We start from the raw sequence: 72,089 nt of genomic DNA, 5'->3' as shown, positions 1-72,089 counted from the left end.
CTAATCAAAGAAATTACTTAAATCTGCTGGAAATGTAGTTTTAGATTTTCCCCAGCTTTTTTTTTTAAAGTGAAAAAATTATTAATTGGAAGCCTTTTATTTAAAAAAACAATGTAAGCAGATATATTTTGGAAACATTTTATTTTCTACAGATAAAATAATTTTCAAAGCTGGATATATAGGTAAACCAGTAAAAGGCTTGAATTCCCTTTTGATAAAATTTCAAATGCTAGAAGTTTTTCTGTCATGCTTCAAATTTGAGCAAGTTTGATTATTTCTAAGCATTTGAAGGACTGTTTGTAAATCTTTTCTAGGTTTTAGAAACAAGAGTGTCACAGAAGTAGACTATAGCTGTTAAGCATTTTGAAGTTACAAATTAATTTTTTCCTGTTGAAACATTAAGTCATCTCAAATAGTTTTTTAATTCTGTAGGTGTGTTTGATACAGTGCTGGTGGTACATAAGGTTATAGGACACCTGTTAGTTTTGGTATGAGTAAAAAATTAAAGCAAAGAAGTAAGAAATCAGGGAAGAGATGACTGTAATCTAAATAAAATCTGAGTCCTGTGCAGGTTACCACTGGAAACTTTGGCTGTAAAAGTTTGGCTATAAAAGCGTGAGTGCTTTTGAAAAGGGTATCTGACAGCCAGATATCCAAGTTGTCGGATGAAACTCTGCTAAGGGAACAATTGCTATATGAAATGCAGAAGGGGGGATTAAGGCCATTTAAGTACTGTACTTAGGTTGTTAAAGATTACATTTTTCTAATTTAAGATACAGTATATGTTTCATTCTGAGTCACAGAAGAAGAAAAGTAGGGATATCTAGTTAATGCAAATTGCTAGGAATAAAAATTGGGGGGAAAAAAATCCCCACTGCCTTTATCCTAATTTGCATCTGTACTTAAGAAGAAAAAGAGTGAATATAATTGCTTTAGAGGGGTGCAAGTGAAAGACGCTAAATTAATACTAGCTATGAAGCAAGATTAAAGAAGTTCAGCTTTTTTTCTCATTTAAGAAGAGAAGACTTCACAGTGACATAGCTGAAGTTTCTAAAATTATGAAGAGTGGAGATTAGCAGAAGCAAAGAACAAAACATTAAGGGAAAAATGAACTTACAAAACTGGCAAAAGAAAGAGAATATATACAGAACTATTTCAGATAAATAGTGCTGTTCCTACAGAATCTTTTACCAGAAGAGAAGCAGACATGCAAACCTAGGAAAAGAGACAGTCTTCTAAGCAAAAAGTTGGTGCCATTTAATATAAGGAAAACCAGAAACTGAAATTTAGGTTTGGGAAATGAGTCTGGACAAACTGATAACCAAGAGATGCTTTCAGCTAAAACTCAAACTAAGTTTTCCAAAGTCTGAAAAAAAAGAGGGTTTTTTTCTCTCCTTACTCATTTTTCCCCAGACATACATGGCCTTGCTTGTGTTTAATATTATTAAACACAATATTCCCAAAGAAGGTTTGCTGCAGTCAGACCTGAGCACGAATGTCAAAAGGATCCATTGGTATCTACAGTAGTATAGAGATAATAGGTGGAAGCATATGCTCACTATTTCTGGAAGGATGGGAACATAATGGGGAGTAGTAGGAGAGAAAATCAATTCTTCATAATAGCTTTTTGTGTGATTTGAATTAGGAAGTGTTGTTACCTCATAAAATAGAGTCAGTTTTTGCATTCTGACAGCTTTTGTGCACGTAGATGGGCAACTGGATATTGCAGGTCTAAATACTGTAAATTGTGATTTATTCTTTTACTTTAACAGTTACTGCATAGCCAAGAGCTACTCATGTGTTCCTGCACAACCTTTCTACACTGACACAGAGCAGTTTCCTAGTAGAAGTCTGCCGCTAATTTAAAGAGAACGTGTAATGCTGTGGTGATCCCACATCTCAGGAATACCTGTGATTCTCACATCTCAAAAAATGAGATAGTAGATCGACAAAGATAAAGTGAAAGTTGAAGAGGATGACCAAAGATAGAAAATCTCATATTTTTAGAGCAGGGAATATTAAAATCAGTCTGGAAAGTCTCAGTCTCAGTCTGGGAAGAGGTGACTAGAAATATGAGATGACTAGAGGAAAGAAATTAGGGGCATGAGGAGTCTATTTAGGAAATTATATAGTCACTGTTTTCCCCACAGAGATCAAGGGGATGGAGATGAATTGTATAAAACTGTCAGGTAGCTGTTAAAAGGAACGTTGTTTTTCTTTCAGCGTCACTCAATTACACCGTGGAACATTTTGTCACAGTATATTCTTGATACCATAGGTTAGATAGTTTCAAAAAGTAATTATGCAAATTCTTGAAAGTAAAATCCATGAAAGTCTTGTAAACAGAAATGTTCGGAATTCTTTCAGGCAGAAATTTGCTGAAGACAAGGGAAGCATGCTGGAAGGAAAGCATTGCTCTGTATTTCCCTGTGTTTTGTATGCTAATCCCAAGTATCCGCTCCTAGCCATCATAAAATGCAAGATACTGGGCTAGGTGGACCCTTGCTTGATACAGGACAACTGTTCCTCAGCACAGTTACAAGGTACAAATATATCCATGTAGCACTATGTAAGACAAATATTTACCTTTTAGCTGAATAGAGGAAAAAAATCACATACAGAAATAGCAAGGCTAATAGCTGTTTGTACATGCTGACATTTTAATAAATAGTGTTTTCAATTATATTCCAAAACAAATGACATTTTGGATTTCCATTCATTAGTTTGATATATCAAAGCTATTTTGAAAATGTGATTCATTTGAAATACTGTCTGACATGGCGTAAAAACGAAGTATACTGACGCTATTTGCATGGCAATTTACACCACAAATCCTTTGGAGACTCATTTGAGTATCTCTTTTCATACTATTTTTATGGGGTTTTTGGGTCTTCATTATTTTTCACTTCTGTAGTGACTGTTTTATATTTTGCTGAAGTTACTTTTCCTGATAGCTTCCTTTGATCACTTTTGCTACCAGAGCTAAGAACCATGCTACTACCTGCACATTTCGTATTACAGATAATCCTGCCACAAATCTTCTCTTGATCCTTGCAGTTATCTGCTACTAGCTCTGTGGAAGCAATTTTCATTTCCAGAATTTCAAGGATATATACATCAATGCAGCAGGTAAGACAGGCGTGTTACCATCTCTGCTTGAACAATCCCACAGTATTCTCAGTTGCCAGGTTGATATAATTGAATCTATCTGTTGTTTTATTAATTACATTCAGTTGTTTTAGCAGAAGATCGAGAAGTCAATTACTTATCCTGTATTCACAGAATCAAATAAAGGTAACCCACAGAAAACATTGCCATAGCCTTTTTTTTTTTTTTTCCCCCACACAAGGAAGATCATCAAAACATACCCTGACAGATGTTTGTCTTACTAAAACTTTTCTGTAATATAGATTCTGGGCCCTGCCAAGATCCTGTCTGTGGTGTTGAATGGTTCTGATTGCTAGATGTTTTTCTTCATAATTTCCAATGTAGATCTTCCTTGCTGTGATTTAAAATCCTTACCTCTTAGTTTTGTCTAAAAAGTACAAAGATAAATCTTCATTCCCCTTTTCCCTCCATGGATTTTTTCACGCTTCTGAAAACTTGTCATATTTCTCCTGTGTGTCCTGTTCTCAAATAAAACAAACCTAATTCTTACTATCTTTTGGAAAAGTTAATGTTTTCTAGACCTCTGATCATTGGTTTTGGTCTCTTATGGACTGTCTTCTATTAGTTTTCACCATTTTTGAAAAGGGGACCCTAAAGAAGTTTTGATACAGAATACCTGAGAGAAGTTCCTGTGTTCCAGTTAGACTGAGACTCCACTTGAATTGAGGCTTCTGCCTCAGCATTGTCCTAGAATACTGTGGTGGCATAAGCAGGAAAAAGGAGAAGAAACGCTTCAAGATGATGCTAACATATTTCAAAGATATTGCTTTAAAATGCGTTATTTTAAAGTTTTAGGCACTATAAAGCTGCATGTGTCACCTAGTTGAAGACTTCATGTAGATTTTTCCCTCTTTTTCCTCCCTTACAGAAAAGCATATTTATATAAGAATGTTTAAATGTACAATAGAAATAATATAAATAATAGTGAAGTATGTTAAAACACTTGTGTGATTGAGATGTAATTTTATTAAAAACAATGGGAATTCACCTGTGATTTAAAGAAAAGGCTGTATTGTCATTTTTTATTTCTTCCTAGCTTTTATCCATCTCCACCTTAAGGTAAAAAAGACCAACCAAACAACCCCAAGAACTGGATAATACCCGAACGATACTTGTTTACAGATGTTATTATTCCATGTGATTATCCCATTTTACTCTAGGGTAAAATCCACTGTTTCAACTATGGTCGTACAGTCACTTTGTAGCTTGCTGAAATAGCAAGTTAAAGATTACATCTGTGTAAAGTATAAACTACAAGAAAAACTGGAAAGAATATGTTTGTATGTATAACTACTGAGCAGTTGTTTATAAGTGATTTGAGATATTATCAAAAAGGAAACAAATAACTATTAATGCTGGAAAGATTTAGAAATATGATTTTTAAAATAGGTTGCCGTATGTCAGCATCAAAAATAAGGTGCATGGAATAAGCATGTATAATGTATGAGGCACTGTGAAGGAGAAAGAAGTGCTGAAATCAAGGAAATATCATACAGTGAAAGTGAACAAGTGAAGTGCAGGGACTTTGATTGGGAGATACAATTGATGAGGCAGAGCAAGAGGGATTCATCAATAGAGCAGAGCACAGAACAAGGAAGTTAAAAGAAAATCTTTGATACTGTCAAGAAGTATCCTAAATCACTCAGCCTTCATTGCAAAGTCATCAAGGCAGCAGATGGCAGGGACCTAATGAGGCTGGAAAACATCAATAACTGCTTTGAAAGACTTCTGAAATTGTATGAAACAGTATGGGAGATTCCAGGCTTGAGTAGGAGTGAAATACCCTCTGTATAGAACAATATCCATACCTACCTACAGTCAAACCAGCCATTAAACTGGAGTAAACCAGTTGTAAATTGTATATATAATAGTATTTCACATAATCTAATTATACAAACCCAATCTCTACTTGAATTATCAGGATAGCATGGTTCAGGCTTCTTGGAGTAGGCACCCGTAAGTTTTCCTGTCCATAATGCACAGTGAATTTATATGGGACTGTCTAAACAATTAAATCGCCGATTAAAAGGATATGGAGATTTAAACAGAGTTGATTTGCTTCAGGATACATGTCTTCAGGATGCATATGTTGCATAGTCAAGAGTATAAGTAATTTAGGGACAGGTTTTTACAGGCATTCAGACTTTTACTAAAACTCACCTCATGATCATAGCCCTAGTCCCTTAAATTCTCTTTTTTCCCCCATGTCACTTGTCTCCTTTCCCTTTAAAGGGATACGTTTCCCTGTGTTGGGAAAACACATCTCCACTATTTCACTTGCTGTGAGTTTTCTTTTTCCAGCTTTCCTCATCAAGTCAAAGTCATTTCAAAATTACAATGACAAGAGGCAGAGTACAAAGAAGTGGCATTAGCAGCAACTTGATTTCAAGATTATTGTAAGATTATTTTAAGATTACCTTCCCCCTCCTCCCTTTTCCTTTGCTTTTTTCCATTCCCTTTCCCTTTCCCACAGTGTCCATCATCAGTGTACCCCTCTGCCTTTCCTGCCTTTTGATTTTGCAGTTTTTAAACCACTGAAGCTAGTACAAATAAGAGGATTGGTCCCTATATTCTGTCATCCTGTTATAATTATATGCTATTTTTTTCACATATGATGTCTTAGATGTTTTATTTCTACTCATTTCTTACCTTTGATAATATGGGAGAAACAATCTTTTTTCCTTGATGATTGTATAATAAAGGGATCTCAAAAAATACACGTAGTTTTCATGAAGAAATATGCAGAAGTTGCAGAAGCTCCCTAAAGGAGAAAGAAGGAGACTGTGGACAGTGGTGCAAATACCTCATACCCTTCTAACAGAAAAGGAAGAGCTAAATGAGTGTGAAACTGCACAATAATCAACCTCCTGTGGGAATAAGATTCTACTGCATTTCATTAGAGATCATTTCAAGGGCAAGATGGAAAAGACAAGACTCAGCAACTGTACACAAGTCAAGAGTACACACTGACTAAACTGCATGTTTTGCAAAGGGCATAATCCTCCCTGCAGTACCTTGCATTCTTATTCATCTACCCAACAACAAATGCAAAAAAAAGAAAAATCAACATCCACTACATGGAGTTAGAAACAGCATGACAGACATGTGAAATTTGAAATTGCAGTACAAGACTCTACTCAACTCTTGCTCTGGGACAGCCATGCTACTACAGTGCAGTGACACATAGGAAAAGTAAAACTAAAGGCTGAGGGGTGACCTCATCACATCTACAGGTTCCTCAAGAGGGGCAGCGGAGGGGGAGGTGCTGATCTCCTCTCTCTGGTCACCAGTGATTGGACACATGGAAATGGAATGAAACTGTGTCAGGGGAAGTTCAGATTGGACATTAGGAAAAGGTTCTTCACTGGTAGGGTAGTCAGTCACTGGAACAGGCTCCCCAAGGAAGTGGTCACAGCACCAAGCCTGTCAGAGTTCAAGGAGCATCTGGATGACACTCTTAGTCACATGGTTTAGTTTCAGGTAGACCTGTGATGAACAGGGAGTTGGACTCAATGATCGTTATGGGTCCCTTCCAACTTGAGATATTCTGATTCTATGATTCTAAAGAGTTGTCCACAACTCCAATCTGTTTAACAAAAAGCACTTCCATACTGCTGCAAGAAATCCCCGTTGCTCTTCATTTATTATCTTGAGCTTCTTAAATAATTTGGGATAGTCTACGTTTGAAATGTTCAGCAACCCCAAAATGTAATTGTGTTGGCTAGAAACACAGCAAAGGTGGATTTTAGACTCAGCCACCTTCATAGTGTGCTGGAGAACTGCTTAGGTTGGACAAGAAACAGCTGAGACCCCTGTCCAAATGCAAAACTCTTTCAGCTCCTGCAAGGTATGTTCTAATGAAAATATTTTTAGCCTTTCCAAAATGTGACTTGTGGACTTGGAATGAGCAATTAGGTTGATTTGATTTGTGGTTTAATTAAACACTGTGCCCCTAAACCAGATTAAGCCATGTAAAAGCAAGATCTGCCATCAGACTGACCTTGGTTCACATGTTCCATGTTCAAAATTTCTGCTCTCTTGGGTTTTCACTTGGTTGTTGTTTCCCCTTGCCCCTTGAGCATCTGACTGTCAAATAAACATTCACACAGTCTTTTCAGGGGACCATGCCTGTTTCTCATGCTTGAGTATATCTTCATTAGAAACAGAGCCATCTCCTGAAACAGTGAGAATACAGCTTCAAATCAGTGAAGAACAAGTATGGCCTAAGAAATTACCGAGTATCTTGGATTGGTGGAGGGATGACTCAGGGAAGTGCCCCTGGCAAAAAAACCCACAAAAAACCAACCAACCAAACAAAAAACACCCAAACCCCAAAAAAAACCCCAAACAAACACAGGCAAACATTGAGGCATGATTGTAGGAAAAGGCGAGATTAATTTCCACGATAAGAGATATGGGAATACTTTTGTCATCTCTGTATGTTAGGGCAGGTGGGTTCAGAGCATCTCCAAGTGCAACCTGGTGCGCTCAGAGGGCTGGTATCAGGGTATACAATCATAAAATCATTTAGGTTGGAAAAGACCCTTAAGATCATTGAGTCCAACCGTAAACTAACACTAAGTCAACCACTAAACTATGTCCCTAAGTGCCACATGTACACGTCTTTTAAATACTTCCAGGGATGGAGACTGAACCACTTGGGCACTGGTAGGGGGAGCAGAGCCTCCAGGCTCTGTGCACCCCAGCAACCCCTGCACCCATAACCCTTAACCAGAGTCAATTCTTTTACATTTGTAACCACAAGAATGATGTATGGGAAATAGACTTTAAGACCTGGTAAGTCAGCTAGCCTTAAAATGCCACTGCAAGAACAAAGATAGGGTTTTTAAACTGCAGTAATAGCATGTAGGTAGCTACTGATGATTGCAGTGCCTGTGCTGCGTACCAGGGCTTGTGTTTGTCATGCAGATGGAGTTCCCCTGGCCAGGTGGTTTCTATTTCAGGTCGGTTACCTTCTGAAGAATTCTATGCGGCACATTAGAAGCCCTTTCCTCCCTTTTTTGATAGTTATCCGTATTTATATAACTGAAATATATATGTGTATATATGTATTTAGGATTTTATGATTTTTTTCACTCTAATAAAATATAAAAATCTATAAACAGAGCTAAAAATCCTGGATTGCCTTAGAATAGAAATGGTTCCTGAGTATTTAGATGATGAAATAAAAAAATGAAATTTCCTCCCCAAATTTATGCCAGTATTTCTTTTCTTTTTTTTTCATTTTCTTTTATTTCCTTTTTTTTTTTTTTTTCCTTTTTCCTGACAGCCATGCCCTCCTTCAGGAGTGAAGATAATTCTCTTAACTCAGTTTCTGTAAAGATCAGTAGTGAGCTGATAAGGCAGACATCTGAAAGACACGCAGAATAATTATGTGCACTGGCATATCATGCTTCAGACTTTAATTACCTGTTAGAAATAGCCTAGATCAGTTAACAATAATAGCAATAATAATAATAAATCCTATTGGATAAAGTATTTCTGTCTTGGCTTTACCTATCATGCCCAGAATTTGCTTTTTTAAAATTTTGGATGCTTAGCAGATTAATAGGTTCTGTTGGTTTCAGCTTATAAGACAACTTGAGACGAAGACACCAGAAAGTGTGATTGAGTTGTTTTTGGAAAACGTTTCTTACAACTTTTACTATTGAGTAAAAATAGGAATTCAATTCTGGTTATCTGTATCAGTTTTAAGCAGCCCACTGCCTGCTGCTAGAACAACTAATCAAATTAGGAAGATAATGTAACCAGCCCAATCCATATTGTTTTTTCAAATCAAAATCAGTAATCATTACCAGCATGATTGTTTTTCTGCAAATGCTAGAAATGTAAATGAAGAAGATGGAGGAATTTGAATATTGTCCTTGTTTCAGCTGGGACAGAGTTAATTTTCTTCCTAGTAGCAGGCATAGTGCTGTGTTTTGGATTTAGTAGGAGAAGAATGTTGATAACACACTGATGTTTTTAGTTGTTGCTGAGTACTGCTTATGCTAGTCAAGGACTTTTCAGCTTCCCATGCTCTGCCAGGTACACAAAAACTGGGAGGGGGCACAGCCAAAATAGTTGATCCAAACTGCCCAAAGGGCTATTCCATACCATATGACGTCATGCTCAGTATATAAACTGGGGGGGGTTGGCTGGGGAGCAGCGATCGCTGCTCGGGAACTGTCTGGGTATCGGTCAGCGGGTGGTGAGCAATTGCATTGTGCATCACTTGCTTCGTGTATCATTATTATTATTATCATTATTATAATGTTATTACTACTACTGTACTATTATTAATATATTGTTATTATTACTACTACTACATTTTACTTTATTTCAATTGTTAAACTGTTCTTCTCTCAACCCAGGAGTGTTTCTCACTCTTACTCCTCCGATTCTCTCCCCCATCCCACCGGGGCAGGGGGAGTGAGCGAGTGGCTGCGTGGTGCTTAGTTGCTGGCTGGGGCTAAACCACGACAAATATCTAGCCTTAAATGAAGATGTCCATGTACTGGACCCATCAGAAAGCTGTGTGAAGAAAGACAACAAGCAGAACACTGTAATATCATGATACAAAATATACAGGAAAGACAGGTAATTTTGCTGTCAGCAGAATTTTATTATGTGTTAAAAGACCTTAAAATCAAAGTAAAGGAAAGTGCCTCAGTAAGTAGCACAGAATCTTTATGAATTGAAATCTCAAGCCCCAAAAGGGCAAATGTAGCATTGGGTCTGTATTACCAATTGCCTGACCAAGATGGGGTCATTGACTGTGATATGCTGAGAGAAATCAGAGATACCAAGGGCAGAAAATGCAACCGTATCGGGTGGCTGCAATTAACCTCATGGAGACTGGTCAAATGTCACACTGGAATGTAAATCAGAGATTAAATTTTTAGGTGTTATCACGGAGTGGCCAGATAGCAGGCCCAGAAGAAAATTGCAGCCGTGGACTTGATTCAGAGGGATGTGCAGGACTTGGCTCAAAGCCTCATGGACAAAGGACCACCCCAGAGCAACCACCACAAATGGCTCATGTTAAAGATCCCTAGAGAAGCAAAAGACATAACCTCAAGTTAGTTAAACTTCACTAAGAAGAATAATGCAAAAATGCAGAAGATTAAAAGGTAGTTAAGATAATTAAATCCCTACATTTAGTTTTAATGTTACTGAAGGATGCCACAGTGGGAGCACAGTGGCAGTACAAAACAACTACTGGGAAAGACTTGAGAAAGAGTAGAAGGAAGCCAGCATAACTAAACAGCAAAGTGAAGCATAGTATTAGAATCGGGAAGATGTCATTCAAAAAGGTGAAGTTGCATCTAAATGAGGAAAATAGATAGTAATGATCAAATAGAGTATATGATCCAAATGATCACAAACTGGAAATTCGCATGCAGAAATATAATATAAGGTAATAATATAATCAGGTGGGCCAAAAAAGGCTTTGTGAAGCTACTAGCTAATGATATCAAAACCAGTACTTCATCCTTTTTGCTTCATTAGTAGTGAAGAACCTGCCCTGGGAGCCATTTAATTTTCTAACAGTTAATGAGTCAGTTGACTGAAGATGCATAAAGATGATTAAAGACAGTCATATGCATGTAATAAGTGTTTTAGACTCAAATCAAAACATTTCAATAGAAAGATAAATACTTCAGGATGAATCATGTGATTTGCTAAAAGTAAAACTACTTTTGAGATCTGCATGCATCTAAAAAAAAAAAGTGTCTGAAAAAAAGCAACCCTTCAGGAGAGTAGGCATTTTGAGCCATGACACGAGCAAAATGAACTTCACTGCTGTTTTTGTTAGCATGTTGTAACCGTGCACTTGAGTTTTGTCCCTTTCACATTGTTAGCATATCAAGTTTGTAAACTTTGTAAAGTTATCAGTAAACTAAATCCTATAAAATCTCCTAAGTCTTTGTGTATATTCTGCTCTACAAATAAAGAAAACAGGAGTTAATGAAATTTTCCCTTTTCAAGTAATGTTCACAGACACAAAAATCAAGAGGCAAATGCACTAAGTTCTTCACTAATAAAAAATGAGAGACCAATTTGTCAAAGAAAAGTATATTAATGACAAGTTTGGCCTTTTTTGCTTAAGGTGCAGAATTTCCCCCACAGTTCAGAAACATATGGCTCTCCAAAGACCTCAATTTTTTATTCTTTTGACCTTTCAGATCACTCACAGCCTTCTTTTAATTTATGGTTCTATAAGTTACCGTTATGTTTTACCAGCCGTTGGCATTTTCATCCTTTAGAACTGCACCCTTAAGATTTAATGGCTGCGTAGGTGTGTGTAGGTGAAACATCTTCCAGCTCAGCTACTGTTGTTTCTTGGTTACCTTGTCTGTTAAGATTTCTGGCTTTGGGATTTGACTGACCTCCTTTTCAACTCAGCACTCCTTCTCCATAGCTAATATTGTGGGATACATTTCGTTGTTGTACCTAGCACATGCCAAAGCCTCAAGGAGCAGAGGTCAGTATACCTGGAGTCTGTATAATTGAATGTTTTAGCTAAACCACACTGTGCCTTTTCAAATATGAGGTAAGGTTGCTTTACCTCTGTACAACCTTCTATTCTGTTGATGTTTGGCAATTCAGGGCAGCACACCATTTTTTTCCAGTGAATCAATGTAAATTGGTAGGGTAGATGTCTTTGTCTATTAAAACTGGAATTAAGTTAGCCAGCTGCGTGGGCAAACGAACGTGTGCTGTTATTTCAAGAAGTGAGAACTCATCCAAAGACCAAGAGAAGATATATGGTTTTTAAATCTATTTACTCCAAAAGAAGGTCAGTTTCCCTTAACCAGAAGGTTTCTAACATCTTTTTTACAAGTCAAACTACTGCAGAAATGATGCTTAGACAACCAAATTATTCCCTCTGGAATAATGTGCTTATTGTCAGCCACGTTGTTGTGCATATATCCTGCTCTTATTGTGTTTGTACACATTGTGCTGTTAAACAGAATTTTCCTCCATATGATATTATTCAGAATCTTTGCAGTGAAGGGTTATAAAGTGACACTGTAAATGCTTACCCACAGGTAACGTATCCTCCTCTATACAGAGGTCACAGAAAACCCACAGCAAGAAAAGTGGCTCTTTAGCAAGCCTGGGACCACTTGTGACTTTACATACAACTTTAGATAAATAAATATCTTTTTCTGAACTGACACAAGTCACACCCCTTAAAAAACAAAGAAACAAACAAAACCCACAAAACAGATGAGGTAATGCCATTTTCTCTGCTTATGCCCATGACTATGATGTTCATCTGGGACATAAGAAGCATTTACTGGAATAAAAGTAGAAATTGAGACTGTCATTTGGGGTAGATATCCTTCTCCCATATATTTCCTTGTAAAAATCATGGATGTTGACTTTTAAGGACAGTGGAGTTGCACAGATATTACAATTTCCACAGTAATCTCCCTATTTTATGGTTCCATGTACTGAAAAATGAAGTACAACACATTTGCAACCTGGATCATACTAGCTGGTGCAGGGCAGTAAGTGGTAGCAAGTATTTATTTTGCATTAGCAATATAGTGTTGAATACAGCCAGTTATTGCTATGTGATATAAGCAGTAAATGTGATATAAGCAGTAATTATTTTGAGTTCACTAAGGAATATATAATAAAATAAATGAACACACTGTAAGCCATTTGTTGGACAAATGCAGGAAATTTTGCTTGAAGTGATTTTTACACATACCCTTTTAGAATTTTTTTCTGGGAAAAATCATTGCCTTTTTCTTTTGTGAACAGGAGTAATTTGCCATCATGATCATAAAGGTTTTTTTTTTTTTTAAATTTTGCCTGTATGCCTTTGATAAGCACAGTTGAGGGTTAGGACAATTTTGCATGGTGGGTTTTGGTGTAAAAGTCAATTTTACCATACAAAATTCTCTGTTTCCCCTGCATAGAAAAAAAAGCAAGTAAAGCAGTTGCAGTGCATGAATTAGAATTTGAAGATTTCATCCTCCCCTTCCCCTTCCAGCTGGAAGAGGGAAATAGTTTTTTCTTTTTTTTTTTTTCTTTTTTTTTTTTTTTGTCCTTAGGACAGAAATACTTGCCGAGAACTATCTCCACACAAAAGCTTACAGAGTCGAATATGATGTCTTATCACTTCTGAACAGACTCTGGAGTTTGAAAAGACTTCTGAAATTTGCTTAACTTGCTGTTTCCTAATATAATGAGGAAATCAATGTGTCCTGGTTTTAGAAATGCTGGTGGCTTCAGAATAATTCGAGAGTCTGCAAGGATAAGCAGAAATGGAACTGCAAGTACTTGCTCATCACTGGAATATCTGAGATGATTTACAGATAAAAACATGTTCGTTTGCTGTCATCAGGGAGAATATGTCGTTCAGATTTACTCACTAGCCTCAGCCTTTTTTGAATAAGCTAATTCAGATGTTGGGGGCTTCTGAATGAAACCTACAGGCATACCCACTACCACTGCAACTGGGCAGGGCTGCAAAATGGGATTGCAGCAGGGGAAGCAGCTCTGTCAGAATGAAATACAGCAGCCGAAAGCACGCACTGTCCGGTGAGCAAAGCCTGTGCCTTCGCCCCCCGCAAACCAGCCTTCTCCTGGCCAGCCTTAACTCAACCTGTTAACCAGTCGCTGGAGGGAAAGGAAAACTGCTAGAGAATATACGTATCCAGGTTTAAAGAGCATGGACAATTCTATGGCCAAGACAGGACAAAGAAAATTCTTGAAAGAAATTAATAGTTTGGGGAAATGCAATTCAAATGGATTTATCTTTACCATGTCATATGTACCTTAGCACTCTTGCTGAGGGTTTGTGAGGGCTTTTAGTTTGTGCGTGGAGTCTGGAAGCTACATTTCAGTTTGACATTCAGGCAATTTTCCAGTCAACTGCTGTACAGGATTATTCGAATGAGACCACACTAATTTTAATGAAGTCCAAAGTTTAAATTAGATACAGCAGTGCCTAGGTTTAATTCAAAAGTTATTTCAAATGACACTTTACGTAGAACTATTCACATGATTGCATTTTGATCTGGTTCCTCAACCAAAATTTTGTGGAAAAAGATTACGTCAGATCAATTGTTTTGATCAACTTGAAATATTTTAACATTTTCCTTGGGTTTAGTTTCATTTTCTTGAATTTATAACCAGAAACTTTTAAATGTTAAGGGAAGAAAATGGAATTCTGACTTTTTTTCTGAGTTTTCATTCTTGTTTCAAGAAAAATATTTTCTAAATTTGTTTTGCCCCCAAAGTAAATGACCAGATGTCTAATTATACGTACTTTAAAACATACAGATTCTGTTGATAAAAGCCGTATCTTTTTCATTATTTCTTTGCAACACTCCCCCATTTTGGTATCCTCCCTTATTATATGTTTAGTTAACATTTTTCTGTGATAGGATTTGACTATCCTCCTAATATTTTCAGAGAAATTCTATTCTGCCTATCAACAGCCACTGTTAGAAAAGTTCACTTTTATTCATCTGAAATCTTTCTCCTGACCTTAATTACACCTCTGCTGAACAATCCTAACAGACCTTCCTGCTTATCGTAATGTCAGGGCTGTTTTCAAACCTAACCACACTGTACTTTCCCATGAAGACTCACAAGAATGCCAGTCTGTATCCTCTGTATCCTCTCATTCTCCATACCTGAATGTCGCAGATTAGAAGCTGAAAACCATTAGAGGCTCTGGTGTTTGAGATGTTGACAGACGTAAATCTTACTGGTTTAAGCTGAAAACAGCTTGTAGCCATGTCAGTACAAAAACAAAAATGTGGAATGAAAATTTAGGAAATTATTTTAAAATACTTGTCAGTGTTAATGAAGTATCAATGCTTACAGTGTGGAAAAAAAGTCAGGTTCAATTCAGTATGAAAGGATAGCCATTTGGGATATTTTACGATTCAAGCAAACATAAAGGAAAATAATATCCTTACCACTAGAGGGAGCTCTCACACTAAAATAATAGAACATTGCTTTGGGCTCCTTTTTACGCAGTTGGGGAAAAGATGTAAGAAGGAAACAAATGTACCATCTGGAGTCATGATGGGAAGATATGACCTGACAAAAAGAAGAGTCCAGAGGCTGGTTCCAGCTGGACATGGGGAGAGAAGAACATGTTGCATTCATTCCTCACTGTGGCAGTTTCTGCCTCAATCCCATAAAAGGAACAAGAAATATTTGGAAGTAATTAGGTTTATTTTTCCACTTTTGGCAGAGCAAACTTGGGTTGATGGGGCATATAGTAGATGCTCCTGCCTTTTCTTCTATATAGGCAAAGCCAAACAGAGTAAGAACTGTAGTGCATTTTGCCATTTTCAGGAGCAGTCAAAATTTTTCCCCAGAAGCTAAGGATCAAGAACTATGAAAGATGTACAAAGATGTTCATGCTTCTAGAAACATGGGAGAAAAAATTGCAATAGCCTTTTTAGCTTAGCAGCAGTGAATGGAAATCACTGATAAAGAGTACCAGGTACAGAATTGCTGTCTCCTGTCCAGGTTGTGACTGCAAACTTCAGACCAAGTAAAGAGTTAGGTGAGACAAGAGAAAGTACACTTTTTGAGCATTTTTTTGAGCAATTTAGTAAACCTATATACAAGAATTATATAGACCTTTGAGGAAACATGCAGGAAATTTTAGAGGGTATTTTTGTTATTTAGAGCAGTATTTAAATTGCAGTGAAAGTGTTCTGTATTTTATTAACCTGCAAGAAGTGTGCATTTCTGTTAAACTTTTTCAGGCTAAGAAAGAGAATGTTTGGGGAAAGTATGTGAGACTTAAAGTCCTGTGTCCCCCCACACACTTCTCCTCCACTCCCCTCACCCCCCACATACAGAAGATGAACTTGAAATCTTTAAGTGCTTGAAATTTCCATTTTTGTCATTTAGGCTCTGTTCCATCCTCTAGAAAGTGGCAATGCAGTAAGTTCTATTATGTTATTCAGGTACTATGTTATTCACAACTTGAAAAGTTGTATTCATTTTGGCCCTTTTCAGTTAAACATGTTATTTCGGTAAGCTTCTGAAAGATGAGCTACCTGGTATTCCCAGGGGATCAAAGAGGACTCACGATGACTGCCAAATCCTGAAATTTCTTCACAAAAGCAGCCATGTTCCAATGGAGAGGTGAAACTTTTTGCCATAAAATGTGTAGTTATTGGCATGAAAGACAGGTGAAGGAGTGTTGTTATAATCATTTACGTAAGAAGTTTCTGAATTTGGCGTTTGTGTGCATCAAAACCCTTTTGAAATGAGTTGTGAATTCAGTCATCTGTGTGACCAGAGATGACTTTGTAATAGTAATTGTGTGCAAGGCTGGGTTCCTAATTACTCTGAGGTCTAAGGCAATTAAAATAATATGGTATTCCCCTACATCAACTTGTCCTGTGCGATAAAAATTTTGGTTTTACCCCAGACTCTCAATACTCCCTAAGATACAGCAGTAGCCTAAAATAAATTAAGACTGAGAATGAAGGAATTTTCGTATTCTCCCAGTATCTGTTTTTCTCTCAGTTTACAGGAAGGCATTTGCGTGTTCACCATTTTCTTCCAGTCTCTTCTATCTGCCTTTTGCTTGCATTCTGTTTCCATACTCAGCATTATGTTACTAGAATACCTGTATGAGTTTTGTGCAAATTAAACATTAATATTATAGGAAGAAAGGAGAGGAAAAAGTAACTGGACAGGTAACATTAGGTGCCTATAAATATTCTAGGGTCTTCCTAGTTACCCCTCCTTCTGAACAAATCATCCCCGCATCAGTTCAATTTGGGTATTACAAGCTGAAATATTTATTTTCTCCATCTAACAACAGAATCATTACTATTATACTGGAAAATAACCTCTTACCTCAGTCTTCAGTAAAGTCATTCAAGGACAGACGTTCCTTTTCACAATCAATTTAATTCAAGTCATTAACCAAGAAGCCCAAAGAAGTTTATAGACCTTAAAAATACAAATAACAGAGTGTGCGATGTCTTTAATTAGTAACACTCCAGATTTGAAATGGTGACCTAGAGGTATATAACTCCATAGCCCATTACCAATCCCCTGAGCCACTCCAATCTGTCAGAGACCTTCTCCCCCTCTTATTCTTTTAAGTAAGGTTAAGAAAACCCAGGACAAGTGTTTCTTTTCCTTTCCTGCTTTCTTTTTCTTACCATTTTCAAATGCCTTTCAAAAAGCTTAAGAAAGTTCCATAGTTTGAGGTAAAATACAAAATGTTTGAAATCCTGTGCCAGAATTTTTCTTCAGGAAATACATATGATGAATCTTCTTACACTTGGGAATTTTTATATTATCTTGTTTGTGAAAGCAAACATAAAACAAATACCACCTTTTAGTATGAGACTGATCATCCATTACTGTAGTGTTACCAAACATAATCAACATAACCTCTGATTTCAAAAAGTCATGCTAATAGTTGTTTCACGTCATACATAAGGGTGAAATAAGACTACAAAGATAATTTTAATTTCCTGTGGAGATCCTTAGCACTCAAAATATTTATTACTGTTCTTATGCACTTTCACTTAAAACCAGCTTCAAATTTTAGGAGTTCTGAGCATTGCAGCACGTCAAAAAATGGAGTTCATAGTCCATAGAAATCCTGGAAGCTGACATCTACTTCTGTTTTGAACGGATCAATCTCAGCATTTTGTGAAAGAAATTATTCTAATACATTGCTTCCAACTTATTCAACACATTTTGTTCCAGCTTTATAATTCTGAATCTATCATGTAATACATTACATGTCATGCTTTATGCATATTCTGTTTCCCTCCTTCTTTCATGGGGATCATACTCAAAAATTTCTAAAATGTTGAGCACATTGTAAGAACTCACAGACATTCAGTGCTGTCAGGCTACAGTAATTACTCTATTTGTTAACTTAAACTATTTTTTTTTGTCTAGCAACAGTGGTAATAACATTGCCTCTCTTGAAGTCATCTGGTACATGAAGTGGACTGTGAACCTCTGCAAGAATTTTCAAACTTCAGCTTAGCAAATCAACCATTTAGGGCTCATCGTCAGCAAATAGCAAGGGAGAGGGCTCCTAACTCCAGAATGGATATGAAGGTCTTCAGAAAGATAATTAACTGTCTCCTCCTGCCCTTCAGAGAAGGAATTTCATTCACTGGGAAGATGCTTGGAGGTCAAATACTTATGCTGTTCCCACCTCAGTCTAAAGAGCACATATGAGATGAGAGCAACACCAGTAGTGGGATATAATTAGTTTATGAATTGATGCTGGTACTTCATGTCTAGAAATTGCCTTTATTTTTTTGTTAGTAGACTAGCTCAGAGCACTGTATTATTAGTGCCATCACTTGTGCTGCTTACTTCCCGGGCTTAGTCCTTGAGATTGTGATTTTTGAATATATTTACACATTAGTTTAACATGTTGCTCTAAATAATAGAATGTAGAAGGACAAACAACAGATGTTTCACATTTCTCCACAAATGCTTTCTCTAGACAATACAAACACCCTTGGCCAGCTGAAGCAGCTGCCTGAAGGCAGAAGGCAACTTAAACCCTTTAAATAGTGAAATGGCAATACCGGAGGTTTCTCTTTGTGTCCCACATCCTGTCCTTCCTGTTGTAACTGCTTTCAGGTTTTAGAGCTAGACCTGACTATTTTGTTTCATTTAGGATGGCTTTCCAGACAGAGTGCTTTGCTACATGTTTTTACATTCTTTATTCTGTATTTTATTTATTCTATGCAGAGTGGATTATTTCCATTTTCCATGAACGTGCATTGGCTGTATAGCACTGATAAAGCCAGCCAAAGGATGCTCTTCATCAACTTTTAACAGCAAAGAAAGATTCAGTGTATCTCAACACAACGTTCAAAAAGCCTATTTGAATTATGTATATCTGTCTAATTATAGTCTTTCTCCATGAAGTGGTAAAAGACAGCCTCAACAACTCAAAATTTCATAATTTGCAAACATTTTAGGACCTGCTGGGATAAAAGGGTTTGTCTGTTTCAGGATCTATCCTGATTAATCATTTCTGTCAAATGGATTTTGACATATTATAATTGAACAGTTGTAAACCTGAAAGCAAAAGTGACATTACATTCCCCTTGAACATGAAATGAAAGGCAGTGCATCTTACCATCACTAGAAAGCTTTTTTAATCAATGTCATTCTTCACATTTTTGTTGCCAAGACTGCAACACAATTGCTAAATTGGATACTGGACCCAGGTACCTGCACAGGGCTGGGAAGCAGGTGGGGAGAGGAAACTGAGACAATCTTCCTAAAGAAAGCAGTTGTTTAATATTGCTATGTATATATAACTGAGTGAAGTTTCTCTGGAGGCCTCTAGAAAGGTAGTCCAGTTCTCTTAAATTAAGCAGCTAGATTAATTACATTGGCTCTTACATATTGTAATAAGTGATCAGCGGAAGGGATTGCGTGCACATGAGCATGTTTTACTAGAAATAACCACCATACCACCATAAATAACAATAAAACTCTAGGAGACAACTTCATCCAGACAGTAAGATTCTTACAACTTTTCTGAAGTTCTGACAGAACTGTGCTGTCAACTCATCCACCAGCTTCACCTCCACATCTTACGTGTCTTAGCAAAAGGGACAGAAACTTTGCAGACTCCACTACTCTAGAGCATCATGGCAAAGAAAGTCTGTGGACTGGAGGTACTTCACTAGAGCAAAAAGGAATTGTAAAGTACAGAATCCAGATCAAAATTAAATGCTTATTTTATTCATCTGTTCACCTGTATCACCAGCTAATTTTGCCCATGCGTCTGGACAATTCTGAGATAACTGAACAGCAAAAAAGCAGCTGAAGCATCAGAAAAGGATTCAGGCATAAGTGTAGTAGTACAACAATGTTGATATTACCTTTTTGTACGGCAGAACTGGTATATCCTGCCATGGACCATGACCCCATTTTACAGGGTATTTCATAAAGACAAAATTAAAAAAAGAGTTCATGAAGTTCTTAACTTTTAGTCAAAACACAGATCAATGAGAAAGCAGATTACTGGAAGACAACAAGGAACCACTGAAGTAACATGCACTAGCCTGAATAGTCCTGACAGGTAAATCACCCTCATTTGTTGGTAGCCTCTGCAATGGGTTCAGTCTTAAATGACAATTTCTGTTAAGTAAGAATTGCTTACCCATAATAGATTTTCAGGTAATCTATGGTCAGAAGAACATTTGACACTTAAAGAAATGTTTAAAAAGTCAGTGCTGGACTGATTTTTAAAAGCATTTTAAGGCAGTGTTTGCTTGTTCTGTGTTTGTTTAGCAATCCTGAAAAAAAGACTAACTAATTTTAACTACTGATTATCCCTTTCATATAAATTAACTTCCAGATCCTTTTCTTGTATTGAATCAATGTGACTTTAAACAGAAGTCCATTTATTAAATCTTTTATTAGGTCTTTCATTATGTATGCTTGTAAAGATCTTAATGGAGATGTTAAGTAATGGAATTTTGCAAGTTCCTAAAATCTTCATAAATCTCCATAAATTGTCTCTTTATGAGAAACCTGCTTTCATTGTGTCTGATTTTTTATTCATATGCAACAAAAATGTTAATATACTTTAATTAAGCTAATATGATTTATCTTTTCACTCATTATATAAGTTAATTTTGTTCTAAAGAAATCCTGTTTTCAAATTCTCTCCAGCAATGTAGAATTAAAGTAATTATAGTTTGGCACAGGAAATTAGTCATAAAGGTCCATGATTTCTAAAATAAATGGAAGTTTTCACAGGCTGGATTAGCCATATGCATTACAAAACAGGGCGGGGAGGGAATAAAGGCAGTAATTCGCATTGCATTTAGTGCAAGAACTCACTATTTGGGTACAAATTTTTTAGGTGGTAAGTAAAATGAAGTATTAACAGATCAAGAAGTTTGAACTTTCTTACCTATTTTATACTTGTCCTTGCTGAAATCATTGACATCTCTGTTTCTATTTTTTTTTGTTATAAATTCAGAAATTGTAAAAATCCTAACAATGTAACTACCATAGTTTCCTTCCCAAATCTGACTGATGGCCGAATACAGACAGCTACAGAAGTGTGGATATACCCACGAAGCTCATGGAAGTTCCTGCACATAGATTTACTAGACCAATGACTATATTATTAATTTCATTGTGCTGTTAATGCAGTATTTGTAGCACCCATGACTCATACCATTATTCACTGAGATCTTTGAAGTTTCTGCACTGACGCAGCGAGTTCTTACCAGCTTAACACTGGGCCTGGTGCTCATAATGTGGATACTGATGAGAAGGAAATAAACACAGCAAAGGGTAAGTCGGTGGCAAATAACAAGCAGTACAGAGCTAACTCCATCAGCTTGACAGTAAGATCAGTGAAATGAACTCTCCTTTGCCTAGAAAAGGCTGGCAGCAGGGCCATAGTTAGGAAAGTGAAAACACTGCTAGAGGTCAGAGAATGAGCATGACACACAAAACTCATCGCCAAGGGGAAGAGAACAAAAAGCATCTACAGAGCACAAGAACTTCGTAATGCATTTAATATATTACATGGCAAGGCACTCAAGAACTAAATTACGATCAATGTCACCTATGTCCACAAAACCCTCAGAGATATGCAAAATAGATTATAGTCACAGAATACACTTTGGGAGAGCTGGTCAGGACAGCTTTAAAGCAAATCAGGGCTGTTTATGAGATCTACATTGGCCAGTACATTAAATAAAATACTAAGGGAGAAGAAGGAAGTAGACTGGATCCTCCTCTGACTTTAGGGCAGTTTCCAGCTCTAGCATGGTGCTCTCCTGGGGGATGAGACAGGAGAGCAGGAGAGGCAGATGAAAGAACCTTTGTTCTGATAAATCAGAGTAATCGTTGTCCTAGGTAAAATTTGCCCTGGTCTATCCTTGAACTCACACTGTTCAGTGTTACACAAGGTTGGCATCATCTTACTTAACTTTGGTTGTTTTAAAAAATTAGGAGTCTCTAGAGACCAAATCATCCCACCTACATTAGACACCCCTTCCTGGAAAACTGAACTGCGCTTAAGGAAGTGCTTGTCTCCTTTTACTGATAATAGTATCAGCCCAGTGAATTATTTTGGACCAGAGACTTAAGTTTTGGGTGGATATAGGTAGATTACATGAATGACCACACATGTTCACCCAGAGGAATAAGAAATTGTGAGAGGTGCGTTTGAAGACTAGAAGTCTTTCCCAAATAGCAAGTAGCAGCCACCTTTTCTATTGAGAATTTTAAAACAGATATTTGGATCTGGAAGAAGTCAGGAGAAAGGTAAAAATATCAGGTAGATGATGTTTTACATTGTTCAATGAAATTGCATGCTTTATGAGAGTTAACCTATGATTTTTGATATGAGAGGCTTAGCATGAAATGTCTGAGATATGTAACTTCTATATATCTTCACACATCTCTGTGCTTGAATAAAATATCTCAGTGCAGAATACAGACATCATCTCCTGTACGATCACCGGTCCATGACATCAATTATGCAATGAGTTTTCCCCTTGAACTTTTTTCCTCTATTATATTTTCATTACTACATTCAGTGTAGGAGTTAGGCTGGACAATTTTCTTGCTGCCATGATGGATGATTATGACATGTTATGAATAAGAGGTGATTAAATAAAACTATGTGTTGTCCATCAATGCAGTTATCATGAAAGCTGTGGTATTAATATATTTTTAATTTCCCAGTTCACGGATGAGAGGATCAGCCTACATTAATAGTGCTACATAAAGGGATAATTTAGTAAGATACCTGGTGCCCTAATCCTGATTCAGACAAACTTCCCATTAAAATACGTGGAAATGGCAGTGTGACTAAATCGTTTAGTTTGGTCTTAGACTCAGGGACAATCATGTCCTATTCACTACAGGAAGAAGTTTAATTCAGAATATTTCTTCATATTAAATTTTAATCTTCCATTTAAGGAATATGCTGAAAAATCTGGTGTATGGATAATATTTTCTTCTTGTTAAGAGAAGCATCATTTATTTGATTCTCCACATCTGTGTTGCATCCTTTGCAAATGAAGAGAAACAATGGGTGAAGAAAGCACCCTAACCAACAGCAAACACAAACTTGACTTGTCTATGCATCAGCTTGTCAGCTTATGTGATGAGGTCTACTGAAAATTGTCATTTATAAAAATCTTCAGAGACCAACTTCATACATTTGTACTTTTTTTTTGAGGAATGACAAGTGTTATCTCCTGTGAACCACAGGAGATATTAAGGAGTTACCTACACATTCCTGCTCCTTTCCACCACCATTCTTTGCTTTTTTTCCCTTCTTGAGTAACTACAGTGAATTGGACAAGATACAGGAGAATGTTTAGTAATATAAATACACAACATAAAAAGTTTTATGAGTTTGGTTTTAAAAAATTGCTATTTTTATGGCATTTTGTCTCTCATTTTGTTTTTATATTGTGTTCCTCATACACGTTCACTACAGCGTTTTCAGAAAGTGTTAAAAAGCTGAGAAGAGACAGATTTTAAGGAAAATCTATAGTAAAATAAATTTGGTATGGTCAGCACATATCCTGTCTTTTGCTGGTAGACAATTTAGTGCAGAGCCAAGTCCTTAAAAGAAAGTGATTTTCTAGTTAGAGGAGAAAAGGAAGAGAAAGAACATGAGAAGGGTAAGTTCAACTTCAGTTGGCTATGGGAGGGGAAGGAATAGTACAAGGATGATATGAAAAAAATCCTTTTAAATAAGTGAATGTATTTCAATGGCTTATTTTATTCAGCTAGGACAAAATTCTTAACTGTGGACAAAATTTGGTGACAACAAAATTCAGGCACTGTTTCAGCCAGCCTACAGCACCTCAGTGAGTCCCCACAAGCCTGCATGCAGGCTCAGAGTGAGAACAGAGCCACCCTGGTGACCCTTCTTCTCATCAACCATAACTCTGATCGAAGCCTTGGAATTCATGCAGAACAGATGCAGCTCCTTTATTTTCCATCTTGGATTTAAGGGGGAAGTAAAGACAGAAAAGATTTAACATCAGATATAACTTAACTCAGAAAGAGAAGAATTTATATATTGGCATGGATTTTTTTTCACATACCATTGAAGTAAAATTTAGAGAGGGGAAGCACTCTGGTATTAGCCTAGTGAATTGGTGTTTGTCTGCCTAGGAACTGGCTGTTTGCCCTGATCCTCCTTGTCAGTTACAAATTCATTCTTACCTTGTACGTTGCCTTTCTCTATTTTTTAAATAACATTATTTGTTTCACTTAAAATGCAAAATACAGAAATAATTACTTGTAAAAGAAAAAAAAATTAACAGAAATAGTTTCTTTCTTTCAAAGCCATTACTGTACTTGGAAGAAAACCAAAAGAAGTGAAGTGGGAGGAACAGTCAGCGAGCATAGTTAAGAAGAGATCTAAGTCTCATTGAACCCGAGTACTGTCTTAGCGATAATTTCAGCAGACTCAGAATCACATCCCTAAAATAAAGCAACACTTGCAGAACAAACAATATGCAAACATTTAAGGATGCTACATATACTACCCATTTACAAGTTTGCTTTATCATCACAGTACACAAATCAAATGACGGCTCAATGCAGATCGTTTCAGCTAAATTAAATATAAAACATTAATGAAGTCTCATGTGAGGGGCAAAACAAGGATGCTAAACAAATCTGGAAATCACAAATAGACTTTACTAAGTCTTGGTCAATTTCTGGTTAATGGTATATTAAGTAGGAGTAATTACTCAAGTTACAGGTTTCTTTGTACAAATTACAGGTAATAAGCTTAATGTAGATGTGACATAGTTTCTTAATTCTAGCCATTAAGGAAAGTAGATTTAACTTCATTAAGTAACCTCAGTTAAATATGACAATAGATAACTGTGGTCATTAAACTAATGACATCTGTCATCAACACTGATATTACCACTATGCCATACATACTTCTACAGTAAAGGCTATGTCAATGTTTCTGTTATAAAATGATTCAGGGGTTTGTAACTTGGCTATTTTAAGGAATGGTGGGGGAAGAAAAATTAAGTCAACCCAGGATAAAAGTTATTAAACAAGACAGTACATGTTGGGAAAGCCTCCACAGTTTGTTTGCATGTGGCAGAACAGGATGACTTTTGCTAATGTAGAACTGTCAAATAGCATTTAACGAATGTATGCCTGCTTCAATCTGTGCTTCAGAAAAACTGTCCCCAGCACGGAGCACCTCAAAAAGCCTTATGTAGACAAAATCTGTACTGTTCAAACTCTCTTCCTTTGTTCTATTACGAGTTCCTAGTCATCTTCAATAAGAGGATTCCAGTATATACCCAGTATGAAGTATTTGCTTCTTGTACCTACAGAGAAGCATAAATGAAGAACACATTCTAAACAGCACCTAATAGCTTTTGGTAAAAATATGAGTGATGTGTAATGAGTTTGCAAACTGCAAGTAGCTCAGATAGAGAGATCCTCAGGGAATCTCCTGCTGGCTATATGTTTAAATTTACAGAATAACCTGTTATTCTGTAGCTAAAATTATTGCCTCAGCATTCAAGAAACGCTGAAGTTATCAGTGTAACCTTCTGTCGTGGTTTAGCCCCAGCCAGCAACTAAGCACCACGCAGCCACTCGCTCAACCCCTTTACCCCGGTGGGACGGGGGAGAGAATCGGAGGAGTAAGAGTGAGAAACACTCCTGGGTTGAGAGAAGAACAGTTTAACAATTGAAATAAAGTAAAATCGTAATGATAATAACAACAATATAATAATGATGATGATAATAATATACAAAGCAAGTGATGCACAATGCAATTGCTCACCACCCGCTGACCGATACCCAGACAGTTCCCGAGCAGCGATCGCTGCTCCCCGGCCAACCCCCCCCAGTTTCTATACTGAGCATGACGTCATATGGTATGGAATAGCCCTTTGGCCAGTTTGGATCAACTATTCTGGCTGTGCCCCCTCCCCGTTTCTTGTGCACCTGGCAGAGCATGGGAAGCTGAAAAGTCCTTGACTAGCATAAGCAGTACTCAGCAACAACTAAAAACATCAGTGTGTTATCAACATTCTTCTCCTACTAAATCCAAAACACAGCACTATGCCAGCTACTAGGAAGAAAATTAACTCTATCCCAGCAGAAACAAGGACACTTTCATTCTCCACTATTTCTGTACACTCACTTCCATATACCTGTACATTTTTTACTGTTTTTACTGCTTCCTCAGTGCTTATTTCTTATCTGGTAGGAAAAATAAGAAGTGAGTTTCCCTATCAGTCTGATAGAACTGGCTAGGGCACAGTGGAAATCAAGCTAAAGAACAGTGAAGCTGGGTCAGATTTTAAAGCCAGGAGAAATAATATCACTTGAAACCTATTCTTGTTCTGCAATAAAGAATGAAGCTTGAGAGCAGAACATATCCTCCTGGTCTCCCTGATGCCTTTTGGAGACCCCTTTTCCAACCCTTCTGCCTAAGCGCTGACCTTGCTCTGGCATCACAGCAGCATTTCTCAGCATTTGGTGAGGAGATGGGACTTGGCAACTCTAAGCATGCAGGGCAAATGTGTTCTTGGCGAACGCAGCTTGCAGAGGTTAGCCTGTTCTTGTGCAAGAGTTAGAAAAGACAGTTCTTTTTTCTTCTCATAGCTTGATACTTCAGAACTGGATTTAAATTTTGTGATTTTTAGTCTTGTTTCTTTGAATTACTAGATAAAGGAAAAGCACACTCACTATTAGAAATACCACTGGGATATACCAGCTACAGCCTCCCCTTTTTGCTTTTACTATGGCCCTTGCTTTTATAGCCCTGAAGTGACAAAACATGGGAACTCTACAGTAAATGCATCTTCCTCTCTCCCCATAGTAGTTTATTCCACAAAATGCAGCCCTGTTTCTACCAGCAGAGCCAGTGAGAACAGCCAGGATCAAAGCTGTAACGTAAATAAAGTATCAGCAATTCTCACCAATGGAGGAAGAGGGGAAAATGATGCAGCCTTTGGGGTGCAGTAACTGCTGAACTGAACTCTATGAAGAGACACTGCTAACCACAGAGCTTTGCTTAAGATCTCTGGGAAATTCCTGCTGCTGTCTGGTGAGCAAGTAGGTAATAATTTATAATGCAATAAAAAAAGTATGGCATATTCTTTAAGCTCCCATGTAAATAACAAGTGTGAGACTGTTGGAATAAAACTGTTACTGTGAAAACAAAAACATTACAAAGTATTTAAAAATCAAATACAAGGGACAAAAATCACAGTCAGGGAACAACTTGCCTATTAGGACAATTGAAGTGTTTTAAGAAAGGGAAAAATCAAGTTAGTTAAATACACTCAAAGGCCTGTATTTTTTATTACCCACTAGGCAAAAGAGGTGAAGATCATGCCAAATAGAAACAGAAACTTAACAAAGTGTGTTCACTTTCAGTTTCTAATACATGAAGTTACAAAGCAACTGAAAGAATGCTTCACAGATAAAAATCAATAAAGATATGAAAATAAACATATGCAATCCACATTCAAGTGGACAAGTGGAAATAATTACAGTTCTAGACTGCTGGAGAACTTATTGCTAATTGCTACAGGAAGGAGCTTGTAGTACGCAAGATACTACAAACAGTTCTTCAGATCATGCTTTCTTCAAAGGTAAAATCAAGTGTCAAAACTTCTGCTACTCTAAGTCAGTGAAATCGCATGTCATAAAATACAGACCTAATTATAGTGTTTTCTACTGAAAGGTTGACAGCTAACATAAAATACTGTTAAATATCAAAAAAAGACTTCATTATTTTACGAGTGCAGATGAAAATTTAATGGGAGTTTGGATCCTAATTCATTGAAGACAGGTCTGCAATGGATAATGGAATACAGGGCAGATGTCTTCAACACACCTCCATCTCAGTCAAACAGGTCTACAAACCTCAAGTGTGGTGTGTGCAGTCTGTCAGCACTGCAGCCATATGAACAGGGATTAGTAGAAAAGGTGTAGCACCATGTAAAATGTCATTGTTGATTAAAGCTCTGGTTAGCTCCTATTAGCAACATCTTGGTGCTCTCTGAAACACGCTTTCTTAGGTATTTTGCTTATGTAATTAGATATTTTATTTCAGATATTGGGGTCCTCGACAGATCCAGGGGATATCTAGGTGAAAAAATCCTCTCCACATAATTTCCTAGACATCAAAATCATTACTGTGGAAGCCTTGAAAGCAGATGATGAAAACTTGCCCTTCCACATTGTCTCTTTCTTCTTGGTGGCCTTCAAAGCTAGCAAAATACTTTTGTGTAAGATGATATGAGACTAATCCAGGGCAGTGAGAAATCTCTCTGCCACCAACTCCTTGCAAGAAGCCACACATTGCTTATCAGTATAAAAGTTCTTAAAACCCTCAGGTTGATACCTGAAAAAGCCCAGTAAAGCAATGGCTCTCCTACACACTAGCAGGGTATTAGGGTGACCTTGACTGGCTGATCTTTGAAGAAAAACATGCAAATCCCTAAAACCCAAACAAAGGACCTACAGTTACACAGCATGGATAAGTCTGAATTGTTTAATTACTCTGCTAAAGGTCATTCCATATGGCACTTTATAACATGAATGTGAAGACACTGATGCTATATAAGTTTTCACAGATGTTACGAGAAAAAGACAGGCATGCACATGGCAAAAAAAGCTATTGGTTTACAAAACTCAGAAGACTAAAAGCTAATAAATAACAGTGAGACTCCAAAGTAAGTACCCATCTGAGCACATTCTCAGAGAACTGCTGCCATTCATAAATCACTGAAGTTGCACTATGTGCATTTTATGATGTCAGCAGAGATTCTTGAGTGAATTATTGGCTTGTATTCACATGACTACCACTCTTCACACTATATCATATAAAACACAGCTAGCCAAAAGCAAAGGAAAAGCTGGAAATTATAGCAACGAATGCAAGGTGCTTATTCTGAGGAATGCCCTTCTCATGGAAGTAGCTTCCTAAATATTTTTTTCAATTGTCTGATGACATGAGAATTACTGGAAGAAACTGCACAGACCCAAGAAGACATACCCAACAGATCTTTCAGATCAGTTCTTGCCCTGAAAAGTATTTATTTAGCCTCCAGTCAGAGTAATGTATTGCCTGAGGGAAGAAAGAAAATAACCTTGGACTTCATTTCCTGGGTTAAATAACAGCCAGAGTGTGAATAGTTAATAAGGACTGTGCAAGGTCATTGGTTCCTCTAAGGAGAAATATGTCCAGGTCCCTCTGAGGCAGACTGGATGTTTTCCAGACTACTCTGCTAACAATTCAATGGAAAGTGGAACAATGGGAGGAGCAAGACAAGGGAAATGAAGGTGGATAGTTAATCCATTGGTTTTGTAAGCATTAACACTTACAGTTGTGTTTGTAGTTCAATTTGCAGCAACATTTTAGATTCCTTCAGGGAAGGCTACAAACAGTTTTGTAAGCAGAGATGCAAGAACTAGTAACAGGTTATTTAGCAGGCAACAGATTACTGTATGAGACAATAAAGAGAATGAATTGCTTCCTTCTGGAGGGACACAGAAGATTTAACATTTTCTGATATTCCTAAACATACATGTTCAAAAAGGTCCAAAATTTTTGTTGTATCTATATAAAATAGTGTAAAATAGTTTCTTGGATGATGTGTCTCTTTACTTTCTCAAAAAATACTTACTTTTTCTCTGTTTTTTTTGTCTCTGAGATCGCATACTACTACATCCATGTCCAACCTGCTTCTTCCAAGTTTCAGAGTTGCAATAAAAATGTAGTATGTGACTCTTATTCAGCATGTTACTTTGTAGTTTCAGTGGTTCTGTTAGCCTGGAGTTTCAAACTCTTCTGAGTTTCAAATTATCTGGTTGATTGGTTGCTAACTCAAACATGTGAATTTTGACTTGCTCTCCAAAAAGAAAATTCTTACGGGCATTTAAGAATGAACATGCAACTTTGAAGTATTGGGTTCGGAAGAATCCAAACGCCTACTGAGCAGTTGCCTCCAGCTCACATCTTTGGCGAAATCCAGAGGGTGTAAATGGTAGTATACATTCCACACCAATGAAACAGCGTCAGTGAGTACAGCCCAGTGAAACTGAAAGAATAATGAAGCCAGTTTGGTTCCCTGCAAGAAAAAGCAATGGCTCTTCCAATCTCTTCATTCAAGTCTTTTCCAGCCTGTAAAACCTCTTAAGTCAAACATAATAATGTAAACTTACCTGGATTCTTTTTTTGCTCTTTCAGCATATTCAGACCAGCTCATTTCAAATTTCTGAAAGCCTAGTGAATGAAAATCCAAGGTGTGTTCTAGACAATTCTAACTTTAATGTTTGACATTTGCCAATGGGATTATTTCTTGAGGGTTTTTGGAGGTTTTGCTGAACTCAAGAAAATTAATAGCATCAGGACTCCCAAAAGGAGTCTTACATTCTGCATTAATGCCATCTTTGTTGTGACTTACTCACTAATTACTTATTTCCTAACTCATTATATTTGTTTGTTTATAGACAAAGTATAAGAGAAACAGAAGAATTTAAGCATTGGAAGTTTATTCCTGTGGTTCAGTCATGGAATTTACATCCCATCACATAATGAATCCTCTACTAGCAGATAGGATTTATTTGGAGGACACAATAGTGTCTCCATCCTGTTAAAAGTTTCTTTTCTCTTTTTTGCCCCCTGTTCCTCTCACTGGAAACCTTAAGAAAATTTTGCACTGTCTTTATGCTGTGCTTTTCCCAAGAATTTATCACCATACTCACCAACTGCATCTTTTAAACAGAATTTTACAAGGTGAGCTATGTCTTCACACTGTTTTTTAACTTCTAATGATGAATCTTATGAACAAGGTGAGGGAATGGTCAAAGTAACTAGTTTACGTTAATTCACTCATGGAATTTTTTTATAAGGATGCTGAAAAATGGGATTTACAGACTACAAACCTTAGACAAAGAGAAGTCAACCTTGTTATATATAAAGACATATGTATTTGAAGGGTTTTTTGCTGTTGTTTATACTGATTTATGTCAGATTTACTGTTGGACTTTCCTGCAGAACATGTCAGTGTAGGAGTAAGAAGGAGAAGTGTTTCTGTTTGTATGAGTCAAGACAGAAGAGGTGTTATGAGCACGTATGACAAATAGAAGAAATCAGGAAGGGGCAATGATATGAGCAACTGATGTAAAAGGGTACCCTTACTGTACCCAGAAAATTTCAGAAAGATGCTAAAGAAGCTGCATTGTAAATATTATTTAAAATGTTCTTGGATAAAAATATTTTCTCATATACTATTAGAACTTTGGAGAAGAAAAGCAAATAAATGTTTTTTTAAAGGATATTGTATAGCTCTGGCTTGTGGAAAGGTAGATGAAACCACTGTAGGATAAAATAAATGCAGCAAGTATGAGGCAAGGTATTCAGAGAGGTAACAAATACATGTTTTATAGTTGGTAAGAGTGAGCTGGGATGCTGGGTGAACAGGAAAGATAGTCTTTTAAAAACTGATGGATTTGGCAATTGACAGGATGTGAAAAACAGAGCTAAAATTTACACATAATATCATGGTTTTGAGATTAAAATGAAAATCTGTCAGATTAAAGATTTTTCAATCTCTTCATAACAGAGATTGTAACTTTTCTAATCATATCCCGCTATAAACCATAATTTATTTTACAGATGTTTCAGAGGAAAAGGGATTCTTAAGCAAATGTCAGGTCAAATAAAATTATAGGGAATGTAGTATGAATGTGGTAAAATGTTACTTTTTTTCCCAGCTCCACATGCATTCTCAGAGAAATATTTTTTCACAAATGTCTCAACTTTGAAGCCATGCTGAGGAATGTTGAGCTGGCCCAAGGTTTCTGACCTGTGTGTTCAGCTCTGTGACAACAGCAGAGTCTATTGCTGTGGAGCATGGGCTAGCAGAGCTGCTGGGGGACACAGTGGTTTTGGGGCACCAAAAAGGGGTGGGACGCGGGGTTGGAGGGACAAGGCAGGTTCAGGAACAGTGAATCTGGGAGCTTCTGGTTATAAAAGGAACAAGGGAGCACACGGTCTGTAGGAAGAGAGGACGTGGGGACAGATGATGATGTTCAGGCTTATGGAGTGTGCAGGTCTGTCCCCTCCCAGTCCCAAGAGATCCCAAACCATGCTCCATGCTCTTCTTTCCAAATTTCTGCATGATTTTCACCTGCTTTCTCTGGATTTCTCACTTCCTAGCTGCCTAATCCCACCACAGCAAAGCCAGCCTTTTCCCAGTGAAAGCCACACAGCTGCCCACTTTGCACACACCTAAGGGTAGTTCTGCTCTAAAACCATAGTGTGGCCAAAGTGAGCTTTGAAAATACGTAAGTTCTTCAACATTTATCCCTGGTGGGAATTTTGTGCATTGAAAGATTTAGGATTAGGACTTAAAATTAATGAATTAATGATTAATTTAAATTATTTTAGAGCATTCATCCACTTCAGCATGTTTTACCAATTATCAGGAAAAGTAATGCTCCCTTACAGTTGGAGGTGGATACTATTTGCGATTTTCTCACTAACCAGCTGGGTTGCTTTGGTAATGACTGATTTCATAGGAAAGAACACGAGAATCCTTGTCCCAAATGTAGTTACGATTATCTCCTGTCCTACTTTGCACTGAAATAATAAAATATGATCCAAGACAGTGAAGCACCTCAAGTATAATATAAAGACAAAATATTACTTGCAACTTCAGTTGAAGTTTGCTAATTTTATTCCAACATCTAAAAGGTATTTCAGCTCACAAAGTAAACAGTGAAAATTATCCCTTGTGTTATTTTATTATTTATTTCCTTACATAGTAAGAATTTGGAAATGTAGACTGTATAGGGTGTGAAATGCAGAGACCTCATCTTGTCCTGTGCTTCTACAACACCCAATGTGATGGGAGCCCCAGGCTGGGTTGGCACAAAAGTGCCACATGACAGAATGTGTGTGGAATGAGAATGGTCATGGGAATGAGCAACATTAAGACCAAATTCCACTTCCAACCCATATTAAAATCTATATAGTCTTGATCCTTTTTTTAATCAGAAATGTCTAACAGTCTTAAATCAACAATATCTGACATAATTTCATAAGAAGAAGAGTATCAGAAAACTAAAACAAAATCTATTATTAGATAGATTATCTATTATTTTTCTGTCTGATAAAAGGAGCTGTTCCCCTCTGTGTTCTATAGTTCTGTTCTACAGAACTATAGTTCTATAGTTCTGTTTCTGCTTCCACCTGGAACACAATCTTTAGGAAATGCACAGAAACACAATAAGACTATTTTATTGCTTCGGCTGCTTAAGCTGTGTAGGGTCTGTCCAGGTTGACAGAAAGAGAAAAAAATCTGTTCTTTTCTGCCCATGTTTATTCCCTCTTACTTAAGGTTCTGAAATGACTTCAGACAAAGTATGAGTTTTCCAAATTGGTCAGTAAGAGACCTGTGATTGACCTGTGAGCCGTACCCTTGGTTAAAGTGGGAGAATCTAAGTAATTTCACTGATTACATTATGTTTGGAAATTATAAACTGAAAAAACATCACAAAACATACACATTTAAATAACATATTCTTTGCTTCCAGTTCCATTGAAGTCTGAGATTGCCTCTGAACACTGAGCTCCCAATAAAGGAAAAGACCTGGGCCAGAAGAAAACCAGCATTTTTTAAGTGGGAAACACCCATTTCAGTTTTGCATTTGCTATAGTCTACTGGGACATACTGAAAGAGAATCACTGACACTTATGCCTGGATGTCCTTATGTCTATAGTTGTGCTGGGCCTAAAATTAACTTGTCTTAACTTTATCCTAGATTCACATTTGTATTTAAATACCAGCTTTACATGTTTCTTCAGTAAAAAATGCATTTTCAAATAATCATTGGCATTTAAGATCTTTCATTTGTGCATTTGGTTGAACTACTAAATGCAACTTATCTGTAAGTTCAGCAAATGATTACAAAAGCCACCTGATGGTTCTTACTATAGCAGTACTCATGGGCTACCCATTTATAAAAAAGGGGATTAAATTGCTTCCCAGAGGTAGTGGGGAAAGTTCATTAATACACAGGTGAGATCCCCAAGCATTTGATGAGAAAAACTGCCTTGGTGCTGAGAGAAATATCAAAACAGGTAGTGTGTATTTGCATTGTTATTTTGCCATACATATTTTACACACAAATATACCCCAGAAATTTAAGACTAGAGAGTTGCTTTTTAAGGATGAAATTGCAAAAATTATGAGTAGAATCTCTTCTTAAAGAGCATTAACAGTGACTGAGCAATCACTTTAAATTCAGACTCAGTGACTTAGGTGCAAGAAGGATTTTATGCGATTAACTCCCAGGACTGAGATTAAGAACAAATTTGTCAAATTCCAAACTCCTCTATGGATTTATCATGTGACATTGGACAAGTTACTTAACCTCTCTTCATAATTTACAAAAGAGGATCCAATTCTTCTTCACACTTTCATCTTCCAAAAAATAAATCCTTTGAACAAAGTGAGGAAGAAAGATTAATTCCCCAACCTTCCAGTTAAGGTAAATTTACATATGGATATCTTTAAGTCTCAAATGTTTGACTCAGTCGTGATGAACCACAGTTGTAGAGGGACCAACACTACTAAATATCAGCTCTATACACATCATATAATTATTTAGGACAGTATTTTAACAGCTGTACTCCCTGTGCTTTACACTATTCACTGTTCTTTTGAAACTTGTACTACAAGGTAAGGGGAATGTGTGTGTTTCAGTTTTTAAGGATGGGACATAAATTATGAAGGCCTCTGCCAAAAAAAATGAAGACAGCACAAGTAGATGAAAACACAGATCAGAAGACAGCAAATCCTCCATCCGTCTTAATAACTGTGGCTGCGAAATGGCTTAAATATGAAAAACCTTCTTTTTGACTGAATTAACTGAGCTTTTTGAACATATTGCTGATACTTAGAAATCTTAATTAATAGTTGAAAATTATAGCATATATTAGGGAACATTTTCTTAAGAAAAATAACAGACTTACAGTCTCTTTGCAGACAAAATTAATCTCTTTCCTCCCATATCTTCTCTGTCCCCTACTTCCCTGGGAGCCCTGCCTGTGATGGGGGGACCACAATGTGTGTCCACCTTACAAGGGGATGATGAGAGTGTTGTTGTCACCCTTAAGTGACTACCAGCTGCTGCTATCAAATCAAAAATGGCTGGAAAAATTGAAAGGGACATAAGAAAGTAATCCTTTCAAATTGCCACAATATTTACTGGAAAGAGAGGCTTTCAGGGGAAATCAAGCATGTAATCCTGTAAGCCCTCTGCCCAGTCATAGCATGAGCACACAGGGGCACCTATCGAAATATGGTAATGATCACAGTTCTGGAGCCTGGGGAACAAATGAAAATAATGAACACATTTAAAAAATAGGGAGAGATTCACTATTTAAGTCTTTTCCACGGGCTCAGAACAATTGTTGCTATTCATAATTAAAAGCATCCAGCTATATACTTTTGCCTTTTATATAAGTTTGTCTAGAACTGAGATGGTAAAAAACTCCCCACCTAACACACACACATTTATAGAAAGAGTCACAGCATTATCATGCTGCATAATATCGAAAACATCCATTTTATGGCTACACAATTTCCTCCTCATACTACTGTGCACCAGCAGTAACAAATACGAAACCAGATCGATTTAAAGTTCAAGTTAAGTTTCATGAGTTCCCCATGGTGAAGCAATTATTCCCTCAGAGGCTCTCATTTTCTTTATCACACCATGAATTCCTCAGACAACAAATGTGCAGTTTCCACCATGTGGTTACTTGCATTGCAACAAAAATCTCAGGAACAGTATTTAAGGACAGACATTTTTCTCTCTGTGGATGCTTCCTAAATTTGAAGTTTGATCTCTCTACAATCAAAAGCATTTATTTTTGGCAAAATCATGTTCCCATTAATCTAATCTAAGCCATCCTTTTCCCTTTAAACCCGTAAGTTACTTACTTCTCAATAATACAGATTAAACTTTTTGATAAAAACCTGGGGCGTATATAATAACACTACGTATACTGGGTTGCAATGAAGTGGTACAACCAGTATTTTATATAACTAAGAGCTGGAGATAGACATCATTACTGAACCTTAGCATTATACTTCACTGTATCTTACTGCAATGCATCGAAAACATTGGTTTCAAACCTGTCACCACGCTCAAAATTGAGTTCCCCCCTTGCAGCACTCAGCTCTATTTGGACCAATAACTTCAATCTCTAGCTGTAACATTCCTGCAGCCACCATTGGGAACATGGTCTCCATCTCTTTTTTTCTCTCTCTGATGTTACTTTTAGCAGGTACAGCTCTGCAGATCTTCTGTCTTAGGAATCCCATAGCAGGGTGACTGCAGAAAAAAATTCCTTACTTAAGTCCATCATTTCTAATTGCCATTCTCGTGAGTGTTCCAGTTTGGGTTTGACCAGAAGAAAAAAAAAAGGAAAAAAAGAGAAAAAAAATTTCAACTTTACATGGAATTTCCTAAGGTAATAAAGCAGATCAAATAATTGTACATTGCAAATGTGAATGGACTGATCAAGCTTGATAAAACTGATGATGGTTTTATTTCTGATTTGGTAAAGACATCCTTGACCATCTTCAGTGGTCAAGAAGAGTTATGATAAATCCGCTGGTTTCAAGAAACTAATATATTACAATAATAAAACTCATTCCATTAAGTTCACCATTCCTTTGTTTTTCTGCTAAATATTATTTATTTCCTCATCTCTTTTTTTCATTTAGTTGCAGAGTGCCAGAGAACTCACCTGATAAATTAGCAAAAACTATATTAAGACCTAATTCTAGTTTTGTTCTCACATTTGTTAGACATGATATGAATATGTTCTTGGAGATTTGATTTGCATGAATCTCTTCTTTCTGACAGGAAAGTAGGTGAGTTGTTTTGTTTTTTTTTTTTTCTTGTGGCCATATTCACATGTAATAAATACCACTTTTGCATAGAGTTTCCTATTGGCTTAACCAAGACTCCAAGACTTCTGGAGGCAACTAGCTGATATGAAACACTAGGCTCAAGGGGTTATGTGGAATTCGGGCACCTGAAAAGGAGTGCAGGATATAAGTAACCTTTTGTGCAGCTTTTGGCTGGGGTAGAGTTAATTTTCTTCATAGTAGCTAGTATGGGGCTATGTTTTGGATTTGTGTTCTAAACAGTGCTGATAATACAGGGATGTTTTCATTATTGCTGAGCAGTGCTTACACAGCGTCAAGGCCTTTTCTGCTCCTCACCCCACCCCACCCCACCAGCGAGTAGGCTGGGTGTGCACAAGAAGCTGGGAGGGGACACAGTGGGGACAGCTGACCCCAATTGACCAAAGGGATATTCCATACCATATGGTGTCATGCTCAGCATATAAAGCTGGGGGGAAGGTTGGCGGGGGGGGCACTGCTCAGGGAGTGGCTGGGCATTGGTCAGTTGGTGGTAAGAAATTGTTTTCATTTGCATCACAGCATATGCAATTTTCTACAGTAGGAAAAATGGACATATTTACTACTCTTCAGAAAGAAAACCTGTCCTTTCCACATTTCCCATGAAAAGGAAATTTTACAAAGTAATTCAGGAAAACAAATATTTTAGTTTGGTGGAATGGAAGTAAAACTTAGCACCTTGCTGCTCTCTGAGGCAATTCCCTGCCACACAAGACCAGCATTCCCATGAGTTACAGCCAAGTGACAGAGCTAAAACATTTGGAGGGCCCAACTCCAGAGCAGGAAGTAGGAGGGTTTACCGTATCTGACCCGGCAGGGCAGAAGTGGCCTGAAATCTGAACTCTCAGGAAAGCTCTGCTTTGGTGAAGGCACATTGAAATCAATCCCTTTCCATGCAATACTTCAGTTTTGACAAAGCACTGTTTTCCACAAAGAAGCAGTTTGCTGAAAAATTCCTGACAGGTTTAGTTCACAGGACTGAGCTCGATAAGAGCAGGCAACTGTGTTTTCAGCTGGTTTTTGTGAGGGAACTTACATTTTGACAGTTTCATGATACTTACTAGAGAAAAAAGAGATCTTCAATGAATGTTATTTTTTCTTTTAAAAGTATCAGCCTTGTTACACTGAAGGTATAATGGCGGACAGATAGGTCATAATACGCACTAAATCATAATGTTATTGCAAATTCAAGTTATAAGAAGAGACAAAAAAGGGAAAGAGTATGTGTGTCATCTGGAGTTAAAGCCAAAACTACAGCTTATCAGCAATTTGATAACTGGTCAACCAGCAGTGCTCACTAGTTCATGACTATTATCTACATGTTTTCCCATTTATTACATGCCAGCTGAGGCCAGTTTTCAGCTGGCAACTATAGCAGCTGTCTCCGTGGAAAATAAAAGAATGTCACTTTAAATTTCTTTGCAGCATGAAAGAAATGTCAGCTTCATGCTGGAAATGTACAGTGATACACATTTTTTCTGACCTGAATACGTTGCATCAATTCATGCTCATGAAAATGTCATTTGTGACTTGTTTTTTTCTGCTTTTTTAGCAATTTCCAACCTAAAAAAAACCCCTATCTAGCTGCTCAGTGATCACAGTGTAAATTTAGCACTAACCTCTCACACAAAGTCCTGAAAGCTTTAAAGAATTTATATTTGTGGTGGTATAGTTTGCCATTGAATAAATTTTAATAGAGAAGACAAGAAAAAAAAAAAAAGGACAAAGGAAGGAAGGGAGGAAGGAAAGAAGGAAGGAAAGCCTATTTTCTGTGCTTTTCCCAAATTGCATCAACAATTTTCTACATTTGTAGGCTATTTTCTTCTCAAACTACATAATTATTCAAGCTCTATCTTTTTAGCTCATTTTTGGCCATTGACATGTTTGATCAAGTCTACAGTCACAGAATGATTAGAGATATCTGATCTTTTAACAACTATTTCCTGAACTATTTGCCTATTCTTCCACCACCATCAGTCACTATCCCTAGAGAGGATAAGCGTGATAAAGGACTAATAAACTAGTCTTACACTAAGTCACTATCCAGCTCTAAACAGTAGTAAAGAAACAAAAAGGTCACACTTCATCAGGCTTTAATTTTCCATTCTAATTTACAAAAAGACTCATCTCTGTATTCTTAACACAAGTATAAAGCCCTCCCTACCTCTGATAATCCTTTTATGCTTTCACATTAATATGACAGAGTACAGAGTATTAATTATTAAATACTGCTTATACAGTGCTGTAAATATATACTACTTTACAGAACTTAAGATAAGCAATGGCTCCATTGCTAACGAGCTTACTATAATTAAATTCATTGTTGAATCCCCATACAAAATGTAGCTAGGAGTCAAACCACACAGCAAAAATCTTTAAACCAGGTGGAGGCACAGATGTGACTCTAACTTTTTCCTGGGTTATGAAAATTAGGAATAGCTATTGTAGACTATGATTAACTATTTACTCATATAAATCAGTGAACTATTTGGCTAAGTATTTATAAAATACGCAGATACTTGCGGATGTTGCATGTTGTACATATGCAGGTGAGCCGAAAAGCTGACCTGCCATGTCTAATGGTCCATAGTATGTAATATATGTAATGTTATTTTATATTTAATATGCTGGTTATTAGAAGTACATAATGGTATGCTCAGCATTGTAGGCATGGTATTTCAAATCAAGATTCATTCTACCCTCAAACCTTGAATGACACAAATCCCTTTCTCTGCCCACATCATACCTCGCCGTTGTGGCATAGTTGTGTGTAATATGTTTCTTTGTTTGAAAAGTGATACCCTCCTAGGAATCAGTTCATAAATTATCTATGCGCCCTTCTGGGACTGTTTATAGTTACAGGCACAAGGTAGAGCAAATGGGGTACAGAAGAACCAGAATAAAAATAAAGAAAAATCTGTAATGTTGAACCATGGTCATGGACTAATATTTAAGAACTTACTGTGTACAGTAATGCGCAAATGTTAATGTATTGCTTTTCAACATTAAAAGTGGAAAAAAAAAAAAAAAAATCTGTCTCCTATTCCCAAATCCACATGAACCTCTTCTCAAATATAACCTCACATACTGTTTTTTTATGTTGGTAATCATTGCATCGGAATGATCTTGTGTATGGGAAGACTTTCATCATGGGCAGATGAGCAACTTCCTGAGAAGGAATCCAGTCTCTTCTCTACATCATGCCCATGAAGCTGCTTGAGGTGAAAAGCTGCACAGTTGGATGTTATCTCTAATTTCATGAGATCAGCAGAGTTGACCTACAACTGCTTCCAGAGGATTTGGTACTCCACTCACTTCACTTGGGGTAACAGACCTTCCTCCCTAAATGTCTGCTCTTTGGGTGGTTCAGGGTTAAAGACAGAGGCACGTACCCTTTGCACAGCAGAAAGAATGATCGAGTCTCCAGTCTGATCAACCTCCTCTCTTATCCCAACTGTACAGATCACCTTATGCGCTGCTCTAGCATGGCAAACCAAACACAGTCGCACCCCATAGCTGCACTACTCACTGGCTATATGGCCAGCTTCTGGGTTGGGCAGATAAGGGCAAGAAAGATAATAATTTTGAATCACAAATTAAAGCTGTCCTGGTCTTGATATAAATCGGCACGCTAGGGACAAAAGACTTTGTACACATACGCTATCCACTTTGCTATGCATTATGCATTAGCCAAACTGCCAGGGGGAAAAATCCTAATTGTTGGTTTCATCAGTAAAGCTTGGCAACATACTGTTAAGCAGGGATATTTGAATACTAACCTTGAAAATACAGGAATCTACTGTCCTACTCTTAAGTATTACCTATGTAATTTCTGCAGGAACCATACAGCATTTTTATCTCTAGTGGATTATTTTTATTGGGAGAACTTCTAGATTCCCAGTCTTAAATACTAATTCATGCTTTTCTTGTTTGCTTGCAGCGTATGTTCCTTGGCTATAGTACATAACACACACTGTGTGCTTTTTCATAAAACAGATGCTGCAAGGAAACAAAAAGGCATGAATTCATCTTTAATGTTAGAAACACTGAAATAGCACAAGAATACTAGATGCAGAATCAAATATCTGTATTTTTCACTAGCAGTACCAACTCAAAACCATTTATATCATAAACCGTGGTATAAAGCTGGACACAGCTTCAGGAAGTGTTTATTTTCAATTAGCTTAAGCATGTTGTAAACCATTTGACTTGACTTTTTAGGATTTTATATATTGATTGTGCATCAATATTTAATCCTTTATTTTCTCAGGAATTTACAGTATAATAAACTCTAAATCCAATGCATTAACTTAAACCAACTAAGATCTATCTGACATATTTAGACTATTAGATTTTTGTAATCATTTTGAGAAATTATTTTCTGAGAGCAGACACTTTGTGTCAAATAATTTCCTATGTTATCATTAATGCTGTTGTTATTACTTACATTTCACAAGCATTGATGTGGATCTCCTTGAATGTTTATTTCTAATCTCTTTTGCATTCAGCACAGAACGCATTCCATTGCTCTAAAAAACGTATAATTTATCTGGATTGTCATGTCTTCTCACCGTGTCAGGCAAACCAGTGGGGTCAGTGACATTTTGATTGCTGTTAGCCAGCAGTGGCATAATCTAAGCTGATGTCTTTCCTTATTTACAGATGGGCCAGTGGTCACATCTTATCACTGCTAGCCTCCTGAAAGACAAGTAAGGATGAAAAATGCTTATGTTTTCATTTTTTCATGAACTGATTGATCCGCTGGAGGAGCTGCAGGATTCCTAACAAACCATCCATCCAAATTCTCTTGATTCATCAAATCATGACAGGCTTTTTCAAATGAAAGCAGAGATAGTTTATCTCTTTTTGGTAGAAGATCTTCATGTGAACTTGACAGGGAGCATCATCACATTTCTTTTCTGAGGGCTTAGATGAATTATATTATCTGACACTTCACCAAAGCTTTCTTTATATACTTATAGAAATTTTTTTCCTAGGTTACTATTATTCAGCCTGATTTAAAGAAACTTGCTGTGTGAAAGGGAGGGTGAAAGAAATTTTATTTTTTTAAAAAAGAATGTGCTATTTAACTGGTTGTGAGCGATTAATTTTCAAGTGCTGTCACAGCCAGAGTCAGTTGTTTATCAGAAATAAGATGTTTCTTCCTGTGCATACTTTAGCTGATAAATGCACTCCTTATGTGTCCACAATCGGGGCAGCACGTGAACCCTTTCCTTGCCCACCATGACTCCCCAGGCGCCTCTGCACAATAGGTTTGAGGCTCTAGATGTGGAGGACCAGTCAGTGGATGATGTGGCTGTCGATCCATCTACACCAGAGGAGTCACCAAGACCACAAAGACCTACCCCCCATATTGCTACCACCTCCACAAGAAAGAAAAGACAGGTCACAGTTGTAGGAGACTCCCTTCTGAGGGGAATGGAGGGTCCAATATGCCAGGCGGACCCTCCTCATAGGAAAGTCTGCTGCCTCCCAGGAGCCCGGGTCAGAGATATCACCAGGAGACTTCCCAGCCTGGTACAGCCCTCAGACTACTATCCATTACTGCTTTTCCACGTGGGTGGTGACAAAGTTGCAGTACATATCCCAAGGGTGATTAAAAGTGACTTCAGGGCCTTGGGATGGTTAGTGAGGGAATCTGGGGCACAGGTTATTTTTTCCTCCCTCCTTCCAGTTGTGGGCAGTGACATCGGAAGGAACAGGCGGACCCAATCTTTTAATACATGGCTCCATGGCTGGTGCCACCATCACAACTTTAGGTTTTTTTGACAATGGGATGGCCTACACAGTACCAGGCATGCTGGCGTCAAATGGGAGCCACCTTTCTCAAAGGGGAAAGAGGGTCTTTGCTCAGAAGCTTGAGGGGATTGACAGGGCTTTAAACTAGATGTGAAGGGGAAGGCGGAACATATCAGGCTTGCCTGTGACAACTGTGGGATGGGACACAATGGTTAGAGGGATGAGGTGCTACTATGAGCCCTCAACCTGTTGCCAAGAGGCGTGCTGGGGATGCTGCAGCGCAGTCGGAGTCTTGCGGAGATGAGCTAGGGGCTCCTGAGGTAGTAGGAGCTAACAAGGAAACCTCCATGAAACACCTCAAGGGAAACAAGGGGTGTTCCACTAAGAAGGCGACATGGCCAACAGCCCAGCTGAAGTGACTCCACACGAACACACACAGCATGGGGAACAAACAGGAGGAGTTGGAAGCTACTGTGCTGTTAGAAAGCTACGACCTGATTGCCATAACTGAAACTTGGTGGGATGAATCTTACGACTGGAATGTGGCTATCAATAGCTACAGGCTGTTCAGAAGGGACAGGCGAGAAAGGAGGGGCAGAGGCGTTGCCCTCTACATAAAGAAATCAATACAGTGTGAAGAGCTGTCCCTGAAGAATAGCCACGAGCAGGTGGAAAGCTTATGGGTAAGAATCAGAGGCAACAAAGGGAACTTTGTGGTTGGTGTCTACTACAGGCCGCCTCATCAAGGGGAGCCTGCTGACGAAGCCTTCTTCCTCCAGCTCCGGGAGGCTTTGTGCTTGCAGACTCTCATCCTGCTGGGGGACTTCAACCACCCCGACATTTGCTGGAAAAGTAACACAGCGAGCTATAGGCAATCCCGGAGATTCCTAGAACGCATTGAGGATAACTTCCTAAGCCAGGTAACTGACAGCCCTACCCAAGGGGATGCAATACCAGACCTGATGGTCACCAGTGCAAGTGAGTTCATCGGTGATGTCAAGACTGGAGGCAGCCTGGGCTGCAGTGATCATGCTTTGGTGGAGTTCACACTCCTGAGGGATATGGGAAAAGCGAAGAGTGTAGTCAGGACCCTAAATTTTAAGGGAGCAAACTTCCAGCTCTTCAAGGAGTTAGTCAGAAGGACCCACTGGGAAATGGTCCTCAGGGACAGGGTAACGGAACAGAGCTGGCAGATCTTTAAGGACACCTTCCATAGAGCGCAAGAGCTATCAGTCCCCAAGTGTAAGAAATCAGGCAAGGAAGGGAAGAGACCAGCATGGCTGAGTCGAGACCTGCCTGTCAAACTAAAGAGTAAGAGAGAACTGCACAGCCAGTGGAAGCAGGGACAGGTGTCCTGGGAAGAGTACAGGGACGCTGGCTGGTTGTGTAGGGAGGGGGTCAGGAAGGCCAAGATGCAGCTGGAGCTAAATTTGGCAAGGGATGTAAAGAGTAACAAGAAGGGTTTCTACAGGTATGTCAACCAGAAAAGGGAAGTTAAAGAAAGCGTACTGCCCCTGATGAACAAGAATGGCGACCTTGTATCAACACATGAGGAGAAGGCTAAGGTACTCAACAACTTCTTTGCCTCGGTCTTCACCGGCAACCTCTCTCCTCACCCCTCCCGAGTCTATGGACCAAAAGATGGGGACCAGGGAGGGTAAAGCCCCTCCCACTGTAAGGGAAGATCAGGTTCAAGACCACCCGAGGAACCTGAATGTACACAAGTCTATGGGACCTGATGAGATGCATCCCAGAGTCCTGAGGGAATTGGCTGATGTAGTTGCCAAGCCACTCTCCGTCATATTTGAAAAGTCATGGCAGTCAGGTGAAGTCCCTGCTGACTGGAAGAAGGAAAACGTTGTGCCCATTTTTAAAAAGGGAAGAAAGGAGAACCCTGGGAACTACCGACCTGTCAGCCTCACCTCTGTGCCTGGGAAAATCATGGAACAGATCCTCCTAGAAGACATGCTGAAGCACATGGAAGACAGGGAGATGATTTGAGACAGCCAGCATGGATTCACCAAGAGCAAGTCCTGCCTGACCAACCTAGTGGCTTTCTATGAAGGAGTGACTGCATCAGTGGACAAGGGAAAAGCAATGGATCTCACCTATGTGGACTTCTGTAAAGCCTTCAACACAGTCTCCCACAACATCCTTCTCTCTCAATTGGGGAGATATGGATTTGATGGGTGGACTGTTCAGTGGATAAGGAATTGGCTGGGTGGTCGCATCCAGAGGGTAGTGGTCAATGGCTCGATGTCCACATGGAGACCGGTGACAAGTGGAATCCCTCAGGGGTCCATACTGGGACAACTGCTGTTTAATATCTTCATCAATAACATAGACAGTGGGATTGAGTGCACCCTCAGCAAGTTTGCAGACAACACCAAGCTGAGTGGTGCGGCTGACACACCAGAAGCATGACATCATCCAAAGGGACCTGGACAAGCTGGAGAGGTGGGCCTGTGTGAACTTCATGAGGTTCAACAAGGACAAGTGCAAGGTCCTGCACCTGGTTTGCAGCAACCCCCGATATCAGTATAGGCTGGGGGATGAAGGGATTGAGAGCAGCCCTGCGGAGAAAGACTTGGGGGTACTGGTGGATGAAAAGCTGGACATGAGCCAACAATGTGCACTCACAGCCCAGAACAGAAAGCCAACCGTATCCTGGGCTGCACCAAAAGCAGCGTGGCCAGCAGGTCGAGGGAGGGGATTCTGCCCCTCTGCTCTGCTCTGGTGAGACCCCACCTGCAGCACTGCGTCCAGCTCTGGGGCCCTCAGAACAAGAAGGACATGGACCTGTTGGAGCGGGTCCAGAGGAGGGCCACCAAAATGATTCGAGGGCTGGAGCACCTCTGCTACGAGGCCAGGCTGAGAGAGTTGGGGTTGTTCAGCCTGGAGAAGAGCAGGCTGCGGGGAGACCTTATTGCGGCCTTTCAGTACTTAAAGGGGACCTATAGGAAGGATGGGGGCAACCTTTTTAGCAAGGCCTGTTGTGACAGGACAAGGACTAGTGGATTTAAACTAAAGAAGAATAGATTTAGACTGGATATAAGGAAGAAATTTTTTACAATGAAGGTGGTGAAGCACTGGAACAGGTTGCCCAGAGAGGTGGTGGAGGCCCCATTCCTGGCAACACTCAAGGTCAGGTTGGACGGGGCTGTGAGCACCCTGATCTGGTTAAAGCTGTCCCTGCTCACTGCAGGGGGGTTGGGCTGGATGGCCTCTAAAGGTCCCTTCCAACCCAAAGCATTCTATCATTCTTTGTGTGTTGAGCAAGCATTGCCCACTTCTAACTAACAAAACTCTGCATTAGCTACTGCACATACTGAACATAAGCACCACACCTCAGTAAAGAGCAGAAGGCTCTAAAGTGTGGGACTCATGGGAAGGATGTAATGATCTTCTGTACCCCTAAATGGGAGCTATCACTTTCTAACATACATGAGATAAAATAGTAAGAGATGTTTCAAAATTAAAAGATGTTCTCAAATACAAATTATTTCCTTTTCTTATTCACTATTTTTTTTTAAGAATCCCATCCTGATAGTTTATATGTAGTACCAGTGGCTTGCTGAACAGCTCATCTCCCTTTGGTTCAGTACCTCACAGGATTAGGTATGAACAGCCGACTGTACATCTATGCACATCCTCAGTATAGGACTCTCACGAGTTCCAAGGAGATGAAGTAAAATTGAGAAGGGATTTTTTATGCTCTGCGCATTTATGAGAGTGGATTTGCTCAGGAAAGAAATCCAGTGTAATCTGAGTCAAGAGTTGAGGAGTGTAGAGGCTAATATAGAATAATAGATTTATTTTATTTTATTCCTCATTCTATTAAGCATTCTACTAAATATTTTCAGACTGCTAAGACAAAACCAAAACAAAACAAGATGAAAATTTAATTGGTAAGTAATATAGCAGATTTCAAGCTCAAAAGGCTTCACTATCTCAAATTCTGAAATTCTTGTACTGGAAATCAAAGTAAACTCAGGAGCAGTCCAAAACTCTGGAATTACCCCTCTAAATATTCAGTAAATGCATTTATGAAAGAAATTGTCTGCTGTGGAAAAAGAATAAGCACAATCAAACTAGAGGATAGAATTCATTTGCCATGCTCATTAATAAGTAAATTTTTATAATCTGTTTATTATATGCAATATATAAACTTTCAAGAAGAATATAAATGAAATGTGCACTTTACATAGAGATATATATATTGGTTTAAGTAAAAATGATTTTTCCATTTTATCAGCCAGAAGTTGAATCTTTAAACTTTGGATGAAACAAAATCAAATACAGCCCTCTCCCAATGTTGCTTACCATATCGTAATCCTGTGCAATCTATCCATACATAACATAACAATAAAACTGAACTTTGATTCTTGCAATCACATTGTACTTGTTTATTTAAAGGTCAACCATTACTCTTAGAAATAAACCCATTAAAATGTTGTGACATAAGAATGTAAATTACAATGCATCTAAATCAGAAGTTATTATTTAAACATCAAATGACACTGAAGACGTGACTAAAAACTAAATAAGTTTCATCCATATTCAACTGGAAAATCAAGATCAGAGAGTGAGTATGTTTTTTTGGATCAGTCTGATACAGTTGGGCCTGAAAATTTGGAAATGTCATGAGATTGTGTTTTAAAAAAACATCTAGTATTTTCTGATATTGTTTCCTTTTTAAGATATGGATGGTCCCCTGAATATGGCTTGGCTGTAGCCAGCCATCCCAAAATTATTTAGATAGGAAAATTAAATGAAACAAAGCCAAAGTACCTCTGTGTGAAAAATAACAGTCAAAACACTGTATCTGTACTGTATCAATATGAAATCTTATCTCATTTTATCCTCATTGTTCAGTGGATATATTCCTCATCCTCTTCGTTAAAACAACCTCACTGGAAAAAATGAAAAGGATTATATTCAAAGAGCATGGATAGAATTCATACCTAAAAGCAAACGCAAAAGACAATCAACTGTCTCAGAAGAGAGTCATGAGGGCTTCTGTCTAAGCAATGGCAGCAGATCTGCAGATTGATTTTACAAGGGACCAAAAGGGAAGATGAGCTCAGACTGGAACAGATGCTGAGACAAGGTGGTTAAATGAACAAGGGAATGCAATATCTGTCATCAAAGTGTGAGCTAGTGACCTATTTAGTCTAGTGAAACAAAGGCTGAGAGAGGATAAGACTGCTGTCTATAAAGCCATCCAGAGAAGGGTTTAAGCTTTGGGGAGGAAGACGATCTGTTTAAGCAAAAGGATATATAAAATCATGACTGTGAATACATTCAGTTTAAAAATGTAAGAACACTCAGGAAAGTCAAAGCTCAGAGATGCATATATTTAGCAGTGGACATAAAACATAGGAGGACAGCCTCATATTACTATAAAAGTGCAAAACAAAGGAAACTGTTACTTTGCTGTGGCAAGAAAAAAGACGAGACCTTTGTTGTCATTTTTCTTTAAATTTTTTAATGCATTATTTTGGCCATTGAAAAGGTCAGTTGTGGTCAGGTGGCTAACACACTTAACATCCTTGGCAAAGATATAAGACTCCTGCCTGGAAAACAGAAAGAAGAGTTTGAGAGCAGTCAGACTAGTTAGCTATTTTTCAAATGGCTGGACTTGACAAAATTTACTGGGGCTACTTAAAATGAGGAGGTTTTCTTCAAGAACTTCTAAGAACTTCCAAGTTCAACCACTCTGTCTTTAAAAGTAGGTGTGGTAGTGAGAAAGAAAACCTGGAAAGTCAAGGCCATAGATTTGGCTCACTTATTTTCAGTTCCTGGGAACAGGAAATATTACAGATAATTATAGGCTATTAAAGTTATCTAGACCAGCGGCAACTCTAGTATGTGTAGCTGGTGGGGAGTGCAATAGACAATTTTGTAATAGATATATGTTTGTGTGAACGTGTGTGTTGGGTGTGTGTGTGCACATAGGCAGCAAAGATGTAAGAGGACACTAGCGAACAAAACAAGAACAGTGTGGCATTTTATCTGAATAATATCCTCAAGGCAAGACTATTGAATTATTATACATAAAAAGGAGAAAAAAATGGCCATTACCTTTTAAAGGACCTTGTCAACGCACCATTTTCATTAACAACTCAGGTTGCCATATGACCTTCTCTGCTGAGGTTGGGGATAAGCCTCCAAAATGCCCATGGCGGGCCACTGCGCCAGGAGCAAGACGACAAAGAACTCCGCAGTGTATCTGCTGGTTTTATTTGTCAACTCAGAAAATCTGCTTCATTTAATCTCCTTGTAAGAAGGGGAATCTAGGCACACAGTTATATGATAAATTCTCACCACTCACCTAAAAAGTAGTATCACAGGACATCAGAGTCCACCAGTTTAGGTGCTCAGTCCCTTGTGTCATATGCCTGACTGCCACCCTGGGGCTAGCCGGGGAAATCCCCAGCGGGGTTACAGCACCAGCAGTGTCTACTTCCTCCCCCAGCCTGCTGGGGAGCTGGGCTTGCCTGGAAGTGCACCATCCATGCTAAGCACAAGGGAGAAGTAAGACTCAGAAAGATTTTACCAAGGGTTATACAGTTCTGGTGGGGATGGATGGACATCACCACCCCCAAGGTAAGAGTCACCCTTGATGCAGATCATAACAGGAGATGATTAGCTGCCAACACAGATTTGTCATGAAAAAGTCACATAAAGCCAATCTAATTTTCTTCTACAATTAGTAAAGAGGTCAGGTAAATAGACAAGTAGTAGACGTACACATGAGGCTAGTAAGACTCTCAAACTATCTCACAAGATGTGCATTTAACTAAGTTAAGACAATGAAGTCTAGATAAAACTATTGTCAGATAGGTGCAAAACTGTGTTGCAAAGCTACTCTCAGAGGGTGTCTATAAAAATCTTCTGTGTGTGGATTGGATCACAAATGCTCATCTACAATTCAGTGGATGTAAGGGGTAATAGGTTAATTTATTACTCAGAAGACATCACTGGTTGTTCCATGTGTTGGATTGAGATGATCTCAAAAAATTGAAATGTTCCAAGTTAATACAGAGTGCAGTTTAAATGTGAAATTCTATCTATAGGCAAAATTATTTTTATACATACAGGATGGAGAATGAATAAATAGCTTACAATACCACCAAAAGAATTTGTGTGTCATACTGTGATCAGAAACTGAACTTAAGCCAATTGTGTCTTACTGTTGCAAACATTCAAATACCATATTGTGATGTTTGAGCAGAACACCTGATGTAAAAGAAAATAAATAATCTTATATTGTTTTCATGGCTTGATGAGCCTCAGACACAATAATGTTCTTAGTTTTGATCACTACATTTTACAAATGATGAGACCATCTGAGAAGAGATGAGATGAAAGCAATGAGGATGCTCAGATGTCTACAAAAAGTGGAATGTTACAAGGAAAGTTTGAGAAAACTGGAGATATTCAGGCTAGAGAAAATCAGATATAGAAAATAGATGATAATGTATGAAAGACGCATATAAAATACAGAGGAGGAGAATAAAAATTTCCTCATGCTTGCGAAGATGAAGTAGTATTTTATTTAAAGAAGCAACAAGTGAGGTTTGGGTTAGGAATTAATAAAAATGTTCTAACTACATACAGGTGAAGCACTGAAATAGATCACTTTCAAAGTCTCAAAAAATTGAAAGATTTTAATAATAGTTTAAACAGATGTCTTTCAAGAGTGACAGAAATACATTTTATTTTCCCTTGGAAGATACTTCCCAGAACTGTTTACCTATGTGTCGTCGTTTAACCCCAGTCGGTAACTGAGCACCACAACAGCCGCTCACCCCCCAGCCCCCATGTGATGGGGGAGACAATCAGGAAAAAAAAAAACGCAGCTTCTTGCGCACCTGGCAGAGCATGGGAAGCTGAAAAGTCCTTGACTAGCATAAGCAGTACTTAGCAACAACTAAACCATCAGTGTGTTCTCAACATTCTTCTCCTACTAAATCCAAAACACAGCACTATGCCTGCTCCTAGGAAGAAAACTCTACCTAAGGCAAAACCATGGAATAAAAGAAAGATATTAAAAGTAAGGTTTGGTGCACCTTTCCAAGTAGAGTCATGGTGTTAAAAATCTGAACCATTTTAAGATGGAGTTTGACATGTCTGTGAAAGAGATGGTCATGCTCTTGATTTTGAGGTCCTGTACCCTGTTTTTCAAGTGGGTAATTGGGGCAGTTGTACAAAACTTGGCTTTGAGACCTGTTTTCAGTCAGCTTCATCTGAAGCCTACTGAAGACAATGGAAAAATTCAGACTTCACTCAGGTTTTATCAAGCCTCCTCTAGTACTTTGTATCTCAAGCAGTTCAACTAAGTGAGTGTATCAATCTGAAGAGTACAGGACCACTCACTCAAAATGTGAGTGGTAGCATTTGGCCTTGAATGATTACCTGAAGATAGCTTCAATTTTATACTGAATGAATATGAAACAAGTGAAAGACAAACTTGAGGCTAGGAGTTTAAAAGGAGTTTGAACATGTACTGACCACATCCCAGCAACTTTCAAAGGAACTGGAACTTTGCTACCCTAACTACCTTTGAGCACGTCACACAAGCAGCGTAAGAATTGTGACTCAAGATACCAGATGTCTGCAGTTCTCCCTCTCCTTTCTTTGGGATCTGCAGATACACGAAGTCTAGTTTAATTCCATTTCATGTACCAAGTTAGTTAAATGTAATTGCTTTAACGCCAGTTCAGAAAGGACGCATGTAGGTACACACATTTCCTGGCAAAATTGTAAACTGCAGTGGTAAACTGCAAAGATCCCAAAGCACCAACAGAGGGGTTTCGAAAATTCCAGTGCTCTTCTATAGCAAAATACTCTGTCTTAAAAAATGTTCAGGGTATTTTGTCATTTTTACAATTGATTTTCAGGTGTACTTCCTAATCTGAATTTTATTTTCTAAATATAGCTGTTCAGCGCTCACATTTCAAGATTTGCCTTAATTCCAAATATTAGTATGTTTCATTGCAAGTTACTTGAAATGCTCCATTTTGATTTAATAAAAATTTCCAGCATTTTTGTGTTTATTTTCCATTTAAACTGGGATCCTCCATTTAAACTGCCATCCTCCCATATCTTATGTCCATACAATTTATTTGTAGTGTATTTAAACTCTCCATAGAGATTGTATACCACCTTTTTTTTTTTTTTTTCAGGGGGCATTAAGCCTTATTCTTGATTAGGCATTATTCACTGCTGATGTTATTTAACATCACCATAACATGGACCCTATGACTACACTACATGTGTTTTACGGTGTTTTATTTCAGACTGCCTGTGATCTAATCTCTTTAACTCAATGCCGTTAGCAGCTGAAGCACATTCGATGTGCTCCTGCACAGCACCTTCCAGTGCAGCTTCATGCATAAGGAATTCACTTTGTGCACTCTGAGATCACTCTGTGATGTGAACAGATGTGAGGAGAATTGAAAATTCTCTTCAAAAGTGCATGCCTGGTCTGAAATAAACATTAACATACAAACACTCTATGAAAGGTGATTCCCAAGTGTAATTTTTTGGTAAGCAAGAGAAAAACATCTTTGGAAAAATGTCCAAGAGAAATTAAAAATGAGATTTATGTTTTCATTTATTCATTTATGAAACACATAATTTAGAGTGAAGGGGGTTAATTGTGTTGCAGTACAGAACAATGAGGCCATTTACAGTTGAAAACAAGGATTAGTAATTGCTGCAGGTATGTATAAGCTAATATGTGAATTCTACAATGTATTATAGTCAAAGTTGTGATCAGTGGCACAAAGACCAACTGAAGGTGAATCATCAGTGGTGACTCCTGGGGGTCAAGAAGCATGGACATGCTGGAGTGAGTTCAGTAAAGGGCCTTGAAGATGATTAGGAAATTTGGAAGATCTGACATATGAAGAGATGCTGAGAGAACTGCAGTTGCTCAGCCTCAACAAGAGAAGGCACAGGGGAGATTGGTGGATCTTATCAATGTGCATAAATACCTGACTGGGGGCAGGGATAGAGAGATGACAGAGCCAGACTCTTATTGGTGCCCAGTGACAGTACAGGCAGCTATGGGCACAAACTGAAATACTGAAAATTACATTTAAACGTAAGATTTTTTTTTTTTTTTTTCTGTGAGGGTGATTGAACATTGGAACAGGTTGCTTGGAGAGTCATGCAGTCTCCATCCTTAGAGATATTCAAAACCTGACTGGACATGACCCTGAGAAACCTGCTGTAGCTGATGTTGCTTTGAACAGGGGAGTGGACTACATAGTCTCCAGAGGCCACTTCTGATGTCTCCCATTCTGTGCTTTTGTGATTCACCAAGTGCTTTGTTTCCTTTGTTTCAAAAGGGGAAAAGATTTGCATGTGTTTGCATTCTTGCAGAGCACAGTGTCCAGCCATTGTAACTTCTCCCTAGGGGTAACTAAAATTCAGAACACCTTAGAGTGTATTTTCCAAGAAAATTAATTACAGTGAAGGTACCTTAGTTAACATTGCAGCAAGATATGTCTCTGTTTGTAAAAGGTTATTATGTGATATATTGAAGTTAGAAGCATTACTTTAGAACAGGGGCCTTTCAGCTCTTTTAATACCTGTTGCTTTTGAATTTACAATGACTGTAAGGTTTCTAAAAACTGTCTTTTACTTGTTTGAAGTAATCTAAATTCTATTATTTACTTGCATTTGTGCTATTTAGTAGTTAGCAATGTAGTCTTCCGATAGTCAGAGAAGTCCTGTCTAACTACTATTATGTATATTTTTTGATTTATTTTCATTAGCTTTCAGTCTATAGCAGTCTATAACTTGCAGCACTATGTGAGTACCTACTTTACACTAGAATACATAACTAAAGTGGCTGAAAGATGTCTTTCTTTAAATTTACTATGTCCACAAGCTAGCATTCTAAACATAACCTCTTGCTCCATGCGCTTCTCAGTAGCATTTCTCTCAAATGTTGCCTGAAAAGCTTATCACAAAAGCCAGAAGCAAAGACAACAACAAAAAGTTAGACCTTTTTAATGAAGCACTAGGGTACACTGGAATGGACTGTAGAAAGTCTAAACAATAACTATTATTACATTTTGCTTTTTACACTTCAAGTTTCTAATAAGTCAAGTATAGAAAAAACAGTTGTATAAGCATTCACAGTAGCTGATAGAAAAGAGGCCTGACCTTGACTGAAGTAAACTAATTAGAAGATACGTCAACACACTTGCTAATATCAGTCTACAAGTTATGCACAAGTTATTCACAGAAAGTTCTGAAAACTGCTTTTAATGTTGCACTTGTATATAATTTACTACTGTTGGATTAAGTGTAGAGGACTTGAGGGCATACATGTCTTTGCTGAGATGCCTAAGCAGTCTTGCTCGGCTTGAGGCAAATTCTCACACGGCCAATATTACCATTGTGAAAAAGATGCTTGCAGGCATAATGTTTTAGAAGGAGCTTTTTTGTGAAAAAGATAATGCGGAATTTGCTGAAGACGAGATAGCAATATGATGCAAATGTCAGAAATATTTTATAGTTAATATTATTTTTAAATTTGCATTAATTTATCTTATGTAGAATGATCTAAATATAATAGTCATTATTACCTCTTTAGTTATGTTTCAGAATACTGCCCCTAATGAAGGACAAACTCAGCAACTTTGTTCCACCAAACAGCCAAAACCACGGAACAGAAACCAATGAGAAACAGTGGTAAATCAAAAATCAGTCACCACTGGTAACATTTAACACACAACAGGTTCGAGGTGTCAGTCAGGGTATCGTTACCACCCATCAACACACGGAGGAATGGTGACCCCAAGCGCACACACACTCACGCACAGGGGAAACTCCCCGTGGGTACCCACGAGATGCAGTCGCTCGCCTGGAGGAAGGGGCAAGGGCGCACGCCAGGATATTTCCAGAAGGAATCACTCGCCAAAAGGAGGCGAGGGCGCGCAGTCCCAGGAGGGTTCCTCAGGTGGGATCCCAACCCACGGGAGAGACCCCAAACACACACCCACCGCTCCCAGAAGACCACGCCAAGGGGGGCTCCGGCAGCGCCCCGTTTATACCCTGCGTCGGATCTGGGCTGTGGTCCTAATTGGTCACGATCCAGAAGCTTCTCTGAGCAGAGGCGCCTCATTGGCTGTGGGCCCTGTCTGTTGGCCGAGGGGCCCCGCCCCACCGGCGGCCCCTGCCCGGGGTGCGCGTGCTGGTGGCCCGGCAGGGCACAAAAGGCGCGAAAATGGGGTGCGAGAAGGCGGTGACCAGCGTGTGGAAAGCCCCCGTCTTCATGGGGGGCACCGAGTGTGCTTGTCACACCCCCCGGCCAGCTCCCCCCGTTTCTATACTGAGCATGACGCCATATGGTATGGAAGAGCCCTTTGGCCAGTTTGGATCAACTATTCTGGCTGTGCCCCCTCCCAGTTTCTTGTGCACCCGGCAGAGCATGGGAAGCTGAAAAGTCCTTGACTAGCATAAGCAGTACTTAGCGACAACTAAAATATCAGCATGTTATCAGCATTCTTCTCCTACTAAATCCAAAACACAGCACTGTGCCTGCTGCTAGGAAGAAAATTAACTCTACCCCAGCCGAAACCAGGACAGACCATAATGAGTTTCAAAAGTAAACATGGATTCCAAGTTAGCAGCTTTGCCCTATAAGATACATTTGCAAAATGCTGTGAAATAAATTTTAAATTCAAATCTCTTCCCTTGAAGGAATTGTAGACATAGTTTTTTGTTTGGGTTTTTTTTCATTGTTGTTGGTTTGGGGTTTTTTTTACTCCATTTTTAAAGCCTTCCTCAGAAATCCCTGTATTCTTCTTTGGGCAAAGAAAAACTGGATGAAAATCTATTACTATTCTATGCATTTATCATTTAAATTGATCCCTGGAGTAGAACACAATCATTCAGGGTGCACTCTTCTTTCTCTGAGGGTGTCAACCCCTGGTCAGTTAGATACGAAAGGACTAGAAAAGAAGGGCACCTTACATAATCTAAATCTTCCCTCTTGTAGTTTAAAACCATTACCCCTTGTCCTATCACCACAGGCCCTACTAAAATGTCTGTCCCCATCTTTCTCATAAGCCCCCTTTAAGTACTGAAAGGCCACAATAAGGTCTCCCCGCAGCCTGCTCTTCTCCAGGCTGAACAACCCCAACTCTCTCAGCCTGGCCTCGTAGCAGAGGTGCTCCAGCCCTCGCATCATTTTTGTGGCCGTCCTCTGGACCCTCTCCAACAGGTCCATGTCCTTCTTGTGCTGAGGGCCCCAGAGCTGGACGCAGTGCTGCAGGTGGGGTCTCACCAGAGCAGAGTAGAGGGGCAGAATCCCCTCCCTCGACCTGCTGGCCACGCTGCTTTTGATGCAGCCCAGGATACGGTTGGCTTTCTGGGCTGTGAGTGCACATTGTTGGCTCATGTCCAGCTTTTCGTCCACCAGTACCCCCAAGTCCTTCTCCGCAGGGCTGCTCTCAATCCCTTCATCCCCCAGCCTGTCCTTATGCTGGGGATTGCCCCAACCCAAATGCCAGCACCTGATACTCTTCTGGTGGTGGATGGTTTTCTGTAGCCTCACACTTCATGTAAATGGAGAAAGCATACAGTGAACAACACAGCAATAACCTTACATTCTGATAAAGAGGGTGTAACCACTTTTTTACCTCAGGGAAAGCCATAGTTTGCATGTAAAAGACATGCTGTGATGTCCTGTGCCTGAATCCTCAACACCCATTTACTTGGCCATAAGTCTACTAGCAATGTTTTGGTCACATGGTGCTGTTATATCAATTCCACTAAATTGTAATACTTGGCAATTCTGGGGAAGTATGATACTCTCTGTAGTACTCAATGGTCTGCACTGGACATGAAAATAAGCAAAATGTATGAGTCAAATCCTCCTCACCTGACCTCTCTGACAAGGAGCAGGAGACACTGTTCTGATTTAATCCATGTTTTTCCTACTACATGTATATGAAGATATAATTTATCTGTTTGAGTTAATGAGAGTGTAAATTGTTGGGTATTGTAATTATCACTATATATCTAATTATATATAATTATGTAAATATTTATACTTTGCTATGCAGATAGCTATACATATAACCGTGTGTACTATATATGTTGTTTTCCCATATTCTATACTGTTCATGTTGTGCTATGCTTAATGTGTGTCTGAGAACTGAGGAACACTGGATATAGTAAATAATGATAGTTAAATTGTAATACAGAAGCTCTGAGAATAAGAAGCGCCAGTTTTGACACTCCAATAAAATGTGTATAATTTAATAAATTATAGAACACCAATTCTAGCTCTATCTAGCAGTTGTATCACTGCATTAAATAGTATTATGCTTATTCTTTCTGATCATACAAACTTAAGAAGACTGGGCTGTCAGATAAATGAAAAATTAAACCATGCTTGTTATATAGTGGATTGGCTATTTTTCAGATGGCATGTAAAACAAGACCTTGTTTTATAACTTTCAAAGCTCTTATGGCACTTTATGAGATGTAGGTTCATGTCAAAATACCAAAATTGGACGAATAAATATAATAGATCTCATTTCTCTGTCACTATCTGTTCACATTGCAGTTTCTAATTAAAAAGAAACCCTATACCTTCGGGTGTGTTGAAAGGTATATCATTTGACTAAAGGTGATAAAAATCTTGTATGTCTTCTGCCTTGTACAACTCAGCTGGTTTAGTTAAAACGTAATAACAAATATTTATAAATCTCTTGGAGATTCTTTGATTAAATGTGCCATGCAGTAGCAACCAACTAGTGTTGCTGAAATTGTTCTCTTTTAGTTTGGCAAATAGCATTCTTCCTTGGTTTTTCATTCAGAAAAAGCCAGTATAGAGGGGGTATACTTGACTTCTTGCCATTAGAAGTATCAGTCATGTCATCTATGTCATCATTAAGAGCTCACTATAGAGATTACTAGATATGTACTTTACTCATATTTACTGGTAAAATAGAAAAATCAGGCAATTAGAGATGAGGTGCAGTGAAGACAATTATGCTTGTTCTCCTCTATCTCAGAGCAGATGGTACACGAAGGCATTTGAACTTCAGTATTGTAACAGGTGAAGAAAGGTTGTACAGAAGCGAGGAAGATCCCTAATTAATCCTATGGCCGCAGGAATCTTTCAAATCCAATGAACTACTGCAAACACTGTACAAGGTAAGTTACTTTACTGGTAGATGTCCTTAGCCGGCTTGGGTTATTTTCCTGCGTTGGACCTCAGAGGCTGACATCTTCTTGATTCATGCTATGGCAGAATAGGATTAACCATAGTCCAGCTTCTAGAGAATACGTTCTATTAAAATGCAGCAGTTCAGCGATGAAACAGATTGGATTTGGGCCTTAACTGGCTCCCTGGCCCCAAGCTGTGTAAGCACTAATATACAAACATATAAAATCAAAGCTAACAAATGGGGCAATCAGGTAGAATATGGTGACTTATAAATAAACATCAGCAAAGCTCCTGAAGAAAACACTGCCCATGAATAGCTAACAGACATAATGTTTCAAGAAAGAGCAAGAGAAGTATAAAGTTGCCTAACAGAATAATTCAAAAGTTACCCTATTTGCCCTTTTATGCATAGGTATTAAGTATTATATGAAATCTATGAATTTACAGAATTTTCCCCCACACTTCGTATCATTTAGTACACGGAATGGATAGTGTTTACTTAATGAGCAGCTATTCAAGATTTTGTTTCCCTCATGTGGCCCCAGGCCTTATTTATTATGGGAAAGTTAAATCTGCTCTAAAGGCAAAATTATTAATTTTCTCATGGTCTGAGCCACTCTCCAAAGAAGTACCTGAATGTTTTACAGACAGAGGGTTTGACACAGTCCTGTCAGGTTTTTAATCCATTGTCTACTTTAAGATGATCTTGAGAAGAATTCTCCTCTGGAACAAAAGTACTATTTTAGTTTCAATTTTACATGACAAATTACCAAGCTAAGGAAGAGAGAGTGTACAAATTTTCAGTTTTCATAATGAAATGTGTAAAAGTAGAAAAATCTGGAAAAGGTGAGGTACATGAGGTCATTCCCTTAGGGGAATGCTTCTCAGGGAATAAAGCAAGTGTCAGGCAGATTTAAAAAAGGAAATGCAATCAATCTTCCCATGGATTTATACTTCCTTATCTAATACTGTATATAATTTAAATTTAAATCCATCTACCATCTACTGCTACAATTTCCATCCACTGGAAATTAAAATCTAGTTGTTTACCTCATGCTGAATTATTCTATTTAGAGATACTTCATTTATGATTAATCAGAAATTGCAATTGAGTGAGCTAGGTATATTCATTAATAATGCACATCAATGGAGCCCACTAATCCCAGCCCACAGATTTTAATGACCTCAAACTCCCTCACTGTGTATGTGCAGATATTTTGTAATTGGCTACTCAATTCCTAATTAGCTGCTATGGGTATTTTTTTCTCTGTGTGTGAACATAAGCACTGGCTGGTTCCAAGCGAGGAACTGAAGAATTACATCTATTTACTGGCAGTATACATTTCGTATCACTCCCAGGAAAGAGTTTAATTTGCAACACACAGGCAATCATTTTTGTCAAGTGGCCTTATTATGATTATTATTTGTTGTATACTGTTCTCGACAAATTTATGCTAAGATCTGGGACTGCCTAAATGACTTCGCAGTACATAGGATCATTCCACACCTAGAGAGGAAAGTCCTTTTTCTTTTTGATGAGTGGTTCTGAACAATTAATTATAGACATCTGCATTTTCTAACTTTACTCTGCAAAGAAACTTCTGGTTTTATCAATAAAGTTTAGACACTTCACTGGAACAAATTAGAAATTTGTTTGGTAACTGAATGCTTTTATTGTAGTTTTGGTATGCTCACTAAGTATCAGTTTTATGTTGTAAGTTCTTAATATTGCTTTTATTTTATTAATAATTGGTAAACAAATAGTGATTTGTTTCTGGTTAATAACAGAAAACCAATGCCCAAAATAGTATAAGAATGATACATACAGGAAAAAGAAGAATGGAAACAGTAGAATGCTTTTTGAATTCTAATTGAGTTTCTACTACAGGCAGTTGGTTTCAGTGAAGTTAGTGATTTCAAAAGGTCTCGACCAGTATCCTAAAAACCTTTCAGCAGTACAGTTTAATATTGCAAATATGAATAAGAAAATAATACAGGAGTTGGAAGAAACTTTGTGCACATTAATGTACTTAAAGAAAACTGTGCTTCCATTTATGACCTTAACCAGCATAAAAATTCATGTATATTTATAGCAGTTTAGAAAGCAGGTACCCTTAGTGGTAGCAAGGCTCAATGGGAGAATTCATGGTGTAATAGCATAATGTGCTAATAGCAACATCTATACCTGGCTGAGTCTGCTAATTGTGTCCCTCTGGATATGGGGGCCTCATTTGAACACATTCAAATTGTCCTAGACTGCATACGCCTGGAGCTATTCCAAGCTCATTCCGCTTCATATATGGTCTAAAAATAAACTCAGAGTATTGCACTTCATTCATTTAAAAGCACTTACAAGTGGTATGCTCAGTTTGGGGATTTAGTAATGTGAAATACTACAGGTACAGTGTAGTTGCTTTCCAGATAGCTTCTAGGTGCAATTCAGGAATGAAGCAATTAACTACCTATATAATTATGCTGAGTACATTCACAGTGCAGTGAAACTTCCCTTACAAACACACATAATCCAGATGACCTTAGTGTCTTAGTACAGTGGACCTTACTGTCCTGTGATGTCGATCTCACATGAAGAACATATGTAGGAATAGGTTACTGCTATTGCTCTTTTAACATCTCATTTCTCTGCATTCATAGTAATGTCTTGAGGCTACTAGCTAAGTAATTGTACTCCACTTGGCATATTAAGCTTACATATATTAAGAAATTCCTCCCCAAGGAGTTCTGAGACAAAAGAGAGCAAGTGAATACAAGAAGCAGAGAAGAACAACTCTGGGTACTGGAGGGACTGCTCTGTGTCACCAGCTGCAGTGACAGCACACTGGCAACACACCCATTACTTTTAAGCAGCATAGTTTTCATATTAGTGATTTCTATGGCTTTTGTTTGACGTGTAAAAGCAGCATACAGTATAGTGGGCTTCAGCAGCTGAATGGTTAAAGTGCTTAAATATTATCCGAAGTATTGCTTAATAGAAATATTGCAGTAGCACCCAAACATTTTTGTTAACTTTTGCCCAAAATAAATGAATTCTTTAAAATCCACTTTGGACAGATTCTCCCTTTTTCTTACACTTGGGAAACTGTTTATGAAGGAACAGGGGAACATCAATCTTATCCAACTAGATAGGCAGAGGTATGCACTTGATGCACTCTGATACACAGAGATAACGCAGGCTCAAGAGGTATGATTTTGGACATCTATGGCTCTGAACTGTGGAATTTCCAGCTTGAAACGTAACAGCTTCAAGTTCTTCCAAGAAACTGGAGGAAAAGAGGTTGAAAATGCAAAAAATACAAAGAGGGAAAAAAAAAAAAGAAAATCCATAACAAAAATCGCTTCTTCTGTATTAGTATGTAAAAAGTTGAGTGCAAGTCTCAGCTGTTCCTGAAATTGCATGACTGTAACTGACAACAAAATTTGGTCCAGCAAAAATAGTTATAATTTATATTGTAGCCACCTTACAACAAGCACTGTCCTTTAGAAACAACCCTTTGAAATTGAATGTTCTCTTGCTGCTTTTTATCAGAGAACAGCAGCCCGCCAGAGCTCTCCGCAGTTTCCCAGGGGTGCCTGCAGACATTACAAGACATGAGCAGGTCAAGGCGCATTAAAGCATGAGAAAATGCTGGACAGATCACACCCGGAATTTACCTTTAATTATCCTCTTCAGGCAAATGTTCTTGCATAAATTCAACTTCATGCACACCTGCCAGCAAGTTTGTAGAGGAAAAAATAAATCTTTCTCAGGGATGAATAGTAAATCCAAATAAGATAAGATAGCTTGGAAGTACAGCCACATCAAGAATTTCTTAGTATTGCTGCTGATGGGCAGGAACATACAAGCAGAAACTAAAAGACCACTTAGAAGGGGAAGAAGTAGGGCCATGCAATAGTTAAGGCTTTTTTTGCAAATGTTTACTATTTGGGTTTTGTAAGCCTTAATTTGCCTGGGCATATTTAAATGGGCCTGTTTCTGTGCAGGCCTTTACAAATTGTGTCAACTTATAACATTTTCAGAAGTGCTTAGGCAGTATAGGACCTTCATTTTTGAAACAGACTTAAGCTCAGATTTAGAAAAAATACATAGGTGCATAAAGAGTTATAAATGAATTTTTGACAGGGCCATTCCGTTGAGGTCATTAGTGTAAACGACAGTACAAAAGAGCATTCACAAAAGCTAACTTCAGCCTAGCAAAGCTCATTTCCCTAGCCACCCTGCGTAGTCAATAGGAAAGAAAACTCCTCCGGAGAGTTATTAGGAACATGCAATGTGCCTGTATTAAGGGATGCGGTGAGTGCGCACAGCCTCTGTTCGGGGTTGAGACCAGGCACCGTGCTCCATTCCTGCATTTTCCTGGAAAGAAAACACAATTCAAGGTGTTGAAAGGCCCAAAGAACTCAAGAGGAGAAGGGAACCAGGCTGGAGGGTTGGGGTAGGTGAAAAATACTTTAGATTATGAATGCTGACAGGTGGCAGATAATCGTGTGCATGTGTGAATGTCTGAAACAGAATGTTTGAACTCCCAAGCACCAGCCCGCTGCCTGCTACCTACAACTGGTACAGGCTAGTTGTGAATTTTGATAACACCTGGAACTAGAAAAAAGTGACACATACTGAATCATTTAGTTCACAAGAGACATGAGGCAGGACGACCAGTTAGGAGACTGATCATATGCTGTGCTTCTGCAGAGTATTCAAATGGAGAAAAAAATGCTAGAAAGTGGGGAGAAAATTCTGGCAAAGGAGAATAGCCTAGAAATGCACCAACAAACAAGCTATGATGCCCGAGATAGTAGCTGTGTGCGGCAGCGTCACGGCACATAGTTGACATGACTCTGCCTAACTTTCCCAACAACGGGAAATCAAGACTTGAGCGAATGTGGCTTTGGAAAGCGTGTGAGTGTGTGAAATAATCAAGAAGGGTAAAAGCCCTAAGCTTGGAATGTCTTAAATGAATGCTAATATTCAAATCCATACAGGTTGTCATTCATTCTCTCTCACCCATGACAAGGGTTCACCATGAATAACTGCAGGATCAACAGGCTTTGCATCATCTTCTGAAATATGTTCAGTCTTGATGGGTGACAAGGGTGCCCATCAAAGTCAGTCTTTGCTCATGTCAGCAATGCTCTGCATTCAGAGGGCAGAAGCGGAGTCTCAAAGCCCATAATGCTAAGAAATGTAGACTAGATCCATAGCAATGTTTGGAACAGAGTCTGAAGTAGTGTTAGGTCTAGTTTTGACATTGGCATAACTGAATACACTTCCATTATTATTTTGGTTAGTGATACTTTTTCAAGTTTACTTGCATTCAGGTGGTTTGGACTGGGGATCAGAGATGAGCAACAGGAACAGTTTCAGTTTCATATTCTTGTGAGGTTTGGGGTTTTTTTGGTTTTTTTTTTTTTTTTTTTTGCTTGTTTTGAGGTTTTCTGGCTATGGTTTTTACTTGGAGCTTGCCAGGTTATATTACCTCAAAACCAAACTGCTATAAAAAAAGGGATCAGATCTTGAGATGCAAAACTATGGACTGTTGAACAACTCTGCCGCTCTCTTTAGCTTATCCTCTGAGATTTCCACCCTCTGTACAGTTTCCATAATTGCAATGTTCAATCAACTCATAGACATTATTTCACTGTCATATTGACTGAAATTATGCCTCCTATTCACATCTGATAATGGTTCCGATTTTGATTCATACAATTCAGACACTTCACAGCAGTAGCAGCAAGAGAAGCACATTGTAATTATTTTGCAAACCCTTTGTTGCTGGTGTCATTTTACCTCTCGTCTTTGCATGCTCTTTCTACACATACACATCCCATAATACACAGTATTAGAAACAGGGAAACAACTATGGAATGGGAGTCATGTCGAAGTCATGTGTTTGGACCTAAGTGTTTTGTTATCACCAAAATCACTTAATTGAAGTTTTTAATTTTGTCAGTAATTTATTTGAGGTTAGATCCTCTCAGCTGCAGTGGGTTTATGCCTGATGCAGTTCAGAAGGGAAAAATGAGGTGCAAACTCAGAACTGACTGCTATTCCAGTTTTACCCTCCTGGCACACCTTCTCTCTTCCTTTTAGCAAAGAAGAGTACATACTTTAAATTAACAATTTAGTTTTATGCCACATAAAAATACACATGTTAAGACACGTGTCTTGCATGGCTAACAAGGAGCTAGAAAACACCTGAGAAAATATTCCACAGGGTGGAGAGAAATCTTCTGCATAAAAGCTGACTGGCATAGTGTCTATACCCACTTTGCTACCTGGATGTAGCTATGGTATTCCTCAAGGGAATTCCCAGTAGTGGGTGAACACAGACATAACATACAGGCACACAGATGATGTTTATAGTCTCAGACTACTTTTTAAACTCAATGGAAGTTACCTCTAGTTCTAGGCATCGCTCTGCTTTATGGGTAGTTTAAGTGGGTTATGTGTTTACACGGTGCAGAAAACGCTTTTCTGTCACAACTAATAAATGCCATACTTATGGCTGCTGTGTCTAATATTCTTGTTATGAACATTATTACATGCATATTTTGGCTTGACTTTGGTGTAACCATGCCGATAAGCTGTCTCTGTTGGGTCGTTTATTTGCTATTATCTTGTTTATGCCAGTTTTAATTTCAGGTTATGGTGGCAACAGCTTGTACTGTCTGAGGCTTTACAACATCTAGTGCATGCTTATATAGTGGGAGTGGGGGAAGCTAAATACTCAGAGGTAAAGCACTATCATGCAGAGGTTCATTTTCTAGCTCTGCAGTGCTGTGAGTGGGAGTGTCAATATAAGCACAGGAATAGGCATAGGTGTAGGCACAGATTGCTATCGCCACCAAGAGCTGTCTAAAAATAAAAGGTGTTAAGCTAATAATGCTGCATGTGTAACCACTCTTTGCAGTAAGAAAAGGCAAAACTAACATGTGGCAATATGTGGTCATATGGACAATATAATTGGTCCAAGGTTGATTTAAATTTAAGCTCAAAGTCAAAAGCGTGAAATGTATCTCTTGTAAAAATTAAATCAGCACATATCTGAAATATTTTATCTTGACCTGATGCAGATAGAATACATCCATTGATTTTACTGGAAAAAAATCCAACTCATATCAATTGGGGAATCTGCCTTCTCATCAACACTGAAGATCTGAGAGGTATTGATGCCTACTAAAATTAATGGGAATTGCTGATGTTCTTGGAAACAAACGCTGCAGAGTGGCATTATTTTAACTTGTTACTTTTTTTTTTCTTTTTAATGTGTTAGCTATTCTTATTATTACGTCCAGCAGAAGGACAATATCCTGCAATGCAGCAAAATTTCATCTTTTTGTGACAACCACTTTAGCGACAACCACTTTTCCTCTGTGAAAGTTATTCTACAATTTATTGAACAAGATATAACCATTTTCAGTGAACTGACAATGAGATTGTGAAGTATCACCAGAAAAATATTTTTCAACATTGCCATTTATAGTATTTGATGTATGTTCTGAAAGCATCTGGTTTTACCAAAGTTGAAAAAACTTCCTAGATTTTTTTTTTCCAGAAGAGAATGTTATCACCACTAATGAAGTATTCTTTTGAAGTTTCTTAAAGTAATGGATTTGCATATATTTCAGTGTTAATCAATATCTAGCTTTTGGGAAGAGAAACACTGAACAGAAATGAAAATCTCTGAGCACTGTTTAAGTAGCAGTGTGTAGGCACGGCTGTGAGTGAGCAGAGCACGACATTTCCAGAGGATGGAAATGAGTCTCCAGTCTGTAACGAGGCTTTTGAGAGAGATGCTTCAGGAACAGATACCCAGACATCAGCCTCTTCCAGTGTCCTTGGCAGAAACATTGCTGAAGGTGACCACGTAGCTCTTCCAACGCTGGTACACAGTGGTGTCGGCTCAGCTTAGCTCTTACCACAGGCGTAGGCTGATACAGTTGTAAAAAAATGGCTTCTCCCATTTAAGGCAAATTTCATTCTCCTCTGATCAGCAGCAAGGGGAGCTGTTAGTGTTCATCAGACCTTTGAGTTTTAGAGGTAAAGACCTTTCTCTGGCCTTATGCAGCTTATCTTGGATTCCATATATTAGTACTTAAAAGTCCATTAATCCTAACTGAACATGCTTTAATAGAAACTTTGAAATAAAAAGGCAGGGTAACTGCTGAACAAAACAGAGGGTATCCACTTCTTACCCAATATTCTCCCTGACATTTCAGTACCCAGCCTCTCTCAAACAGTGTAGCTGCAGCAGCAGAGATAGGGAGATATGGAGTGACTGAGTCACCTCTGACATTTATTTTGAGTCTTGAAAACAATATTATGCATTTACAGTGGAGTCATTTTTCAAATTGAATTTATCCTTGTGGACTTTTCCAGCTTTCTTCTTATCAGGTGATAAGGCTGTTCTGAGTTTTGCTCACATTTATTTTCCAGTGATGCTTCATAACCATTTCAATGTCTCCCTTTAAGGAGGAAGAGTTTTGTTAGGGCACACGGACCAGTCCATCTCACCATGCCTGTGAATTGCAGGAAAAGCCAGCAAAAGATTCAAGTCACCAATGCTCTGGCTTAGCAGTCCATCACTGAAGAAAGCAAACATCATTAGTGCATTAACTTTAGTGTAGCACTGAAATAAATGTGTATACAGTATGTGAGGAAATTTCAGTCCACTAATAAAAAGTACATCTTTTGGTTTGTTTTAAATTCCTTCACATTATCAATTGGTTTTCCCACTGAGCAATTTTCTTCTGTTAATCCAACAGCTGCTATCAGCAGTAGGCAACTGATTCATCCAGCTAGTGTTTTCCTGTAACTGCTCTGAATTAATTCTGCACATCAATTTACAAACAAATTCCAAATATGCAAGGAGAAGGTGCCCCAATGTTTTGAAACTTTGCACAAAAACATATGAGCTACACAAAATCTATTCTGTATTATGCTTAATGTATTACCTAATATAATAGTAATAATATATTACAACTGCAGAAGTAGCAAAAATTCTGATTTCACATGAGAGAATCTATGAAAGTCTTATTAAACAAGGAGACCTGCTGTAGTTTGCTAGTGTCTTACCTTATTGATTTTTAACTTTCACTGAATGTCTCAAGACTTAGAACAAGAGTTGGGGTATTGAATTGGTGACAGAGAACTTCCTCAGAATTTCCATCTTTTTTTCTTCCAGTACTATTTTCTGTGGCAGTTTTCTCATTATTGGATGTAAATCCACAGCAAACCTCATACCATTTCCTATAGCAGCAGTATACTATGACAAGAGGCTTAAAAAAGTCATCCATGTAATACTATGTTATCCACTATAGCATATGCAAATTATATAGTGAGGCAAATGTATGTACTGTTTGGGCTAATGCTTTATGAACATTTTTGTTGTCTTGATGGTAACACTCAAAACCAATAAATTAAAGGGTGAATATATTTCAAGACATGGCAAATATCTGGAAAATACCTTTTACTTGAAGAATTTTTAATTGCTTGCTTGAACTCAGACCCTATTATTTATGGATTAAAAATGAGGTCTGTCTATATTTGTGTGAAGCATGGTGTAGATTTTCACTGCTTTAATATGTCAACTGAATGTCTCATGTCACTCCTGAAGACAAAGTCCATCCAGCTCCTGTAACTAAAGAGCAGAAAGTGCCCTGTGCCTCCTCTGCCCCTAGTCTGGTCTCTCAGGTAAACTTCTATTGTTATTCCTATAAACTGTCTGCCTAATCAGCTTTGGGTGGTCAGGAAGAGAAATCAATCAACTGATAAGCTTTTTCTTACTAAAAAAGTTATTTATAGCTCCTGATTATAACGCGTATCACAATATTAATATTTTACCTTTGTACAGCATCTTCCCTGCCAATGCATTCCACAAGTGTACTCTCAGAAATGTGCCAAATGTGGAAGACAGAGCAACAACCTTTTGCTGAGAGCTGCAGGCATTTTAACTCAGAACACTTACTATTGTGGCCCATATACAGTTCGTGCTTTGCTTCTACTTCATATCCAAAAGGTGCAGCACTGAATAGATTTGCTCAGTCCTACTGCAGAAGGGAATAAACTGCAACAAAAGTATACAGTCAGCATTTTTCTCTACTTTTTAGCAGGCCCTGTAGGGTGGATTGAAGAGTGTTAATAGACAGCTTCAGTAAATAGAGTAGATGGAGTCTCCCATCTACTGTGTACAAAACAGTCAAGGGGGCACAGGTCCTCTAACATCCTCTGACTTCTCTTTTAATGAACCTTTCACAGCTCCTTTGCATGTGAAACCAAAACTCTTACTTCTTCTCCTGCACAGCTGTACTATGATTGTGGATGCTGTATTACTCATATGTTTTGGGGCTGGGATTTCTAAGACAGTTTTCTGATTTGAACATCCTTGAGCGTACTGATCTAAACCTCAGTTCACATACACACAGTATGTGTGTTTCATGTATTCACAAAATTTGGTGGGACACTGGTATTTTCTCTACAGGGTGAACTGAAAAAAGTTCTTCTGGGAGTAGCATAGCTAAAACTGGCTTTCTTTCCTGTGTTAACCCTGGGATCCCTCCTTGTTTGCCATGACATTCTTACCAGGAATCAGATGTCAGTGAGGAGCGCAGAGCCCCGTTGGGCTGGCTGGGGCTTGCCTGATAACTGTCCAGCAGACTGCTGGTGCGCACGACGCGCAACGGCTGTACTCTGCCTGGTTTTCCTTCAGGGTGAGCAATTAGACTGGATCAATATCATCAGTGCACCTACCAATTTTCATGCAGTTTGCAGAAAAGAAATTCTCATTGAGACCGCCATACATGTCTCATTGTAATGTTCCTTGGAAGTCCCCTATGAACACTGGATTTCATAGTAAAGTCTAAAAGTTTTTCCACCTTATATATAATGATGAGAAGAGTACAGCATTAACCTAGTGGAGCAAGATGAGACAGAAGAGAATTAAGCCCATAATCTAAGGCCTCTGCCTTATTCCTGGATGCCATACCTAATATTCAACAAGTACTCTTATCTGCTTGCTTCCCACACACCACACCACCACTACCCCCCCACCACCCCCTCCGCTGGCTTCTGAAAGAGGTCTTTTTGCTACCTATTTTCTTACAAATATCTTCTCAGTCAAACACTCAGAGACACTCGGAATGTAAACGTTCTAACTAGGAGTTTTAATAATATACTTTTTCCTTCATTATTTAACCCTACATGATTCACAGGTACCATTGGACTTTCAATCACAAAAAGACACACTATGCTGGAAATGAAATTATATTAGCTCTTTTTAGACTGAAATATGGCACAATTGTGATTTTTGTTATTGGACTGTATGAACATAACCAGTTTCTTAATTTATGTTGTTAAACATTTTGTGAGGAAACTGCCTATTGTGTTTTGTTGTAGTTTTCATTAATATAATGTAGCTCAGCTTCCTCTAAGATTAAAATCAAAGATGAATAACTTTGTGCTCAGCTAGAGCACACCATTTGCTAATTCATCTGAGATCAATAATGATTAAATGAATAATTTAGTGAACTACTGTGCACCCTTTTTGGCTGCTTTATTTCCTTCCACAAGCTGCACTTGTTACTTGCAATAATATACAGCATCTGGGGAGTTAGGGGAAAAGAAAGACTTTTTTTTCCCTTTTATTTTCCTTTATTTTTTTCTTAATAAGCAGAAAATGAGTTTGTGTTTTTTTCTTTTGAATACCTGACTGAAAATCCTTCAGGAATTTAAACTCTCAATATTTTTTTTTCTTTTAAAGCCCTCTTTGGACTTTCTTTTTAGCTTTTGCATGCTGATTGCTTCTATGCTGCTTGTTAAGATGCTGTGCAAATAAATGATTATGAACAACACGTATAAGGTTGCCAAACATACACAGTTTTATACATGCATAGTGGTTCTAATACCACCAGGAAGTTGTCAGACAGACTGATCTTTTGTAGCAAGTCCAAAATACCTAAAAGAAATTATTTGGACTTGAATGTGAACAAACAGTCTGTAAAAAACAGTTAGCTGAGTGACCTAAATTAAGAGGCACAGGTCTTTCCAGGTATTTGGGTGTGATGCCTCTGTTCAGAGTCATTATAATCAGTAAAGACTGAAAAAATCTGTCACCTCTCACCTTTTATATCCAATCACAATCTAAAATGTTTCTTAGCCAAAATCTCATGAGTGATCCAGCAGGTATTCTCAGACCACACCAGTTCTCCTCACCCTCATAACCCAGCTCTTTTATTTTTAGTTTGTATTGAAAATTCCGTCAGAGGAGACAAGGACAGAGATTTTCATTTATACAAAAGTCACCTCATCAGGTCAAATCATGGAATCAAATAGGAAAGATTTGTCTAATGAAATCCTCTTCCCCAGAGGAGATTAATGCACTGTTTAGGTAGGGGTCTCTCCAGGCAAGTATTGACTGGGAGGTTTTTTACTCAGGAGTGAATTGAAATCATATTCCCATACTTACTCACTATATTTTCTTCTAACAACTAGTCTGTGGGTCAAAAGTGAGGGGGAAGGTAAGGGAGAAAAGGCAAAAAAGTACTATCAATGTTTGAAAGAGCATCAGGTAATAGATGAATGAATGGATGGATGGATGGAGACATTCATTCACACAGCATTTTGGCTGTTCTGAAGCTTGTTCTAAGACAGATATTGCAGAGACCTTCCTGAATAAATAATTTAGGAAGGCTTCTTCTGCTAATGTCACTTCTTTCCTGCTTTTCTTGCAGTTATTTCAATGACTTCTTAAGGATATACTTTCAGGATTCAAGAGATAATGCAAGTCTCCCAACTTTCATCTTCACTTTAAAGGGAGAAGAGATATCTTCTAATGCTTATGGCTGCAGATAGTAACTAAAAAGTGTTTCTTTAATGCACAGAATCTAAACATCTCCTTTTTAATTGTCACATTTTTAAGGGTAATCCTTTGGGAAATGTGGAAAAGTGACACATCAGGATTGGCATTTGGGATGTTATGGTAATTCAAGGCATATGCTGTGGCATTTGATAAAAAAACACAAGGGAGATTTGTGTCTTTCTGGACCTACAGGTAGGTGAAGGCTGGGCAATATACCTTAGGACATCCTAGACAGCACTTGGATCCTACCTTTAGGCAAATGAACTGAATCCATTGCTTAGCATAATTAGGTTGAAAATTTTCTCTGATCTATTGGATTAACTTCTTAAATTGAGGCATCACATTTTCACTTCTTTATAAAAAAACTGAGAAATCTGACTGAAGATTGTGTATTTCACTCTGGCAGTGGTATCTAACACCATAATCCCTGTGTCCCATCTCGGTCTAGGCCATGGATATGATACATGAAGGAAAGAATCATCAATGTGGAAAATAAGCTCTATGTTGGTGCAAATAACTTTTACAGTCATTGCAATTTATATTAAAATCTGAAAATTTTGCCTTTTCACAGACAGTTAGACAGCAGGAGGAGCTGGGATCTAGTATCCAAAGTTAATGTTATACTTTGTCAGTATTAAGTAGAAGGCTATTGATTTGAACAACAGTGTTGCATGACATGTCATTACCCTGTGTCAGTGAACTAAAGCAAACAAAATACCTGGGAAGAGAAAATTAGTTTGGTAATACTGCTAGTAGTCATAATGATATATTGATTACATATTAACACAGTAAGATATATAGTTATATGCAGTATATTAATTTCTGCACTGATGTTCATAAATATTTTTAATATTGGGTCTAATTATCCCATTATACTTTCTGTATATCCCTCTATCAGACTATAGGGACTTTTCACCACTGGAGAATTTGATATAGTCCTTTTTTTCCATGTCTCTGCATTTGTTTTCTTTTGTGTTACAGAAAAGACAGAGCCAAGGTGGCCCTGTAGCTGATCCTACTGGCTACTCGCTGAGCAGACCTTGTACCTACAAGGGAGATTTTTCCTTGGGCTATTTA

This window comes from Pelecanus crispus, chromosome 2 (assembly GCF_030463565.1).
Source record: "Pelecanus crispus isolate bPelCri1 chromosome 2, bPelCri1.pri, whole genome shotgun sequence".
NCBI lineage: Eukaryota > Metazoa > Chordata > Aves > Pelecaniformes > Pelecanidae > Pelecanus > Pelecanus crispus.
Note: the sequence above shows the minus strand (reverse complement) of the source record.